This window comes from Carex rostrata, chromosome 10 (assembly GCF_964058835.1).
Source record: "Carex rostrata chromosome 10, lpCarRost1.2, whole genome shotgun sequence".
Taxonomy (NCBI): Eukaryota; Viridiplantae; Streptophyta; class Magnoliopsida; order Poales; family Cyperaceae; genus Carex; species Carex rostrata.
The window spans coordinates 6,687,514-6,759,602 of NC_135927.1; the positions used below are offsets into that span (position 1 = coordinate 6,687,514).

The following is a 72,089-nucleotide window of genomic DNA, read 5'->3' on the forward strand; positions in this document are numbered from 1 at the left end:
TATTTCTAAGCTCTATTGTCTCGCACATAAGCCGGACTGAGAGAAGACTGACATTTATTTTTAAGTTTGTTTCAAACTTTTTTTTCTTGTTTTTCTGTTAAGCATGTGACTTACCGCATATCGACCAAAAGTTGATTTAAAAATGTGGGTATTTTGAATGTGCAGATGTTGGCTGATTGTAAAGCTGCCATCTCTGACAATTGCCGGTTAGTCAACTTGCTTATTTTGAAAAAAAAATGATTTGTTCTATAGTTGCCTGGCGTAGGTTTTGTAATGGTAAGACAATTGTTGCTAAGGGCCCCGGTCAAGGCCGTATGTACGGATAGCATAAAGGATCTCGCTCACTGGCAGGCGGCATGAACAGTATCTCAAAGTGCACATAGAAAATATATTAATAAAATCAATTCAAAAAATTTTTTTTCACAAGTTCTACAAAGAACTTTATTATTAATCTTTTTTTCTTATTTTTCACTCAATAACATATGAAAAAAACTCGAATAAGAAAAAAAGGAATATCGAAAATTCGTGTGGCTGAAGCTGAAGCAGCTACTTTCGAAGTAACAGAAAGAAAAGCAACGACTGGAGTAGGAGAGTTAGAGTCGAAAAGAGGATTCCTCACTTCTTTCTCTCATTCAAAACCGTGCATGAGACTTTCATCTCGCACGGCTCCTAAGTGTGAACGTACTAGCAGGTCAAAGGGACGACAACCATACAACACATTAGAAGAGAGGCACTTAAAAACTGGTACAGCAGAAACAATCTGAACCTAATCAGAGAAGGTGAGCTAAAATTACTGCTGTGAAAAATTAAACTTGTGTTAAAATTTAGGATTTAAGTAGCTGATATTTTGTGTAGTTTGGTGGCAGGGGGCGATTTGGGGGAAGAATGTTAATTAATTTGTATATCTAACTTGTTGTAAATATAAAATTAATTAGTTCATATTACACTTTTGAATTATGTGTTATTTAATTTATAAAATTTTGTTTTTTTTATGGCATATAAATGTTTTTTTCGGCTAGCAAATTTAGGGACTAGCCCAATATAAATAGATTTCCAAAAAATTAAAAATGATTACTACCGCCGGTTTTGGAAGAAAAAACTGGTGGCACAACACTAAATTATTTAATTAAAAAAGTGTCATTAGCATCGGTTTTTTAAAATAGCAGGTGTTAAAAAATAGTTTTAACACTTCTTAATTAAAATTGGTGTTAAAACTATTTATAACAACGGTTTTTTATTATATAACTGGTGTTAATAATATTTTTAACACCGGTTTTTAACCGGTTGTAAAAAAATTATATTTCCAGCAACCTTCTCATTAGCAGCGGAACATGAACAGGTGATAAATGTCAATTTTAACAGCCGGTAAATGTGATTTCTGTAGTAGTATTTCCAAATAAACTGATGACTCATAACTGTCGACGTATGTTTTACTGATATATTTTGTGTTTTAATTGATAAAAGATAGAGAAATGTTCTGGTACTCCAAGCCATTGTACCCCATCCAATTCCTCAACCAGTTCAACTGATATATTTCTAATTTTGAAAAGTAGTTCAACCGATAAATTTTCAATTTTATCTGGTTTGCCTTTCAATTTGATTGAAACTCAATCATACCGACCGAGAGCTTCCCCCAAGTAGTTGAACATAAAAAAAACCTTCTAATATTGTCTAACTTTCATTTCCAGCACTAATATCCAAACATTTAAAGCTATGTTTATAACATTTTAAAATGTTACTCACAAACATATAAACCTCTGTCAGAAAGTATTTTTAGATAGTTTTAATCTCAACTACTTTTGTCTTCAAGCTAAAAAAAGAAAGATTTTTTCACCCACTTTTTTTTTATTTTTTGTCTGATCATTATAATTTATTTTCCCGATGATCCATGATGAATTTTTCGAATCTAAAAATACGAACGTTTTTTATTCGATTTTATATTTCAAATAAGATCCATGAAGAAATATTTTTGAGTAATTTTAAAATCATTTGTTTTTTCTAAAGTAAAACACATGAGCACTTTAAATTTTCAAGTTATCAAATCTCAGTCTACAACCATTCAAATTTTCAAGGGTTTGTACATGAGGTTTATATGCTTTATACATGAGTTTTGTAAATGCAGTGCTATTATTGAGGTTTATATGCTTTGAAGTGTTATTGTTGAGGTTTACATTTTTTGTACTTGAGGTTTATATATTTTATTCTAAAGATTTAAAATGTTATTAATGTAGTCTATATGCTTGTACATGAGGTTTATATGCTTGTAAACAGAGGTTTAAATTATTTTGAAGCAAAAACAAAAAAAAATGAAAGCCACAGAGATTTAAAGTGGTAAAAAAAAATTACGACACAAAAATATAACTCGAAAGTTATTCTTCATGGATCTCATTTGAAAGAGAAAATCGGGTAAAAAATGTTTATATTTTTAGATTTGCAAAATTTATCACGGATCGTCGAGAAAATGGATGAGAATGATCAGAGAAAAAATAAAAAAAAATGTGGGTGAAATGAATCTTTTCGTTTTTGGATTGAAAACAAAAATAGTTAGGAGTTAAAACTATACAGCTTTATAATTTTAATGCTTGCACATAGAGGTTTAAATGCTTGCGAGTAGCGTTGTAAAATGTTATAAACAGAGCTTTAAATGTTTGAATATTAGCGCTGAAAATTGAAGTTAGATAACATTTGAAGTTTTTTCTATTGAACTACTTGAGGGACACGTTCGAGAATTTTGTTTGTGGTACAATTATCAGGCTCCTAAGAGATAATACTGCACATTTATCTGACTTCATATTTAGTCTTCCTATGGTACTTTTTTGTTATATTTTGTTCTGATGTTCTCCACCATAATAGTTATTAATTAATTAATTATTTATATCAGAAATTAAATAAATAATTTGATAAAATGATAAAATATATAGTGAAAATACAGAACAAATAAATTATCTTCAAGTTATTCCTATTGACCTTATTATTAAGTTGACAAAATGAAAAATCATCGGCCATCCGTTTCCAATTTGCTTAAGAGTCAAGTACCACATGGGGTGGTAATCGGAGAATTCCTATTTGAAAGCATCATGCATGACATATATACGGAGATATTATTGTTATTTATTATTAAATAGGGGCATTTATGGAATTAACAAGTCAATGATTATTGTCATTGAGTTTGTGGAAGGATTTAAATTATACAAATTAATGAGCAGCTGGCATACAGTGCTCTTGCAATGTGAATTAATTACAAGAAATGATAATGAACCATGAGATTTGCCATTGAGTTGAATAATTAATTAAATACAACTGAGCAGTTGGCAGTGCGCCATGAAAGTGTCCTAATTAATGGTGAGTTTTGGGGTAGAACCTTTATTATACATCAAGCTCACTTTGAACATAAATTCTGTAAGTTCCAAAAAAATAAAATTATAACACAGAATTTGAAGTAATATATGATAAAATGGTCGATGGCCTCGAACTCACTATTCCAAAAAGAAGAACTATTTTTTGAATTGTTGATAATTTGACAAATGATTATCTAATATTATAGATAGATGTGTCTCAATTGTTTAGAACACGTCGTACATTAAATTTGTGCCTATTTGAAGACATTTTGTCTCCCATAAAACAATTATTTTTTTACTATTTATTAAGCCACTTTGAAAATTACTGATCCAATGGTTGCTTAACAAAAAACAAAATAGTAAAATCAGAAACCATCATTGGATCAACGATTTTCAAAGTGGCTTAATAAATAGTTAAAAAATTCAGAAAAATATAAAATTCGGCCTCCAAGCACATTTTAATATAGAGATAAATTTGAATGGTTTAGATCGACGTTTTGAACTTTGAAAATTGAAAAACGACTTTGTTGCATGAGACCTAAAAAAAATCGATTTGATATTGGCCAACATATGTATATATATATATATATATATATATATATATAGATAGGGCACGGCTAAATTGCTGCCGGCAGCATTTCAGCGGAGGTGCTGCCAGGGCAATATTGTAATTTCTGATATCCAAACAACAAATCCAAACCGTTAGATGTTTAATCTATATTATAATCTACTTGGAGACCAAATTTTACATTTTTTGGAATTTCTTTACTATTTATTAAGCTGGTTTGAAAACCGCTGATTTGAATGCTGTAGAAATTTACTGAAATCAGCGGTTTTCAAACCAGCTTAATAAATAGTAAAAAATTCCAAAAAATGTAAAATTTGGTCTCCAAGTAGATTATAATATAGATTAAACATCTAACGGTTTGGATTTGTTGTTTGGACATCAGAAATTACAATATTGCCCTGGCAGCACCTCCGCTGAAATGCTGCCGGCAGCAATTTAGCCATGCCCTATATATATATATATATAGTAGAACTAGGATGTTCTTAAGCTCACCAAAGTGTTTGGTGAGCGTAACTCCAAAATCCATCAAATCTGTTTCAAATGACGAATCCGAACTGTTAGAACTTGCCTACCTTACGAGTGATGCGTCTACATGTGAAAATTTTAAACATTAGAATTAATTTAGTATAAAGTCAATCAGTCAAAATTAGAAGGTTAATAATTAAATTAATTTTAGTGCATTTATTTTTTGAACGTTTTTTGACTGCTTGATTTTATATTAAATTAATTCGAATGTTAAAAATTTTCACATGTAGACGCATCACTCGTAAGGTAGGCGGATTTGAATGGTTTGAATTCGTTATTTGAATCCAATTTGATGAGTTTTGGAGTTAAGCTCACCAAACACTTTGGTGAGCTTAAGAACACCTAGTTCTACTCTCTCTCTCTATATATATATATATATATGAACTTGTGATATGAATATTCTTATTTCAATATAATCGGAAGTTGAATAATTATGCAAATCTATATCTGTATCGGATTTTGCAATTTCGTATCTGCTAATTAAAGCTGTTACTTAGAAATTTCGTATCTAGCTTCTTGCCAAATTTCGGAAAACGTGATGACAAGGGCAGTTAAGAAAAGTATGGAGGAAGGTTCTACCATTCCTGACTCGTTGGAACTACACATCATATGTGACGTACTTCCTTATCAACATTGAAGCTTATATTGTCAAGTAGAATAGTCTTGCTTCATTTCCATATACATTATCATCCCTATATTAAGGCCACAACTGTCCCACATATTTTTCATCCCTTCAAATTGTACCATTATCTCTACCGTAAGCCTAAAGAGAGGTAAGGAGTGTAGATAGATGGATCCTTCAGCAGGGGAGGGTTTATCTAGAATAGGCAGCTTGGGTCAAACCGGCTCAATATGGCGACAAACTGGGGACGTATTCTCGAGGTCATCAAGGGAGGAGGATGACGAAGAGGCTCTACGTTGGGCTGCACTAGAGAAACTTCCAACATACAACCGTGTCAAGCGTGGGATATTGACATCAGCCTCCGGGAAGATCAATGAGGTCGATGTGGAGAACCTCGGAGTTCATGATAAGAAGGCGCTGCTCGACCGCCTCCTCAGGGTTGCTGAGGAGAGCAATGAAAGCTTTTTGATCAAGTTCAAGGAGCGTTGTAATCGGTACGTCGTCTATTAGTATCTTGAAAAAAATGATCATATTGAAATAAGCTTAATAACGTTAAACTCACTAAAATCGTTTATAAAATAGAGTAGAACTAGGGTGTTCTTAAGTTCACCAAGTTTCTTGATGAACTCAAGTCTAAAACCCATCAAAATCGGTTTCAAATAACGAATCAGAATCATTGAAACCCGCATAACTTACGAGTGATGTGTCTACATATGAAAATTAAAAAAAATGAATTAATTTAGTATAAAGTCAAGCAGTCAAAATAAGTTCAAAAAATGAATGCATAAAAATTAATTTATTAATCTTCTAATTTTGACCGCTTGACTTTATACTAAATTAATTTGAATGTTTAAAATTTTCAAATGTAGACGCATCACTCGTAAGGTAGGAGGGTTTCAACGGTTCGGATTCATCATGTGAAAATGATTTGATGGGTTTTAGACTTGAGTACACCAAGGAATTTGGTCAACTTAAGAACACCCTAGTTCTACTCTATAAAATACGTTTAAACTAAAATATATATCATGTTGATTTTAAATAACAAGTTTAAATCATTTATTTTAATTTGTGTGATTTCGTTTCATATATGATCAAAATGGTGAATAGATTTATTATTTGGGCTCAATTTTCCAATAAATTTCTTCTGAAATGTCCGAAAGCAACATATTAATTAAGAATTTCCACTTTGATAAAAAATCAATAGAATCTACGGATGTAATTTAAGCTCGAGAAAGAGACATGTACCTTAACCAACTGTAGAAAGAGACATATTCCCACTTTGATGTGTCTTTTGTTGAATGCATGTGCACAAATATCATGAACTTATTTGAACGCATTAATTCTAAACGTCAATACAAAACACGAGTTGTAAATTCTTTTGGTGGACATTTAATATTTGACATTTTCTTATTTAATTTTTATTAATATTTTTATTTAATTTTTATTAATATTTTTATTTAATTTTTATTAATATTTTTATTTAATTTTTATTAATATTTTTATTTAATTTTTATTAATATTTTTATTAATATTTTTATTTAATTTTTATTAATATTTTTATTTAATTTTTATTAATATTTTTATCTTTTTGAGTTATTGGGTGTCAAGCTAGTTTGTCACATAAAAAAAAGACTTAAAATATAAAGGGATGTACTTTTCAATTGGATCATGATAATTGTCCCCGCACCTCTACTCTTCATTTATCCCCGTACTTAACTTCTATAACTGTCTTGAGGATCATAAAAATTTCAGCACTGATTTTTTTTCTAAAATATTAATATCCATGCACATAAATATTTATACCTAAGAACGAAAATATTTATACCTATAAAGTGAATAATTTTTACATAAATAATAATCTCTCCAACCAAATCTCAAATTATATGGGAAGACGATACACGTTTTTAGAGGTGATTTTTTTTTCATCCAATCTCGTCCATATTTTTGATGATCTATGAGAAATTTTACAAATCTAAAACCACGAATATTTTCTACGTAATTTTTTCTTTCAAATGAGATCCAGGATGACATATTTTCGGGTTCGTCGTCATATAAGTATTTATACATCATCGTGTAAGTATTTAAACCTATACTTCAAAGTGTTTTTTACATATGACACTGACTGACATATGAATATATTAATACCAAGTATTATAAGTATTTATACATATACACTAGAGTATTTATACATATACACTAGAGTATTTATACATATACACTAGAGTATTTATACCTATGTAAAAAATACTTGAATAATCACCTCGTATACGTTTATCATGAAAAAAAAAATTTGTATGGATAAAAAATTAGTGGGGATCATAGTACAACCTCTAATTTTAGAAGTGAACCCTCTAATTTTAGAAATGTTTAAATAATTAGTGAAAATCATAGTACAACCTTTAAATAATTATCACTTTTTTTTCATTTAACGTGGACCCTCTAATTTTAGAAGTGTTTAAATACTTAGTGGGGACTATAAAACAACATTTCTAAATTGTAGCTGTGGGGATAGAGAGGAAATAGGAGTGTGGGGATGAATATAATTATTCAAAATAATTTTATATGAATAGTTTGCTATTGTTGTTTAATTAGACCTCGTTGTAACAACAATATTCTGCTAGTAAAACTATATATTATGCTCACAACAGTCTGTAGAGAAACTGAAAAGCTATGTAATTAGAAGATTCTACAAAATTACTGAATTAATAGTGTCTACTGAATCTGTGTGGTCACAACTAATTAACAGTACTATAGACATCATCATGTTCCAAAGTTTGATTTTTCAATGTCGAGCTAGCTCCTTTTCCGATTGTTGATTTTTCAATAATCAACCTTTGAATGGAAATTTCGTTGAGAAAATTTATTTTAAGAGAAATTTCGTTCCAGAGGTTGCTTTCTATAAAGCAAGCTACTTTCCCAAATGTTGATTTTTCAATAGTCAACCTTTGAAATTTGCAAAATTTCGTTGAGAAACATAATATATTTTATGATAAATTATTTTTTCATGTTCCAAATTAAGCTTGCTGTCAATGTTGCAAACTACTTTTCCAAATGTTGATTTTTAGATATTCAACTGTGAAATTTGCAAATTTCGTTTAGAAGCACATACAATTTATTTTAAGAGAAAATATTGTTACATTAAATGTTATGTATCCCTTATCTGCATTTGAATCTATAATACTTAATATGTACATCATTCATATATATAACGAGCATTTGAAATAAAATATTTGTTATTTTGCCGATCAAGTAAGATTAGAACTTTCAGAATTTTATTTTGAATAATGAAAAATTTAAACTTTTTTCACATAAAAAAAAAAAATATATATATATATATATAGAAAGAGAGAGAGAGAGATGGGCTACGGTGAGTTGCGAAGTAAAACACGTTTCTACTTCACGTCGTATTTTTATTTTGAAAGTCCAAACGACCGATCCGAATCGTTAGATATTTAATCCATATTGAAATGTGCTTGGAGACCAAATTTTACATTTTTTGGAGTTTTTTTACTATTTATTAAGCATTTTTTAAAATTGCTGTTTTGATGTGAACAGTAAAAAACAGTAAAAAATTTTGGACCATCAGATCAACGACTTTCAAAATTGCTTAATAAATAGTAAAAAAATTCCAAAAAATGTAAAATTTGGTCTCCAAGCACATTTCAATATGGAGAACAAGATGAACAGTTTGGATCGATGTTTTGAACTTTAAATCGCAAAATATGAGCGTGAAGTAAAATAGTCGCTTTACTTCGCAACTCATCGTAGCCCATCTCTCTCTCTCTCTCTCTCTCTCTCTCTCTATATATATATATATATATATAGAGTAAGGCTAGGGTGCTATGGGTTGCATAGAGGGCTACGGTGCTACGGCTCAATATTCGAGTTTTCAAAATCCTAACGGTCGATCCGAACCGTTCATCTTGTTCTCCATATTAATATGTGTTTGGAGACCAAATTTTACATTTTTTGAAATTTTTTTACTACTTTTTAGATAGGTAGAAAATCACTTGATCTAAAAAATTCTCCACCATTCAAATATTTGATTTTCTAACTATCTAAAAAAATAGTAAACAATTTTCAAAAAATGTAAAATTTGGTCTCCAAACACATATTAATATGGAGAACAAGATGAACTGTTCGGATCGACCGTTAAAATTTTGAAAACTCGAATATTGAGCCGTAGCACCGTAGCCCTCTATGCAACCCATAGCACCCTAGCCTTACTCTATATATATATATACTTTTCTTATCCAAAGAGGTTCATTTTCTTATTCCCTGATCAACAAAAATATTATATAATAAACTATAAATATTATCTTATAAAATATCGTCTATCATTATCAACATTAATTGCAAAAAAGTCATGTGACTAAAGTTGACTAAAAGTTCACTTCAAATAGCTTGCGTAGACCAAGAAATGTCTCATATATTAATTGCATTATATATGATAATTCTAATTAATATGTGGAACTAGATAGCTTATGACAGTATGGAATCCTGTTTTAATATTAATTACTAATAATTTTTTTTTAGTATCTTTTCAGAAACCTTATTAAGTTTAAATATTTTATCTGAAAATTTCATAAAAACCAATATGATTTAATATAGATATTTGTGAAAGTATATTGGAATTAGAAAAAAAAGTTGCTTATACAGATTGTCGATAAATTTACAATAACTATGAAATGTTTGGTTTTCACTACAGAGACAAACATCAAATTTAAATTGAACCAATATTTATTTCTAAGTTTATCTTTGACTATGACCAGATGTTTTTTTCCTTGAAATTTTTTAGTCTTAATTATAAACCCTTATTAATTACTTACATGTGCATCTTTCACCAAACTTGAGGTTTGCATTGTTGTTGCTATCCCTGATAGTATTCTCTCTAAGACTTTTCCTCCTTTCCAAGTCTTTTTGGGCCTTAAAAAAATGGATTTGTTTGTTTATGGTTCGACTTTTCCTCCTTTCCAAGTCTTTTTGGGCCTTAGAAAAATGGATTTGTATGTTTATGGTTCCAACGAACCGCAGGAGAATTTAATTTATGCAGTACTAGAAAAAAAATTGTGATTATATAAAATATAATAATAATATTTTTTTTTGAAAAATAAAAAATAATGTCAAACTTTGAAAATATTTAGGGGTATTGAGATTGAACATGTATTTAAAATTTAAACCTAAAAAACTAAGAAGCTTTGGATGCCAACGTTATGGTAATTAAGAAGAAGAATTATTTTGATAATTCTTTATTTTAATTTAACAAATTTTAAAAATATTAAAAAATAAAGCTTAAATAAAAAATGCCACATAATTTAGACATGATTCATATTAATTAGTTACAAATATTGTATATAAAATATGATGAGATTTATGCATGTTTCACTGTATATCAAGGGACTGGATATTTTAACGTCCAAAATTAGTGATCTTTTATTTATCATCAAATATTATTGTTTGACTATCTATTATGTCCAATAATATATGTATTTAGGCTACCAATTTTTATGTCCAATAATATCGTATTGAACTGCTGCAAATTTCAAGTCATTTATTGAACATGAAACTTGTATCAAATTCATCACTTTTCATGTGTACAATGAGTATAATTTGTATCAAATTAACTTATTAACAATAGATCCCCAAATATTACATAGTCAAGTCATATTGGACCGAAAACATTTATTCCCTACTTACAACTTCAGTTATTGAAGAGCTATATATCATAATATGCCTGACTTATAAATGCCTTTTTTACAATGAAAACATACGAGAGAGGAAACGAATAGCAGCCACATAACATTCCAATAAAAACAAATAATTAAAAATCAGCTAATAATAAAATAAATAACAATAGAAAATTTTAATTAAAAAAATAATAATATTTGGTACTTAATGTTGTTTTTGTTTAATTTTAACAGAGTGGGGATTGAGCTTCCAACAATAGAAGTGAGATATAAGAACCTGAGCATAGATGCAGAGACTCATGTGGGAAACAGAGGGTTGCCAACTCTCCTCAATGCCACCATGAACATAATTGAGGTTCTCCAAAGAACTCCAATCATGTTACAAGAAATCTCATATTTTAAATTATATGTTTAAATAATGATTTATCTGACTCATTTCTGAAATTTCATTTGTTTAGTCCATGGCAAATTCACTCCACATTCTACCTAGCAGGAAAAGAAAGATGTCAATCTTGCATGATGTTGATGGTATCATTAAACCTCGCAGGTAATTATTTTTTGTTATATAAGATACTTTTCAGAAACATTCTATAGATAGATCTGTTTTTGTATGTACTTGATTTCTTGACAATTTTTTTGCATGCACTTGTTACCGGAAACTTTCAACCATGCACCTAGTTCACTAGTAACTATTACCTATAAGACAGGATTTAATGTCAATGATCATTGATGTTCATCAGTGTCAACCTTTTATTTATGTTTAAATTAACAATTTGAATTATTTGATAATGGATCCAAATCAGGAATTGTTTCAACAAGATGATAAAATAAAATAAAAATCCATGAATTCCTTACCTTCAGTAATTTTTTTTCAATTAAAATAATTACAACAATTGTGTACAGGATGACCTTGCTCTTGGGTCCCCCTGGATCTGGCAAGACCACCTTACTGTTAGCCTTGGCCGGGAAGTTGGGCTCAGATCTCAAGGTGGGGCATCTTAACTGATTCCTTGCAAATTTACCAAATTCATTTCAATCAGGATAACTTAACACAGAATTCGGAAAAACGAATGCAGGTTTCAGGAGAAGTGACATATAATGGGCATGAAATGAGCGAGTTTGTACCAGAGAGATCTGCTGCTTATATCAGCCAACATGATCAGCACATAGGAGAGTTGACTGTCAGAGAAACACTTGCATTTTCTGCTAGGTGCCAAGGAGTCGGTTCCAGATACGGTATAATTCTCTCTCTCTCTCTCTCTCTGCCTTCTTCTTTTTTTTTTCTTTCTTCTTAGGTACAATATATGTTACAAACACATGTTTATACTTGATCAGTAAGCGCCTAGTATTAAATTAGATTTATCCCTACTAGAATATTCCCTGGAGAAAAAGGCAGATAAAGGTTGTATGGTAGAATAGTTGTTCAATAATTATAAGTGGGTGAAGCGGGGCAGTAGCACAGTTCAAGCCCCATTCACGACTTTGCAGCTTCTGCAAAGTTGTCAAAACAGAATTTATTATAATTGGGTACTTGATCCAACTAAAGGCCCAGAAAATAAAACTTAAGTATTTACTGTGGTATGCACCAAAATCAAATTGGTCAATTCGTGTTTAACAATTATTCAATGCAATTTCAGATATGCTAACGGAGTTGTTGAGAAGGGAGAAAGCAGCAAACATCAAACCTGACCCTGACATTGATTTACTCATGAAGGTTGAATTCAGTTCCAGAAGCAGAACCAATAAATTGTCTTATATAAAATGTTCATTTATGCTACTCAATTTGACAAACAGATAATGTAATTGCATTTTGTAACTACCTATTTCCATTATTTACCAGGCATCTGCAATGGGAGGCCGAGAAGCCACTGTAGTTACTGATTACATAATCAAGGTACTTCATTTTGAATAGGAATTTTTTTTTATTAATCAATAGTAATATATGATAGGACTGCAGGTTTTTCTATTTTGTATTTTTCTTATTTATATATTATGCAGATATTGGGATTGGACATATGTGCAGATATCATGGTAGGAAATGACATGATTAGAGGTATCTCTGGTGGCCAGAGGAAGCGTGTCACAACAGGTAAAATTTCCACATGAATAATTGTGTACATCTCGTATATATCTGAAATCAATATCATTTCCTGACATGGCAAATACCAGTACACAAATCATTTTCTGTAGGTCAGATGCTAGTATGTTATAAAAAAGCTCTATTCATTTATGCAATGTTGTGTGTATTTGTATATATACATATCAAGTCTTTACAATTTACTGTGATACTAATTATAGGAATATAACACTATTTTTTTGTATAGGTGAAATGCTAGTGGGTCCTGCAAATGCTTTATTTATGGATGAGATATCGACTGGTCTCGACAGCTCGACAACATTTCAAATAGTAAATTCCATCAGACAGTCAATCCACATCCTGCAAGGAACTGCTGTCATCTCACTACTCCAGCCGGCACCAGAGACATACGAATTATTTGATGACGTAATCCTTATCTCTGATGGTCAGGTTGTTTACCATGGTCCCCGTGACAATGTCCTTGAGTTTTTTGAGTCCGTTGGTTTCAAATGCCCTGAGAGAAAGGGAGTTGCTGACTTCTTGCAAGAGGTATGTAGCTTAAGTAATCACTACATGCAACAGTTGGGTGCAATACCAACATTTTTCATCAAAACTGATATTCATATTATTAAGTCAATACTACATGCAACAAAATTAGGTAACATCAAGGAATGACCAACAACAATATTGGGTGTCGAGTGATAAGCCGTATAGATATGTCCCTGTGAATAAGTTTGCGGAGGCTTTCAAGTCTTTCCATGTTGGTCAGGCCATGAGGAATGAGCTAGCAGTCCCTTTTGACAGGAGGAAGAGCCACCCTGCAGCTCTGACGACATCGAAATATGGTGCCAGCACAAAGGAGCTATTGAAGGCTCAGATTGATAGGGAAATTTTGCTGATAAAAAGGAACTCCTTTGTCTACATCTATCTGATTTTTCAAGTAAGTCATATTAAAATTCACAAAAAGATGCTGCAATTTAGGCAAGAAATTGATCCATAAACAAATTGTAATCATGATTATTAAATTATTGTTTGCTAGATTTGTTCATTTATTTATTTATTTATTTATTTTTCAGTTGACAATAATAGCATTCGCTACAATGACGGTGTTCTTGCGCACCAGGATGCACCGAGATGTCTCAACAGATGGAAACAAATTCTTTAGTGCACTTTTCTTTGGAGCACTGATGATCATGTTCAATGGGTTTTCTGAGATGGCAATGACAATCGCAAAGCTGCCGGTTTTTTTTAAGCAACGTGACCTCCTCTTCTTCCCTGCATGGACTTACACCATACCAGGATGGATTGTCAAGATCCCCATTGCGTTTCTTGAAGTGTTCGTTTGGGTTTTTATGACATACTATGTCATAGGGTTTGATCCAAATGTTGGAAGGTAATAAAACCTCCTTTGCCGCATACATTTTGTTGCAGTTTTGCACTTGTATATTTGACGGTGGACATAATTGTTGTGGGCTATATAATTCAACCTTGATTACTATATACAATATAATAGAAAAAAAAATTGTGTTTGCTGAAATACCTCTCCTCTTTATGTACTTCAATACTAGGCTGAAATTCTCATAGTTTTCCTCTCTATAATTTTGGTGAAACAGTAGCCATCTATTCTATGTAACTTCAGTTTGAAGTGTGTATATATATATATAACTAGCTATTTAACTTTAATCTTGCTTTCCAATTTGTAGGCTTTTTAAGCAGTACCTTATTCTTATTCTGACCACTCAAATGTCTGGTGCTCTTTTCCGATTCATGGGTGGTTTAGCAAGAGACCAGGTCGTTGCAAACACATTTGGATTCTTTTCCTTGTTAATTGTGGTGGTTTTGGGTGGATTTCTTCTTACAAGAGGTACATATACACTTATTTTTGTATTGTTTTTTCTTCACTGGCAGTGTATGTGTTTGCAAATAACTTCCTTTTACTTTTGTTTCACAGAGAGCATCAAGAAATGGTGGATATGGGGCTACTGGATCTCTCCATTGATGTATGTGCAAAATGCTATATCAGTAAACGAGTTTATGGGACACAGTTGGGACAAGGTAAGGACATCACAGCTATTGGTTTTAAGTGAAGGGGTATATATTTTAGGTTCAATGTCTGCTGAAATGGTAGAAGTACATTGATGTGTGCCACGTGCCCAAAACCCAAAGGCAAGGCAAAGCAGTCTATCACCAAAAAAATAATAATGAAAAAATAATGAGAAGAAGAACAAGGAACATATATGCAGCTATGCAATTTGCATAATGCAAACTTCAACTAACACTTGATCATACCATTCTGAAATTATCAATTGTAACTATGATCAAAGTGCATAATTATGATCCCCTTGAACTCATTATCCTTTATGCAATTAGTCTGATGGTTTCTTCCCTAACACGTGTACATCCAAATCAGAACTGACAAAGAAGAAAATATAAAGAAAAAACAGAGCTAACATATAGACCCTTGATTTTTCCAGATAGTTAATGGAGAAAGAATTGGGACAACATTTTTGAACAGCCGTGGAATATTTGCTGAATCCAGATGGTACTGGATAGGATGTGGTGCCTTGATTGGGTTCATCGTTCTCTTCAATTTTCTCTATACTCTTGTTGCCACCTTCCTCGAACGTGCGTATTTTTTCCCAGAGTTGCTTTTTTTATTAATTTTTTAAACATTATACAAAATTATAAGTAGTATCAAGAAATTTTGACCCGCATTGTAGAGAACTCATTATTGAGATATTATTTTGCCAGAACATAGATTTATTTTACTAGTTGGGTCTTTTTTTACAAAAACATTAAAAAAGAAACTCAAATGATTTATAGCTGGCTTTTGGCCTACAGCTGCAAAAGAGGAAAAATGGAATTTTAGCGGATAGTATTAAATTCCTTAGTTTTGTAACAAATGTTAACCATGAATTTCTTAATTAAATGCAGCATTTGGCAAAGATCAGCCTTCTGTATCTGAAGAGATGCTAAAAAAAAAGCATGAAAATCTAACTGGTGAGATTCTAGAAGGATCATCTAGAGGAAAGAGATCGTCTTCTCTGCATCGCAGTTCCCGACATGGCAGTTCATCAATAAGAAACAATAGCACTTCAGCAAAATCTGCACGTGAGATCATTGGATCAGATAAGAAAGGCATGGTCCTTCCATTTACGCCACTCTCCCTCACTTTTGATGAAGTCAAGTACTCGGTCGACATGCCACAGGTGTGTGTGTGAACAGGCACAAGTGTCTTGCCTGTAGTACTATACTGAATTTGAACACTGAAAGCACACCTCTTGAATCCTTCTTAAAAAATATAATCCACATGCAAAAATACATTTACTAATGCTTGAAAGTAGGTCCTGTCAAAGGATAATATAAAAGATTTATCCTCTTTCATGTTTCCTTCATTATTTAAATTCCTTGCATTCAGGTGTCAGTTGTGGTCACTTGTATTTGTTTGATTTTAGTCTTTGACATTGTAAATTTCACAATAAAATATAGGAAATGAAAGCACAAGGCATGGATCAAGACCGATTGGTCCTCCTGAAGAATGTAAGCGGGTCCTTCAGACCAGGAGTCCTGACAGCACTGATGGGTGTCAGTGGAGCTGGAAAAACAACACTTATGGATGTGTTGGCTGGGAGGAAGACAGGAGGATACATCGAAGGGTCTATCACCGTATCAGGCTATCCAAAGAAACAAGAGACTTTTGCCCGCATTTCAGGGTATTGCGAGCAGTTTGATATTCACTCCCCTCAAGTGACTGTCTATGAATCTCTTGTGTTCTCAGCATGGCTTCGGCTATCTCTTGACGTTGATGCTGAGACAAGAAAGGTATATAACTATCGATACCCGATTACCAATTAATATATTTATTGTTGAATTTTAGACAATAAAATGCCTATGTTGGCATTTGTTGAAACTACATCCAAAATATCATCACGAGTGAAGATAAAAAGTAAAGTTAATTAAAAGCCGCAATCTTCCTGATCTGTGTTAGAAAAATGAGGAAAAATATCAAACTTTGAGAAGAAATATTAGGGTGCTTCAGTAAATAGAAAGAAACATTTGCAATTGGAAAATTTTTTTTTTTCTGTTTCTCTCAATTATTTAACTTTGTGCTCATACAGATGTTTGTTGAAGAAGTGATGGAGCTTGTGGAGCTCCAACCATTGAGAGATTCAATTGTGGGGCTCCCTGGTCTGAACGGTTTGTCAACTGAACAAAGGAAGAGGTTAACAATTGCAGTCGAGCTTGTTGCGAATCCATCTATCATTTTCATGGACGAGCCGACTTCTGGACTAGACGCTCGTGCTGCGGCCATTGTTATGAGAACAGTTAGGAATACTGTGAACACTGGCAGGACTGTTGTTTGCACCATTCACCAACCTAGCATCGACATCTTTGAAGCTTTTGATGAGGTATAACATCATCTTTTGTTAGAACTACAGTGTTTGCAATTATTGTTGTTTTATTAACATGACACTAACTTATTTAAGATCAATTACAGCTTTTCCTATTGAAAAGGGGAGGGGAAGAGATCTATGTAGGTTCACTGGGGCGTAATTCTTCAGAACTAATTGAATACTTTGAGGTAATAACAAATCTGAAACCCAAAGTTCCTCCTTAATTGAACACGGTTTATGTAAATCCGATCTTACCTATGTTTGCATTCTATTTGATAAGGCGGTTCCGGGGGCACCAAAGATCAAAGATGGCTATAATCCCGCGACATGGATGTTGGAGGTGACTTCAGGGGCACAAGAGGAGGCTCTTGGAGTTGACTTCACTGAATTATACAAGAACTCAGAATTACACAAGTGATCATTTATTCTCTCATAATACAATCCCCTTTTATTTCCTTTATTTTATACTAAATTGTGGCTTAGGTTAAAGCTTTTGAATATTATTAACATTTACAAATATAAAACTGGAGTATTTTATATTCTAATACAAAATTTTATTTCAGGAGAAACAAGGCTTTGATCAGGGATCTTAGTGTCCCACCACCTGGATCAAGTGACGTATACTTCCCAACTCAGTACTCGCAACCTTTCTTCACACAATGCATGGCTTGTTTGTGGAAGCAACACTTGTCATACTGGAGAAATCCTTCTTACACTGCAGTTCGCTTTTTCTTCACTCTCGTTGTCTCTCTTTTGTTGGGTTCCATGTTCTGGCAGCTCGGCAGTAAATTGTACTTGAACTATTTCATTTTTTATGAGTTCATATGTTTGTCCTTGAAATAATAGATACAGAAGAAAAAAATAAACATTAATTTTGTTCTTCATGATGGCATTTAACCCAGTGGCAAAAGAAACAAAAGAGAAATTGATACCACAACCGTTGCCAATTTTATTGGTTTCTATAAACGGCCTTAATTATGTGCACTGGTGCTGCGATAGTTGCATGCCGAACTTACTTCATTTTCTCTCTTATAACAGGAAAACACAAACAGATCTACTAAACTCCCTGGGTTCAATGTATATGGCTACTTTGATGATTGGATTTACAAATGCATCAACGGTCATGCCGGTAGTGTCAATCGAGCGAACTGTCTTTTACAGAGAAAGAGCTGCTGGGATGTACTCTGCTTTACCATATGCATTTGGACAGGTACAGCCCGGTAACTTTATAGAACAAGTATTGATTATACTTGGAAAAAGAAAATTTAAGCTACAGATGAACATGACTATTTCAATTATTTTCTTGTAGGCCATTATTGAAGTACCTTATATTCTCGTTCAAGCTCTGACATACAGTTTGATTGTGTATGCCATGATCGGCTTTGACTGGACAGTTGCCAAGTTCTTCTGGTACCTGTACTTCAGCTATTTTACACTACTTTACTTCACCTTTTATGGCATGATGTGTGTTGGCTTCACCCCAAATTATAACGTGGCGACCATCATCTCAGCAGCATTTTTTGGCTTATGGAATCTCTTCTCTGGCTTTATAATCACTAAATCGGTATGTGAACTCTAAATTGTCTTTGTCGTGTTTATTTCAATCACCATATAATGTAATACTTATTTATTATTATTTTTATTTATTTGTGCAACTTAATCTTAATTAGTATGTAGTAAACCTAAATTTATACTAATTTCAAGTTAACTAAATCTAATTAAACACAATGAAATGAATTCAATCGGATCTTTCCTGAACTAGGTGAAAAAATTCTATATTTATTCCGTACCTGGCCCCTTAAATGATCGGTTAGGTCGGGATGGGTGGACATTGACGTCGACCCTTGATCTGAGCAATACTATAGAGAAAATATCTGTTTTCTTTTGAATAAATAGAGAAGCTCCCCAGTGCCAACTCATTGTTTATGCCAGTATAAGCTTCATAATTTGTCTCATAGCTTGTCAAGTACAATAAGTAATCAATTACACCCACTCTCTCTCAATTTTCTTTTTTGCTATTTCTGAAATAATGGTTCCTAAAATGGTAGAACATACAGAAATTTTATTTGGACACAATTTATTTTGCTATCATTATTATTAATTTGGTTGTTGTTTGGCCAATAAGATGACAATATAATCGTATTGTTTTCAGCAAATACCGGGATGGTGGATATGGTACTACTGGATATCTCCCATGGCATGGACCTTATATGGATTGGTAGTGTCGCAGTATGGAGACATCACTGAACAGATGGATGACGGTACTCAACAACTTGTGAAGGATTATGTGGAATCATACTTCGGATTCAAGCATGACTTCCTGCCGGTTGTTGCTGTCGTCATATTGGGATTTGTCGTGCTCTTTTCTTTTCTCTTTGGTTTCTCCATCCTGAAATTCAACTTCCAAAAGAGATAAATTAAACAGTTGTATGATTCAGTGAATGAAGAAGTGGCCAGGATTGTTAGGGTTTGAATGGAAGAGAGGAGAGTTTTTGGGGAAGATATTTTTTTTCTAGATGTACTAATCATTTATTTGTTGAGATACTTATAGCAGTAATCAGTGTATTTAATTATATATTGTTTATGTAATTACAATAAAAATATTTTGGAGTGTTTTGAATATGCAAGGTTGAAATAATATTTAAATATCTATATATTGTTACTCAATTATTTCCCAACCTTTCTTTGCTGATTTTTTTAATTAATAACTTAAGAGTATATTTATTTTGATTCATAATAAAGATTAATAACAGATTATGCGTGCTTTAACAAGAAATAATGGTCTGATTATAAAATAATTATCTGAATTCCATTTTCCAGTCCACCAATCGTTTCCTCATCAACCTTCCTCCAATGATGTACGACTCACTTCACTTTGGAGATTAATCGGGGAATCCAGCCTGGGGGACTAATAATTTCTCAAATATATTCACTAAATTTCTCAAAAATATGATAGTTGCGACTTGCGCGAAATATAATTTGTTTATGCTGTAGAACCAACAATTTCTCAAACTCATCCAAAGTTTGTTATAAATTACTAATTCGGTATCATAATCTTTTATTATCCTTAAATGCAATATTTTTTTAATTGTAATTTAACATTTGAAAAAATGAAATCAATCTATTGATTTTTTTTTTCTTTTTATGTGGTAATATTCACATAAAATTTTATAAATTCTACAGTTTATATGCAATGCACTTACTATAACTTCCCTGCCTCTGAGCTCATCATTTTGTGCCACTGCAACTAATACTTTCTTGCACTTGTACACGGAATCGGTGTAGGTCCAATGCCCATCGGACCTATTTTGGTTCCGATGGGTAGATCTACCGTACAATTTGATCAAGCTCTGATTAAAGGATCATACAAATTTACAGATATTTTAAAACGAATTTGATTTATTTCGACTAGTAAACCCGTTAACCATTACAAATCTGAATCGCCGCCTCTCTCTCTCGCTCTTTCCCAACTCCTACACGGCATTGCCTCCATCGGTTCTCTCCCTCTTTCTCACACCGCTTCGACCTAGTTAGGTTCTTCATGAGTGACTGACAGTGTGAGAGCTTCAAGATGAGGTGGCAGCGGCGGTGGAGCATGTGATTCAGGCTGCTAGTTCTGTCTCGCGCACCGTGCGACTCAGTCCGAGAGATGATAGTTCATCTTACTTTTGTGATTAATATTTGATTAAAGTAATTTTATTTCGGTTAGATAGATTTAGATGATCTGCATACCTTTGTTGATTTTCTAGTTTCTACTTCATAATCGTAATATTAATTAAACATCTTATGTTGTTGGTTAAGAGCTTTTGTTATTGATGCGCGCTCATATTCAATAAAATTGTTAACCAATGTGATAATAAATTGTCAAGCCTTGAAAAAATCTTCTATGACAGAATATTTCATCTTTTATTTCTTACAGGAAATGTTAGTTGAGGTCGTGTGCATCATCCAAAATACCGACTTGGAGCTTTTAGTGTTTTTCCCTGGCTCATGGAGAAAAGGTTTTATTTTGATCTCTCAACATGGATTAGACTAATTATTCATTTTTTGTGTTTTGTTTGCTTTTTCTTGTGGTTATTTGAATTTTGGGATTTAAACGATAACTAATTTGATCAATAGGTAGCAGTTCGGCATTTCGCACTTTAAATTTCTCTCTTTGTGTGGCTGATTATGTTAGATCTTAATCCAACGTTGAGCATATATGTGATATAATTATGAATTATTTACTGTCATATATGATTGTCAAAATTAAAGTGATATAATAGGGAATTAAGATATTAGACAATCTATGTATTCATGTGGTTCATAAATGTGTAAAACAATTTAGACAAAGATCAAATCATTGATGGACTGATTCTGAAATTTGCAATTAAGAAAATTGTCATTTTGACCCTGAGTGCAGACGCACTCAGTACTTAGCCAAATTTTGAGAACTTCAGACAACACAAGAAAAATGTCCGAGCGTAATGCGGATGCATTGGAACCCTAGTGCGGACGCACTCGGTACTTAGGTGATTTTCTGAAGTTCAATGCCTAGTGCGAACGCCCTAGACACCAGTGCGGATGCACTCAGGACTTAGACGATTTGGTGAAAGTTCAATGCAGAAATGCAGAAAAGTCTGAGCATAATGCAGATGCACTCAGGACTTAGGCAAAATTCATGGGTAAAAGAAAAGTAGTTATTTGGATACATCTCGACCCAGTGCAGACGCACCGAGTCCAGTGCAGCCCAGTGCACAAGATAACTAACTGATCTTAGAATTATGAAAGAAGTTATTCTTAGACAGAATTTTGAGAGCCTTCTCCCTTCTTCCACCATCAAAGAATTGAGAGGAGAAATTCATTAGAACTTTGGAAATGATTTCTCAAGGACGATCTTGTTGCTTTGGAAGACCTAATCTAAGATTCAACCAAAAAGACGTGAGGCAAATCTTGGCATCAAGAGTCTTGTCTCGCGCTCACGGAGACAGTTGTTGCTCCACCATTGGCTTTGATATTCTATGGCAAACGACATGGAATCAGGTATTGTATTCCACACTAAAGATTATGTTTTGAGTCTCTTTGGCATAGGACGGTCTTAGGTTAAGGTGAAAATTGTTTCTTCTTTCCCGAGGTGTAAGTGTTTGACTCCGAAATGAGAGGTAATTGTTTGATCTCTAAATAAGGCGTTATTGTTTGGCCTTTATGATTCCCAACAGATTAATTATTTTTTCGTGAGAAGTGACTGTAAGGATTAACAATATATATGTAAAGTTTTTGTAAACGTACAATTTTGTGAAACATTAATGTTAATTTAATTACAATGTTTAATTTAGTATGCAGGAAACAGATTAGGATATGCAACCCAATTTCTTAATGCAAACTAGTTCAGGGCAATTCAGTGAATGTTTCGACAATTCAGCAGATGAAGGCTCAGAACCAGAAGAATACAATTATTTTTCTTTCCTTTCATTTTTCTTTTGAATATAACTTGATAGCGTATAAAATTATGATGATTATCTTTTTTAGACCCTTATATTGCACCTTCTGTTGCATTCTAATGTTAACTTGTCTATGACAGGTTGAGGCACCTATGGATCCTACAAACGAGCTGGCTCGGTTGACATGTGAGAGGAAATATGATGAGGCATTCAACGCGGCGCTCCAATTGACTGACATCTCTATTGTTTCTTGGTTATGCTCCCAGGTATAAACATTATAAACAAAAAGGAGAATCTTAATCAATTAATGATATACTCATATAGCTACCATGTCTAATGTTGGAGCCCTTGACATTTATGCCTCCCTATTATATAGATGTAAATTTCTTTAAGTTCATTAATTGCTATTATTAGGTTGTTTTGGTAAATCCCTTTATGCCTCCTTGCTTGTATTTGTGTTGTGCTGATTTCGTATATGGGCTGAGCCATATGGCTATTTTGCTTGTAAATTAATTGTCAAATCGAACCTTTGAACTTCTTGATTTTCTGATTTGTGGTGAATCAGTTGTATTGTTGTGTTTGTGCGAGAACCTCGACTGTTTGAGTGTTTGGATTGTGCGAGAACCATAGTCACATTTAATTTTCCTTTTGACTGTCTGAGAGTGTGCATATGGTACCAGCAAAGGTACCATAACATATCTTTTTGTCATATTATTGCATTTGGAATGCCATATGATCTTAATATGACTCACCTCTTGTGTTTGTTGCTTTTTCTTTGTTTCTTGGATTATGTGGTCTTTAGTCGATAATTGGTCCTATAGAGGCTTGACCGTGATTTATAATTGTTCCAAGGACTATTATGCCAAGAGAGGTGACTTATCTTCTTCCAAATTAACTTTTTAGAAATTTCATTAGCTTTTCCCTTTTATAATATCATTAATTGATCCTTCTGGAAAGTTACTATTGTGCTTAAAAAAAATACAATTATTATTACCTCCTTTTTGTAAATATTCAATTTTCTTTGTGCGCTCCATGTCCTTTTCTTTTGTTTGTTTGTCTTCTTGGTCAATTAAAAATTACAAGACTATAAGATGAAAACAAACTCAGATTTTCTTTTCTGGAACTAGCATAGGAAGGGGACAAATAATTAGTGTTGAAAACCAATAAACTTAGAAAGGGATCTAATTTTATATGAAAAAGGTTTCTATTTTACCTACTACGTGGTACACAGTGACGTAAAAGAAGGTCAACATGTTGAGATATCTTGTAATAACTTATATTAAGTTACTGTTAATTTTTCATGCAAATAAACAAGGATATCTTGTCCCATTCCAAAATTTATGAAACTTTACCGGCACATAGAATACCATGTCCTGAAAATTTTCATATAAAGAACATAAATTTGGTTTAGTAAAACTCTTGGAATGAATTTCTAAAGTTGGCTACAATCCCTTCTTGACCTCCTGTGACAGATCAGCCAGTGCAGGCTGATCAAAAGTCCAAATGCAAAATCCACTTATACAGTTAGATAGAGGACAGAAAAACAAGTGTTTTAGAGCCAAAGTTTTCTCCATTTGGATTTTTATGCTATTTTGAAAGTTAGACTTTTCAAAAATATAAAAACAGCATATTATACAACATATATGATTTGAATTTCTCCCTATAGGTTTATCGTTTGAAGCTGAAATTTCTCGCAATAAGTCTTCCCCGCTTGGTACCTTTTATTAATTAGTGTTACTATCATTTGCATTTGTTAGATTCATAGTTGATCATCATGCTCGGAAAGAACTCACTAAAATCTATGTTTCACTACAAATATAAGAAACATCTTTAGAAAATAAGTAAATTTGTAACTAATGGAGTTTAACTTTGTAGAAAAATATCAATGTGTGTGTATATATGTGATGGCTTTTTATTTATGTTATATGATATCATGTTGTATGTCAATATTGAATTGTTGTATGATATTTGATATTAAATTCGAATCGAGCTATTATGTATGTTATGATTATTTGATATTATATTTGAATCGAGCTATTATTTGATATTATTGTTTGATCGATGTGAATGTTTGGTACGTGTGGTATTATTAAATGATGCAAATTTAAATAATAAAAATTATTCCAAAAATCTGACAGAAGGGTATCAGTGACCGGAAATTTTGGTCTCTGATAAATAGAGTATCAACGACCGTTTTTTTTATCGCAGATACTCTTTCATGACGTAAGCAAAAAACAACAACAACCAAAAAAATTTGATCGCAAATAAATTATCAGCAACCGGATTACATCATTCAGCGACCGGTGACGTCATCAGAAGAGCATCAGCGACCAGAGTATCAGCGATCGGTTTTCTGGTCGCTGATAGTGTAATCTGCTGTAGTGACTATGCACAATGGTACCAATACCCCTTAGTCAAGAGGTATTGCTAGCACTTCTCCAGTAGCTAGCCTGCGACATAGCCAATGTTACTGCACGAAAGGTCACATATGGATGACAGATGTGGCAGTCATGGTCAATCTATGTCACCCGACAATAGCAGTGCATGTGAGACCAATGATTGTTCAATTCTTGTGGGCTTCCAATGATTGTTCAATTTCTATGCTTTGGTTTTTGTCGAAACTTCCTTAAAAAAATCATGTCTCTAGAGGCCAGCAATTGTATTATCTATGAATGTTGTAACATTACTGAGATTGCTTTCTTTTAAATTTATAAGTCAATGTTATCACTGTTTTTACTAATATATCTATTATATTCCGAAATTTTAAAACACGATTAATTGCTAAACTGATCTTTACACCAAACAAAAATTTCTAATTAAATTAATGATCGCTCCGATTAATCTGATTTATTTAAAACGAATCTAAAATTTCGAATTATAAACAAAATATAATATTATGTATAGTAAAAACATTATTATTACAGACCTAAAATAATTTTTATAACTATCCGCGGAAATTCGTCACCAGTCATAAGAGTTCGAAAAGACAAATAAAACAAAATAAAATAATAAGAATCGTATAAATAAATACAATATAGAAATTGAATAGATAAATATTTATATAGAAAACATACATGATTTAATATCAAATTATTTGAGATTATAGTTGAGATTAAACACGTGAAATATTTAAGAACATAATATTATAAAATTTATAAATCACGAAATATTATGAATTCTAGAAGTATGACTAAATAAATATTTAATTATATACGTATATATGTTCTAATCGATGTCGAATTATTTGGGTTTCTAAAATTAGAAATAAATATTCGCATTATTCGCAATAATTAATCATAAAAATTATAAACTTTGATTCGAATTTATAAAAGAAACTTGATATTTAAAGGAGACTTAAATTAATAAACAAATTTTATTTTTATGCTATTTCCTTTTGCTTCCCGTCGGGATAAATTCACACCATATACAACCATCTATGGATATTTGTTTCTTTTGGAAAATCACAACCGTTCATTCTTCATCTAGCACAAATCTCAAGGATTGTTTCACATTAAAGAATTGGAATTAATCAAATCTAATTTTTAGTTCGGGTCCACGCAAATGTCTTAACCCGATCAATTGTTTTAACCATTGGATCTTTAAGCTTGCACGAATCTTGAAGCAACATCATGCCTTGACCCTTGAAATCATTTGATAAAACCATCGGGCCTCCCCATCTCTCCGTTTCTTCTTTCTCCCTCTCGCTGACTTCGCGTCCCTCAACAGAGGGGTTTTTGCTCTTCTTTTTACTTCGACGAGAAGCCATGTCCCGCCCCTCTCTCTTCCTTGAATTCGATTTTCGCCGCTGTCACTTCTGTGTCAGTATTTCGGCACCATGGACGACTTTGTCGACCCCTGTCAAACACCTCCTCGGTGACCCGTTACTGTCCCGTCAGACCCGTCTGATTTCGCCTATTAGAGGGCTGTGCCCTCATTATATATCATACCCCGATAGGTGTACCAGAGAACCATATGACAACTGTTCTTGCCTTCAAGAGTACATATCATGTTTCACGTGGGAGCGTCCAGTAAATCCAAAGCGTTAATATGAAATTTTAGAGTACTTGAGAGATGTGATATTTATCTATTAAATTTGGGAGATGAGCAACAGCAAACACTACTATGATCGATAGGTACAATTAATCAATTGAATTGGAGAATTCATAGCATCATGACATTGTAAACCAATTATTATATATATAAAGAATTGCATACATCTTGTTATAAATATTATTATGAAATGAATGTTAACTTAATATATATATATATTCGACTTTGATCTGGACATTCATTTCATAATAATATTTATAACAAGATGTATGCAATTATTTATATATATATAACAAGATGTATGGAGAACAAGATGAACGGTTCAGATGTATGGAGAACAAGATGAACGGTTCGGATCGACGGTTCGGATCGACCGTTAGGAAATGAATGTAAACCAATTATTATTATTAACATTCATTTTGAAAAGTCGAATATTGATCTGGAAGCATATTTTATTGTGGAGATCATGTTGAACGGTTTGGATCGACAATTTGGACTTTAAAAATGTAGAAAATAGTTGTGGTAACTTGTTGTAACTCAAAAATTGTAGTAACTTGATCCCTCTTCTCTCTCTCTCTCGATATATATATATATATATATAAAGAGAGAGAGAGAGAGAGGAGGGATCCAATTACACTTTTTTTTGTGACACTGAATTACACTCTATATTTTCAAAGTCCAAACAGTCGATCCAAACCATTCAACATGATGGATATGTTTAAATGTGTTTAATGTATCCATTAAGACGGGTACAAAACATTTTTTTGAAGTTTTTTACTATTTATTAAGACGGGTACGAAAATTTAATAGTCGAAATATACCGATATTGAGCCGTTAGGATTTTGAAAAGTCAAATATTGAGCCATATTACGAGCCAAATCGTAATATGCATAGTATCATAGACTCACTCATATATAAATATATGAGGAGGAATCAAGTTACTACAACTATTTTCTACATTTTCAAAGTCCAAATTGTCAATCTAAACTGTTAGATGTGATCTCTATAATAAAATGTGCTTGGAGACCAAATTTTACATTTTTTAGAATTTTTTTACTATTTATTAAGATGAGTACTAAAACTAGTCAAATTCAGACCATTGAATTTTGTACCCATCTTAATAAATAGTAAAAAAATGTAAAAAAATGTAAAAATTGATCTGGAAGCATATTTTATTGTGGAGATCATGTTGAACGGTTTGGATCGACAATTTGGACTTTAAAAATATAGAAAATAGTTGTGGTAGCTTGTTGTAACTCAAAAATTGTAGTAACTTGATCCCTCCTCGCTCTCTCTCTCGATATATATATATATATATATAGAGAGAGAGAGAGAGAGAGATGGAGAGAGAGAGAGAAGGGATCCAATTACACTTTTTTTGGTGACACTGAATTACACTCTATATTTTCAATGTCCAAACAGTCGATCCAAACCATTCAACATGATGGATATGTTAAAATGTGTTTAATGTATCCATTAAGACGGGTACAAAACATTTTTTTGAAGTTTTTTACTATTTATTAAGACGGGTATGAAAATTTAATAGTCGAAATATACCGATATTGAGCCGTTAGGATTTTGAAAAGTCGAATATTGAGCCGTATTACGAGCCAAATCGTAATATGCATAGTATCATAGACTCACTCATATATAAATATATGAGGAGGAATCAAGTTACTACAACTATTTTCTACATTTTCAAAGTCCAAATTGTCAATCTAAACTGTTAGATGTGATCTCTATAATAAAATGTGCTTGGAGACCAAATTTTACATTTTTTAGAATTTTTTTACTATTTATTAAGATGAGTACTAAAACTAGTCAAATTCAGACCATTGAATTTTGTACCCATCTTAATAAATAGTAAGAAAATGTAAAAAAATGTAAAAATTGATCTGGAAGCATATTTTATTGTGGAGATCATGTTGAACGGTTTGGATCGACAATTTGGACTTTAAAAATGTAGAAAATAGTTGTGGTAACTTTTTGTAACTCAAAAATTGTAGTAACTTGATCCCTCCCCTCTCTCTCTTTAAATACTTGATAAATAATAAAAAAAATTCCAAAAAATATATAATTTGATCTCCAAGCACATCACAAATTGTCTGGTAGACTACAAAAATTGTCTGGGAGACTACAAAAACTCTAGCACTGATTTTTTCTAAAATATTAATACCTATGTACAAAAGTATTTACACCTATGAACCAAAGTATTTATACCTATAAGGTAAACAACTTTATATAAATAATTGTCCCTCCAACTATATGGGGGGGCCACTCAATCTACATAGGATGATCATACACATTTTCAGAGGTGAATTTGTTTTTCTTTGTTCAATCTTGTCCACATTTCTGACGATCTATGAGAAATTTTGTGAATTTAAAACCACGAATGTCTTCTACGTAATTTTATCTTTCAAATGAGATCCATGATAATGTACTTTTTGGCTCATCGTCACACAAGTATTTATATCTCATCGAGCAAGTATTTATACCTATACTTGCAAGTACTTTTTACATATAATTGATAGAGTTAGTGTCCTAGAGCAAATGGTTTTGACTCTATGGTTTGAGTTCATATGATGGCTGAAGCAATTCAGCTTGTTCCTAGAGTGTGATACCATTTAGTTTACCAGATGGGACTAAAGTGGTATCCTCTGAATATCCCTAATCCAAGCAATTAGCAGGGGACACTAGTTGCACAAGATTAGCATGGGAATTAACAGAGTGGACGATTTTTCGCTATAATGTCCTGTTAATGCATAAAAGAGTTTATATGGCATCAGATGTGACCATATGCAAACATCAGATGGATTATGTGTTTCGTGTCATTAATTGTTTGCATGGTGTCGGATCTTAAGCCTGAGATATCAAGTGACTTCATACTCGAGAAACACAGGCTCGTGGTTGGAACGCTCTCTGTAAAAAGGGACCATAACAGTGTCTTCTTGGCAGGTATAGACTCGTGGAATGAAGCACGTGAAAATCAAGAAGGAAATGTCCCTCATTCACATCAGGTAGAATGTGTATGAGTGATGATATCTATTGGGCCCCTTGATAAAATCATATTATACAGCATGCATTATGATACTGACTAATTACAAGTATAAAATGATTCACATATCAAGAAACAAAATAGATGAGTATGCAGGAATGACACAATCCTATCCTGAACTTATCTAAAGATTTCATGTGATATTGGATACGACACAGGCAGTGTTATGCACTGTCTATATTGGATCAATGATACTGTTTGGTTACATATCGTCTGTACATTTGGGTAGTCAAGGTGTGTTGCTAGACGCTAACCTTGATCAATGAGACCAGAAGCTCATTGCCAACATGATACAGATTCAAGTGGGTCACACCTCCAAGCGCTCTAGTAGTTTCATCATACGAGTTTATGATGCCGTTGATGCACAACTACTTGTTGCATATCATATCACAAGAATACTTTTCATACTGTCTGATGAATAAGAATTCAATACCATTACACACATTAAGAAGTAATGAGAGGCTTGATTAAATCTAACTGTACAAGTGTTTGTGCACTAGATGATTTAATCTGATGAGGAAATAGTTGAATCATGCTTGTACACCTGCTGGTACAAAGGACTGATTCGACTAAATGAGAATATATGTTTAATTGGAGTAAACATATAATGGGGATTGCCAATTCTACTATTTAGTGTAATTAAGTTGTGCTATGAGATAGAGAATTGAGAGACGAGCGGGTGGATATATGGTATGCGCAGTTTGGACTTACGGTTCAGAAGTTATGATCATTTAAGTGAAGAGGTAAGAAAGTTGACCAAAGTCAAAGACGGATCAAACCTTGGTCAAACATGTTTTTGACAAGAGATGAGGTGTCATGTGTTTGACCAGTTAAACACATAAGAAGGATGAAGTTGCTTGAAAATGAAGCAATGGATGGATATATTCTTAAATAGACCAATGGTCCAATGGACTATTAATTATGGAAATTACCAAATAAACCTTTATGTCTCAAGATGAGATGAGATATTTTGAACGACATTTGAGTAATTGTTAAACTCTATTTAAGAAGAGGTATCCCTCCATTCTAAACTAACTCGATTCATTTATCAAGATCAATCTAGAAACTTCTCCCTTCTTATATTCCTCTTCCATTGATCAAATCGAGCTAAGAAGAGAGCAAGGTTGCGATCCAAGCCGATCTGCCACCTCTGCTCTCTCCCTAGCCAAACCCGCAACCAGCCGAGCCTCCTCCATCACTGCCGGTCCACCATTCGAGCCCCTCGGGTTCTATGCCTCCACCTAGCCGAGCTCAACTCGGCTTGATTCTACCACCACTCGCGACTTCCTTTGGCCGATCGACTTGAGGCCGATCCAAGGCTATGCGGCCTAGAGCCGCCCCTCCTCTCCTCCGTCGATCCACCTTGAGTTGGATTCGAGCCGCCGCCTCCTCTTGCCGTGTTCCACCTAGGGCCAGCCATCACCTCTTGATCTCGATTGGTTTGTGATCTGATTGATGTGCCTGATCTTGATCTAGATCTCTTGATTAGATCTAGATCGATCCGTCGAGGTTTGTACTTCTTCTTGATTCGATTTGTCAATCTTGATTTGGATTTTGATCTCTCCTCTTTTTCCCTCTCTTTCTTGCTTGATTGATTGAGTTGCAAGATCCATTGGTTGATGTTGTATGGGGATTGAGTATCAAATCCATAGGGTGTGTTTGATTGGGGAATCGGTGTTGTTGATCTATCCAAACCTGTTGTTGGATATTGATCACAACCGTGCGTGATATTGATTGGGGCTAGCACGCTGTTCTAGCAATCAAATGAGCTGGTTATTCGACTAACCCCTGGTGTACACCCACTCGGCTTCCCTACTTTGGGAAGATGAGAAGGAGCGAGCAGATTGCGAAGATGCAGCTTGTGGCACCCAAGCCCATCACCTCGCAAGAGGACAAGGTATGATCTATTAAACTTTGCTAGATCATGTGTGTGACATGATCCATAAACTACGTATGAATGATTGCATGTTATGGTAAGATCGTATATAGTGCTCAAAAAAAATTTGAATTGTACCTTATACCATGCACTATACCGTAACAATAACACTGGCTAAAATATGAAAGTATTGATATTAAGTATTATAAGTATTTATACCTATGCACTGAAGTATTTATACCTATATGGTCAACTATTTTTGTTAAATAAATATTGACGCAGGACGATTGAGGAAGGTCGGTGCATGGATGCAGGGACCATTAAATGACTGGAAAGGGGGTGGTCATATCTAGTTACACATTCAAGTATTAATATGTTAGTTTGCAAGTATAATTTATTATTTTTCAAGTATTTATACCTATGAAGGTTGACGTAGGATGAGTGTGGGAACTAAAAAATAGGGGACCATATAATTAGAGAGGATCATAGACCATAGTACAATTTTTCTCTAATTTTGTTGCAGGGACAAAGAAGGACAGGATTGTGGATATGAATATGATTATTCATATTATTTTTCACCAGTGGTAATGTTAGAACTATTTTTTCACACAATAAAAAGCTTCAATGATCAAAATAATATTTTTGAAATTTTAAAGACAATAAAAGCAAATAAAAGAAAAAATAATATTGAAAGAACGTGAGCCTGAAAAATTTAATCGATCGTAACATTTCACAAACTCATCAAGTTAACATGTCACTATACTTTAAAGTCACTAACTTTAAAAAAAACATGCCACTATTACATTGGCCATATTTTAGTAGCACAGTCAATGGGCCAAAAGCGGTGTTGTCGTTAAATCGAGTGCTATATATTTCCTCTAAACTTTTTGTAATGTAATAAAAAGCGTCTAATTGTCCACAGTTTGTTGTCCACAATTTGTCCATAGAAAAACTGATATTTGACTTGCATGAATACGATAAAACTATTTTTACATGCTGTACATTTATCCAATATATCACATAAAATATGTCAGTTAATCAAAAAACATCGAGCTAGTATTCCAAGTGGTTCCATGATAGTTAAAAACAGATTGCAAGTTGCACAACAAGACAAAAAAAATATACTTTCAAAGGGACCACTTGCTGTACTTTTGGAAATTGTAGTTATAGAAAGTTATTGACAGTTAGTGCTAGTTATTAGCAGTTATTTTGATAAAAAAAACGTGCTAAAAAGGCCAAATTAAATTTTCTGAATAATTTTTTTTATTTTTTCTTTATTTAATGAACACACAAATAAATTATCAAAATAATGAATACTGTAAAATTGTCCACTTAAACTATAAAAATAAAATGTACAAACTATAAAATTGCAGTCATACAAAATTCACCGATGAAAACGATAAAATATAATGTTCAAAATATCAATTTTCAATAATGTAAAAATATCAAGTTAAACTATAAAAACAAAACGTAAAAACTATAAATTTTCAACAATGTAAAATAAGCAGATGAAAACGATAAAACAAAATATAAAATACAAAATTTCAATACTATAAAAGCAGATCAAAACGATAAAACAAAATGTAAAATACAAAATTTTAATATTATAAAATTGTCAACTTAAACTACAAAAACAAAACGTGCAACCTACAAAAAACCAATACTATAAAATTGCTATATCCAAACTATAAATCAATTGCATGTATTCAACATCCAGAACATTCAGAATAAAAAGACAAAAAAATAAGAACAACAATAGCTCAATACTGTAAAATGATGCATATATCATGAACTATATCCGGTAAAATATTCTACATTACCTTTAAAGTTAACTAACTACAGAAATCTAGAATCAATACTGTAAAATAATGTATAGAACCTATAAACTGATTACATGCATCCTAAAAATTTAAATCCATAAAAAACTCTCTTAATTAAAATTCCGCCACTTCTCTTCAATTCAAATCGCAAATGATGAAGATCAGAGATGATCCGTCGTATTCTTCTTTCGAAAGTGAAATCAAATATTGTAAAATAAAATATCGAATCATGTAAGTTTTTAAATCAGAAAATTCAAATTGACGACATTACGGAAACAATCTATATAATTTTGAATTCAAATCAAACATTAAGATAATGCGAGATCCGTTATTGAACAATAAATCAATAACAAGATCTCGACAAAAACCGGGGCAGAATTTGGTATAAATAAGATAGACCGGGTCTATCACAAACTAGAGGGTCAAAGGGAGAAATAGATGTGACCAATCTATACGTATGCAATTTTTCCCGATCATTAAATTGCGAAGATTTGGCGAACTCGAATTTAATTGCACGAACTCAATGATACTTGGCTTCTGATGGGTATCATTTTCTCTCTAAGTAACTCTTTAGCCTAATCTAACAATGAGGATTACTAGCTATAATTCTAGACATGACACAATTGAACACACACTAAATCATATTACAAAATAAGTATTTATAGCCTTCCTATACATTAGTGGAGATCATGGGACACATGGAATCCACCCATTATTTATCAGGAATTGTCTAAAAATAGTGTGACCTATTGAAAAAACAGATCTTTTAGAAGGCCCGCATGTTAACTGTGTGCCTCTAGGCTATGCCGCATACAACATGGAGTGATGTCTCACGATATTCATGAGGATCTTTTAGAAGATTTTTCTGGAATTTTGTTATTTCGCATGTTGTACAATTCGTGAGAGGTATTGCATGCTTCATGTGATGTCCAATTTCGACGGTTATTTGATAAAGATGAGGGTTCCAATGTATCATTCCTTTCATACCTCATATTTTATATCTTCGTTTTCAAAGGCTAAATTGTCGATCTGAAATGTTCAACATGATATCCATGTCTAAAATATGGTTGGGGATGAAATTTTTAACTATTTTTTAATATGGGTAGAAAATCACTGTTTTTTTTTACATTTCAAGAACAATGATTTTGTACTTATCTTAAAAATAGTAAAACAAATTCAAAAATTATAAAATTTCATCCCGAGTCATATTTTAGTATAAATATCATGTTCAACGTTCGGATCAACAATTTGAACTTTAAAAACAAAGATATAAAATATGAGATATGCCGAGATATTAAAAGTATGAGGTATTGGAACACTCAAAATACGATATTTTTGCTATGTTAATTTAGATGATAATTAATTTACCTTTTCAAGTACACTATGCCTTAAGTAAAATACTTCATGTGCGATATTTTATATTTTTATGTCTGAGAATTTTCAAGAAAGTAAAATACAACGACATTACACGACTATTAAATCTTACATCATACCTAAGTACCTAGGCAGAATAAGACCACACAACAACGACAGCAGCATGCAGCCAGCAGGAACACAATAAACAAACACATAAAACAAACATAAGCAAAGACCAAGGACACTACTAAAACACGGCAGCACATTCCGCTGTGGACAGTTTCGCACCGCAACATCTCAATACACAGTCAAACATAAACCAAAATTAATATTGACGATAAAGATTTCGGCATCGATCTTCAATTTATATCTGGTGGAAAAATCCATTCGTCCATACAACTTTGTTGTCAAAAATCTGAGCAATATACATAGCTTGTGTATGAGGCTCGGAGCACTTCGCGGCCTTCAACTCTAGATACCAAACATACTCCATATTTGTCACCTTAACGAGTGAACCGCCCGCAACTTCTATGAAGTACAGGTCCGGTTCGCCCTTCTTATTGTGCTCAGCAATAGCAAACCTGAAATTGGTTATCTCGTGTAAGCTTATATTATGTACAATATACAACAATGAAGAGGGAACGTGAAAGAGAGATAAATATATATGCTTACTTTCCAAGATTTTCAAGTGTTTGGTTGTCGAAGTATTTTATAGGATAAACTTCATAAGCGGTCAAGGTAGAAGCACCAACAAATACAAGAAACAACACAAGGACGAGAGAACTTTGTGAGGCCATGGCGTAGTGAATTTCTTTGCTTTTTCTGATCTTGTATGATTTTAGAGGATGGTATAGTTTGTTTATAAAGGCGAAATTATTGTTGACTAATATCTTGGGAATTACGTCCTCAATTAAGAAAGATTCCGCTAATTAATTAGTGTCAGGATCTATCCAGTTTGTTTATATGTAGACTAGCATTTTGGATCTTTGACCAAGATGTTGAGAACAACTTACATCAATTTAAATTTGGATATTTTACTAATTAAAACCTCATTAATTACCTTCTGATACTTATCTTCCCATGAATTGTTTCGGTTAATTAGACCAATATACTTATTTTTCCATATATGTATGTATATATATATATATATATATATATATATATATATATATATATATATATATATATCAAAACTCTTTTAAAGGTCAGGTTTAATGTTTTTTATTTATTATTTTTCATTTTTTTTTTTAAAAGTGAGTATAACTTTATTTCTTACAAGATTTTGATTTTCTAGATCAAAATTAATGACATCAACTCTTTGGTGTTAAAAAAGTGTAATTTGGAGTAGCTGCCCTCCCCTAAATTTTGAGTTTAGTGGTGATCTATGGGTTCCGAACGACTTTGCCCCTCTCCCTGAAATTTTTTTTGCCCCCGTCTAGATGTTTAATTTGTAATTCGGGTTAAATTTAGGGTTAAAATCACAATAAATTTATTAGATTATGATTGGTAACTACAAATATATACAAGTCAGTATATTGAAAATTATGTTGCACGGTTATAAGTTCATATATATATCAAATTCGGTATGACATATACACGTTCTATGTAATTTTATTCATTTTTTCTATTTTTTGTTAATAAAAATATTTTTATTTTAGCTTATTGTACAAAGCATGTTTTCACAAGAACCCAATTAATCAATATAAGATCCAATAACGCCTTTTTTTAATTAAAAAAAAGGTTATCACTCTTTCAGAAATTTAACAAAAAAAAAAAAAAAACTTCAACGAAGAAATAAACATTGAATTAATTTATCATTACGAAGAATGTGTATTTGATTTGCTTCCCAATAGGTGTATCAGAGAACCATATGACAACTGTTCTTGCCTTCAAGAGTACATTCACGTGGGAGCGTCCAGTAAATCCAAAGCGTTAATTTGATATTTTAGAGTGTACTTGCGGCTGCTTTAGTACAAATGTTAAAGTGAACAGATGGTTTATTATTAAGTTGTACAGATCAGGAATAATAAGACCAATTTCAGAAATGTGATATTTATATATAAATTTTGGGAGATGAGCTACAACAAACACTTCTATTATAGGTACAATTTATCAATTGAATTGGAGATTTCATAGCATCATGACATTGTAAATTAATTATTATATATATATTAATGTTTTCACACATCTTATTATTCATATTATTATGAAATAAATGTTAACTTAAATCTGCATATATTATTTTTCACCGGTGATAATGTTAGAACTACTTTTTCACACAATAAAAATCTTCAATGATTAAAATAATATTTTTCAAACTTCAAAGACAAAAAAGAAAATAAAAGATAAAATTTGGTATTGAAAGAACCTGAGCCTGGCAAAAATTAATCGATGGTAACATTTCACAAACTCATCAAGTTATCATGTCACTATACATTGTTGGCCATATTTTAGTTAAGCCTATATGCTTATTTCATGTACAATATATATATATATATATATATATATATATATAGAGAGAGAGAGAGAGAGAGAGAGATAGGCTAATGTGCTTCCATAAGCACTTGGCCCGAAGTGCTGCCATCCCATTTTCGATTTTTCAAAATCCAAACAGTCGATCAGAACCGTTTATCTTGTTCTCCATATTAATATCTGCTTGGAGACCCAATTTTACATTTTTTGGAATTTTTTTGCTATTTATTAAGCCACTTTGAAAATCGCTGATCCAACGGTGAACCCCTGATTTTACTGTTTGGCAAGCCACCGTTGGATCAGCGATTTTCAAAGTGGCTTAATAAATAGCAAAAAAATTCCAAAATATGTAAAATTTGGTCTCCAAGCAGATATTAATATGGAGAACAAGATGAACGGTTCGGATCGACTGTTTGGATTTTGAAAAATCGAAAATGGGGTGGCAGCACTTCGGGCCAAGTGCTTATGGAAGCACATTAGCCTATCTATATATATATATATATATAGTTATGAAAGGGGAAAGTGAAAGAGATAAATATGTATATTTTTACCGAAATAATTTATAAGAAAATTGTTTGGTGAGCAAAGACAATAAACAGCACAACGAAAACACTATGTGAGGCCATGGTGTATTGAATTTCTTTACTTTTCTTGTATTGCACGGTTTTGGTGGACATGTAAACGTATACGGGCAATGTATCAAATTAATATAGTTTGCTTCTAAAGGCAGCAAAAGTGAGATTTGACTAAGAACTAATTGGGATTTGCGTCTTCTATTAAGAAATATTAAGCTAATTAATTGATGCCATGTGCTATCTAGCTATAATGTTTTATCATAACACAATTTGGATCGAAACAAGAGATCTAATGGGAGATTCTTCATTCTGAATACATGGCAGATTTACAGGGATATAATGGGAGCTAATTGACCATCATATTTCTCGAAGTTTGATAATTTCTATTTATTTTTTATTGATATAAATAAGAAATTAAGAATATAATGTTCAATGTATAAATATTTTCCCCTAATTAACTAAAATAATTTCTGCATTCGACCCCGTAGACCAACATGAGAAAGGTCATTCATATTTTACGCATTTTAAAATGTCTTTCCACTAGACATATATATATAGGCTGTGGCTAATTTGCTGCCGGCAGCATTTCTGCCGGCGGTGCTGCCAGCCTTTTTTTATTTTGTGATGTCCAAATAATAAATCCAAACTGTTAGATTTTAAATCTATAATATAATCTACTTGGAGACCAAATTTTACATTTTTTGGAATTTTTTTACTATTTATTAAGCTGGTTTGAAAACCGCTGATTTCAATGCTGTAGAAATTTATTGAAATCAGCGATTTTCAAACCAGCTTAATAAATAGTAAAAAAATTCCAAAAAATATAAAATTTGGTCTCCAAGTAGATTATAATATAGATTAAATATCTAACAGTTTGGATTTGTTGTTTGAACATCATAAAAATAAAAAAAGGGCGGCAGCACCTCCGGCTAAAATGCTGTCGACAGCAAATTAGCTGGACCCTATATATATATATATATATAGAGAGAGAGAGAGAGAGAGAGAGAGAGATGGGCTATGGTGCATTGCAATGCATGGAGGGGTTTGTGCATTGGACCATAAATCTAAAATCCAAATGACCGATCCAAACCGTTCATCTTGTTCTCCATATTAATATGTACTTGGAGACCAAATTTTACATTTTTCTGAATTTTTTTACTATTTATTAAGTATTTTACAAAATTGTTGATCCAACGGTGGCTTAACAAAACAGTAAAATCAGCAGCCACCGTTGGATCAACAATTTTGTAAAATACTTAATAAATAGTAAAAAAAATTCAGAAAAATGTAAAATTTGGTCTCCAAGCACATATTAATATGGAGAACAAGATAAATGGATTGGATTGGCCATTTGGATTTTGAATTTTAGATTTATGGTCCAATGCACAAACCCCTCCATCCATTGCAATGCACCATAGCCCATCTCTCTCTATATATATAATGCCTTCATTTTTTTTGTACCTCCACCATATCTCTATTTTTTTAAAATTAATAACTCAAAATTTAAAACATAAAAGTCAAAATAAAACTGTTAGATGTGATCTATATTATTTTCTCTATGTGCTCATAAAAAATTATGACATTTTAATTTTGTTTTTATGTGGATTAATAAGTTGAAAAATCAATGTCGGTAAATTATCCACATTAGTACGTTTTTTACAAGCTCTTCATGACAATTTAAACAAAATTGAAATGCCATAATTTTTTACACGTTTATAGATAAAATGATATATATCATATCTAACAGTTTTATTTTAAATTCTACGTTTTAAATTTTGAGTTATTAAAGTTTTTAAAAATAGAGGCATGATGGAGACACAACAAATGGAGGCATTTGAACCCTCCTCACACACACACACACACACATATATACATACATATATATGTGTATATACACATATATACATACATATATATGTATAGGTACACATATAACATATATATATATACATATAACATCTCCATTCCATTATTATGCACGTAGGGTGTCCGATCCGCCAATGGCTGCGATTGAAAGATAAAATTTAAAATTTAATTTCAGCCCTCTAATTATATAATTTGTCTTCTTTTGATTAAATGCATCTGAATAATGTGTAGAAGTCTAAATTCAACTAAAAACATACTCACCACACATACTGCCACACAATGCATTACAACTAAAATTAAATAAATTCTGAAATTGAGCTATATAATCTGTTTCCTTATTTCTCCCTCTCCAATTTAGTGTTATAATAATGTTTCCTTATTTCTTTCATTCATTATTTCTCTTCTATGTTGAAGAATTCTAGAAATATTATCAATTTTGTTTTTATACAGATCTACACATATCACAATGAAAATCAATTGAAAATTTTAGAAGCACAAATCAGCGGAACAGGAAGAAGGGAAAGAAAACAAAATTGGAAAAGTCGCCAAAAATATGAAATCATTGGTACTTAAAATTAGAGGTGCTACTTTTACTCGATTACTCGAATCCGATCAGGAACTGACCCGGATCCGACCCAGAACCGACCTGATACCCGATTAATTTGGATAGGATATGGTTTAAAAAAATATAACCGGTTAAATTATGGATACGTTTACAAAATTAATAATTTAATATCCGATCTGAATCCGAACCGGAACCGATATTGTAATGGATAGGATGTGAATTTGATTTAGTTATCCGACCCATAACCTAATCCGACCCGATACTCGTATAAATACCCAGTAAAACATATATTAATAACTATGAAAATACAATTTTGTATATAACCAAATCAACAAATGTCACGTTAATAATCATATTTTGCATATTAATTTTTTGAATAAAATTTATTGCTCTGACTATGTTATTCAATATTTTCCTTGTATATCATATGCATAATCATAAAAATTTATTGCTCTCATTGATATATCATTTGCAATAAATCTCATTGAAATCAAATATATGTCATATATCCTTCTTTGATCTCTTTTTCTATCAATATTTTACTTTCTAAAAATATAAGTCATCTTCAATATTTTACTTTCTAAAAATATAAGTCATCTTCAATATTTTACTTTCTAAAAATTATATACATTCTTTAATATTTTGATTTTCAAAAGTTATCTCTCTCTGGCCTCTTGAATTCAAAAGCTATTAACAAAAAACTAAAAACTTTCCAATATTTTTCGTTACACCATAAGTACTCTAGACAATCGATAATCACATTCTGAAAATATTACCCAATAATCTAAGAAATTATTATTATATTTAAATGTAAATGATTTCTCAAATGCTTGCTAGTTGTGACATATACCCGCTCCAGATTCAGAACCGCCCCGTATCCGGACCAGATCCGATAATCCATAAACAAGTTATGGATATCTATCTACCCCTAACCGAAAAATTGGACTCGAAATATCTACAGATAGATAAGTATCTGGATCCGGACCCAACCCGATTTGTAACAAATAAGTATACGGATTAAAATTAGGACCCGAACACTTTTAGGATACAGGTCCAAATATAATAGTATCCGGACCCGACCTGACCCGATAACACCTCTACTTAAAAATACCAATGTATTTTTAATTTCAGGTTTTTTCGTTCAGTTTGCTTATGGCATGAGTATTATATCTAATCAGCTATATCAGCTTATTAGGTATTTTATTTTGTACAAATTAATTTAAAATTGAAAAACTATTATTTCAAATCATTGATACTTAAAATACAGAATCATCACATCATCAAATTATTATAAAAGATCACAAAACATACAAAATCATATAATTCTATTCAGAGATCATATCCCTCAATTTTTGAATAATTATTAATTTTATTGAATGATTTTTTTCAAAATAAAATTTATCTTATAGTGTATCCCGTTGCAATGCACGGGGATGATACTAGTATATATATGTGTGTGTGTGCGCGCGCGCGAGTGCCACTATACGCGAGAGTGAGAAGTTTAACTATAGCCAAGGGTACACTAATAGAAATTGTCATTTCCGAGCGTATTGTTATTACCAATAGGAGTATCTGCGACAATACTGATAGTAAAAGACACTTTTATCCTTGCGGATAGTGACAAATTTTGTAGTATTGGATTGGATGGAATATGAGCTGAAATTATGTTTTTATCTCTAGATTGGCACATTTGAATATTTAGTTTGATTGTTGTAATAGAAAGAAATAATTAAGGTTTATTGATTAACGTTCACAAGAATTGTTTTTTATTGAAGGGTTACAATACCCAGCATCTTTTGAATATTATTCTCGAGAATTGAACATGGTTCTCTCGAGAAAGAGAGACAAGGTCTAGGTCACTGCACCAAGTCCACGGTTCTTACTTTTTGAAAAAATTATATAGCCCATTTTCGCTAAGATAAATTATTTTCTCTAACTGATATATCCTGGCAAAAATTAATCTATTGTAACAGTTTCACAAACTCCACAAGCCTATCATGTCACTAAATATATTACAATCTTTTAGCAGCACAATCTGTGCCAGAGCAGGTCCAGCTGGTTAAATCAATTACTATCTCGGAACATTTTATAAACCAAATCACAAGCTGTAAAATCTTATAATTAATAGTCGTAATCTTTTCACCTCGATACAAGAAAGACGATAGAAAAAAAACAACAATAACACTTGAACTAAAAACAGATAAAGCTAAAAAATTGGCACACCACTATGCCTTGTGGATGTTATAATAGGTGAAATTTGAACCATAGGCTTGAATCTGTCCCCCATCTGCTGGGTTCTCAGCCACTCTAGCAACATACAAGGCAGTGGGAGTACCGGGCTCACTGCACTTTTTGGCATTCAGCTGAAGAACCCATACAGGATGTCTCCAAGATTCGTATATATATTGGGATATAAACTCGTGTACCGTTCACATACTCTATGAAGATCAGGTGCGATTCGCCCTTCTTGTTGTTTTGGTCTACAGCAAACCTGAAATTCAGTATGTTTTTTTCATTTAAGCTAGAGAGAGAGAGAGAGAGAGAGAAATGATTTCTTACCTACTTAGAAATTGAGCTTCATCGTAATAAGAAGAAGAATTGATCGGAACATAGATTGGAGAACTGATGGTAACACGAAAGAGAGTGCAAGAAACAAGAGAAAGAAGGCAGCCTGTTGTACGGAAGCCATTGGCGTAGTGAAATCCTTTGCTCTTCTGGAGAACCAGTGTACTTGCTTTATTTACACGCAAATTCATATTTGACTATATATAGGCCAAATTTATTATCGGGCACACTCTTCTGTAAAGAGAGATTCGGCTAATCAAGTAATAGCATGCATGTGCGATCTAGCTAATCAATTAATGGCATGCATGTGTTATCTAGTTTGTTGTTATCCATTAACATTTTGGATCTCGTCAATATTTTGGGAACTACACCATGAAGTAATGGAATTTGACCTATGAATTATTAATTGCCATTTGAAAACCTTGCTTGTTTTTATTGGTTAACATTTTGGATCTCAACTACACCTTAATATCAGAAAGATTTTACTAATTATTAATATTAGGTTAGTCTTTTGTTTAACTAACAGTACATTTAATTGCAGACATGCTAGATTGACTAATGTTTGACATTTCCGTGGGCCCATGTTCGATAAGAAAGAAAAATCCGCTTCCATCCCCGTCATTTAGCAATAGTGAACACAAACAGGGGAGAGGTTGAATTGATCCATTTATTTGGAGGTATTGAAAAAATCGTGATTTGTGTAGGAATCTGATTCATGTAATAGGTAATGTACACTAAATTATATATTTTGGTTCGGGTAATAGCTAATGTTTTGCTAATGTTTTATATATATATATATGTGAGGAGAGTTCCAATACCTCATCATACCTCATATTGTATATTATCATTTTCAAAGTCCAAACTGTCGATCCAAACCGTTCAACCTGATTTTCATACTAAAATATGTATCGTGATGAAATTTTATAATTTTTGGAAATTTTTTACTATTTTTTAAGATATGTACAAAATCACTGTATTTGGACTGTTTAAAAACAATGATTTTCTGCCTATCTAAAAAAACAGTAAAAAATTTCCAAAAATTATAAAATTTTATCACTAAGCATAGTTTAGTATGGAAATCATGTTAAACGGTTTGGATCGACAGTTTGGACTTTGAAAACGGAGAAATACAATATGAGGTATGATGAGGTATGAAAGATATGAGGTATTGGAACCCTCCTCACCTCCTCATATATATATATAGAGTAAGGCTTGGGTGCTATGGATAGCATAGAGGTCTCTATGCTACGGCTCAATATTCGAGTTTTCAAAATCCAAACGGTCGATCCGAACCGTTCATCTTATTCTCCATATTAATATCTGCTTGGAGACCAAATTTTACATTTTTCTGAATTTTTTTACTATTTATTAAGTATTTTACAAAATTGTTGATCCAACGGTGGCTGCACAAAACAGTAAAACCGTTGGATTAGCGATTTTCAAAGTGGCTTAATAAATAGTAAAAAAATTCAGAAAATTATAAAATTTGGTCTCCAAGCAGATATTAATATGGAGAATAAGATGAACGGTTCGGATCGACCGTTTGGATTTTGAAAACTCGAATATTGAGCCGTAGCATAGAGGCCTCTATGCTATCCATAGCACCCAAGCCTTACTCTATATATATATATATATATATATATAGAGTACGGCTAACGCGCTTCCTCTAGCATATGGGCCGAAATGCTTCCGGTGGAAAGTTGAAATTTCAAAATCCAAAAAGTCGATCTGAACCGTTCATCTTCTTCTCCATATTAATATCTGCTTGGAGACCAAATTTTACATTTTTCTGAATTTTTTTACTATTTATTAAGCAATTTTGAAAATCGCTGATCCAACGGTAGTTTCTGATTTTTACTGTTTGGTAAGCCACCGTTGGATCAGCAATTTTCAAAGTGGCTTAATAAATAGTAAAAAATTTCAGAAAAATGTAAAATTTGGTCTCCAAGCAGATATTAATATGGAGAAGAAGATGAACGGTTCAGATCGACTTTTTGGATTTTGAAATTTCAACTTTCCACCGGAAGCATTTCGGCCCATATGCTAGAGGAAGCGCGTTAGCCGTACTCTATATATATATATATATATATAGAGAGAGAGAGAGAGAGAGAGATGGGCTATGGTGAGCCATGGAGTAAACTGAGTTGGTGCTCCATGGCACTATATTTTTATTTTGAAAATCCAAATAACTGATCCGAACGCTCAACACGATCTCCATATTGAAATGTGCTTGGAGACCAAATTTTATATTTTTTTGAATTTTTTTACTATTTATATATTAAGCAATTTTGAAAATCGATGGTCCAGAAATTTTTACAATTTTTTTACTGTTCACAGCAAAATAGCAATTTTCAAAATTGCTTAATAAATAATAAATAAATTCCAAAAAATATAAAATTTGGTCTCCAAGCACATTTCAATATGGAGATCACATCTAACGGTTCGGATCGGTCGTTTGGACTTTCAAAATGAAAATACGGCGTGGAGTACAAACGCATTTTACTTCATGGCTCACCATAGCTCATCTCTCTCTCTCTCTCTCTCTCTATATATATATATATATATATATATGGGTTCGGATAATTTGCTGTCGACAGCATTTTAGCCGAAGGTGCTGCCACCATATTTTTTATTTTGTGATGTCCAAACAACAAATCCAAACCGTTAGATGTTTAATCTATATTATAATCTACTTGGAGACAAAATTTTACATTTTTTGGAATTTTTTTACTATTTATTAAGCTGGTTTGAAAACCGCTGATTTCAGTAAATTTCTGCAGCATTGAAATCAGCGGTTTTCAAACCAGCTTAATAAATAGTAAAAAAATTCCAAAAAATGTAAAATTTGGTCTCCAAGTAGATTATAATATAGATTAAACATCTAACGGTTTGGATTTATTGTTTGGACATCACAAAATAAAAAAAGCCCCGGCAGCACCTCCGGCTGAAATGCTGCCAGCAGCAATTTAGCCACAGCCTATATATATATATGAGTTTGACTTGGGTGACCTCCGGCTGAAACGCGTTTGTACTCCACGCTATATTTCCATTTTGAAAATCCAAACAACCGATTCGAACCTTCCAACATGTTCTCCATTTTGAAAATCCAAACAACCGATTGGAAACTAAATTTTACATTTTTTGAAATTTTTTTACTATTTATTAAGCAATTTTGAAAATTGTTGTTTTGCTATGAACAATAAAAAAAACAGTAAAATTTTCTAGACCATCGGATAAGCGATTTTCAAAGTGTCTTCATAAATAGTAAAATAATTCCAAAAACTGTAAAATTTGGTCTCCAAGCACATTAAAATATGAAGATCATGTTGAACGGTTCGGATCGGTCGTTTGGATTTTCAAAATAAAAATATAGTGCCATGGAGCACAAACTCATTTTACTCCATGGCTCATTTTAGCCGAACTATATATATATATAGAGAGAGAGAGAGACAGACAGAGAGAGAGAGAGATGGGCTATGGTGCATTGCAATACATAGGCACCCTTGTGCATTGGACCATAAATCACTGATTCAAAGTCCAAATGACCAATCCAAAGCATTCATCTTGTTCTCCATATTAATATGTACATGAAGACCAAATTTTACATTTTTTGAAATTTTTTTTACTATTTATTAAGCCACTTTGAAAATTGTCGATCCGGTGGTCCAGAAATTTTTACTATTTCTTACTGTTCACCCAGATTTTCAGATTTTCAATAAATCTAAAAAAATAGTAAAAAAATTTCAAAAAATGTAAAATTTGGTCTCCAAGCACATATTAATATGGAGAACAAGATGAACGGTTTGGATCGGTCATTTGGACTTTGAATCGATGATTTATGGTCCAATGCACAAGGATGCCTATGCATTCCCTATTATCTTGCTATATAGAAAAACTACCATAGTGTCCCAAACACCATCAATTTGAGTGTTGTATTAGGATTGTAAATGCCCTATTATCTTGCCATATATAGACACTACTAGAGTGCTCCAGACACCTTAATTTAAAGTGTTGTATTAGGATTGCAAAAGGCAATATTATCTTGCCATATAGAGACACTACTAGAGTTCCCTAAACTTCTTCAATTGGAGTGTTGTATTAGGGTTTTAAATGCCCTATTATCTTGCTATATGGAGGCACTACTAGAGTGCTCCAAATACCTTCAACTGGAGTGTTGTATTAAAGTAGTAAATACCCCATTATCTTGCCATATAGAGACATTACTAGAGTGCTCTAAACGCCTCCAATTGGAATATTGTATTAGAGTTATAAATGCCCAATTATCTTGCCATATAGAAACATTACTAGAGTGCTCCAAATAGCTTCAATTTGAATGTTGTATTAGGGTTGTAAATGCCATATTATCTTGCCATCTGGAGACACTACTAGACTGCCCCAAATACCTTCAATTGGATTGTTGTATTTGGGTTGTAAATGCCCCATTAACTTGCCATCTAGAAACAATACTAGAATGCTCCAAACACCGTCAATTAGAGTGTTGTTTTAGGGTTATAATTGACGTATTATATTGTTATCTGGAGACAATACTAGAGTGTTGTATTAGGGTAGTAAATGCCATATTATCTTGCCATCACGAGACACTACTGGGGTGCTCCAAACACCTTCTATTGAATTGTTGTATTAGGATTCTAAATGTCATATTATCTTGCCATCTGGAAGCACTATTAGAGTGGTCCAAACACTTTAAATTGAAGTGTTGTATTAGGGTTGTAAATGCCCTATTTTCTTGCCATCTAGAGGCACTACTATAGTGCTCCAAACATCCTTCAATTCGAGCGTTTTATTAGGGTTGTAAATGGCATATTATTTTGCCATATAGACACACTACTAGAGTGCTCCAAACACCTTCAATTGGAGTATTGTTTTAGCATTGTAAATGCACTATTATCTTGCCATCTAGAGACACTACTAGAGTGCTTCAAACACCTTTAATTGGAATGTTGTATTAGGGGAGTAAATGCCATGTTCTCTTGTCATATAGAGACACTACAATAGTGCTCCAAAGACCTTCAATTGGAGGGTTGTATTACGGTTGTAAATGTCATATTATCATGCCATCATGAGACACTACTATAGTGCTGTAAACACCTTGAATTGAATAATTGTATTACGGTTGTAAATTCCCCATTATCTTGCCATCTGGAGGCACTACTGGAGTGGTCCACACAACTTCAATTGGAGTGTTGTATTATAGTTGTAAATGTCCTATTATTTTTCCATATAGACACACTACTAGAGTGGTCCAAATATTTTCAATTGGAGTATTGTTTTGGGATTGTAAATGCATTATTATCTTGCCATCTGGAGACACTACTAGACTGCTTCAAACACCTTTAATTGGAATGTTGTATTAGGGGAGTAAATGCTCTATTCTCTTGCCATATGACACTACTACAGTACTCCAAACTCCAATTGGAGTGTTGTATTAGGTTTGTAAATTCCCCATTATCTTGCCATATAGAGACACTCCTAGAGTGCTCCAAACACCATCAATTAGAGTGTTGTATTAGGGTTGAAAATATCCTATTATATTGCCATCTGGAGACACTAATAAAGTGAATGTTTTATTAGGATTGTAAATACCCAATTATCTTGTCATCTAGAGGCACTACTAGAGTGTTCCAAACACCATAAATTGGAGTGTTGTATTAGGGTTGTAAATGCCCTATTATCTAGCAATCTGGAGACACTTCTAGAGTGGTCCAAACACCTTCAATTGGAGAATTGTATTAGGGTTGTAATTACCCTATTATCTTGCCATATTAAGACAGTCCTAGAGAGCTCTAAACACCTTCAATTAGAATGATGTATTAGGGTTGTAAATGCCATATTATCTTGTCATATAGAGACACTCCTAGAGTGCTCGAAACACCTTCAATTGGAGAGTTGTATTTGAATTTTAAATGCCCAATTATCTTGCCATCTGGAGACAATACTAGAGTGCACTAAACACCTTCAATTTGAGTGTTGTACTAGGATTGTAAATGCCCTATTATCTTGCCATCTGGAGACACCACTAGAGTGCTCGAAATACCTTTAATTGGAGTGTTATACTTGGGTTGTAAATGCCTTATTATCTTGCCATATGAAGACACTACTAGAGTGTTCCGAACACCATTAATAGGAGTGTTTTCCTAGGGTTGTAAACGCCCTATTATCTTACCATCTGGAGGTACTACTACAGTGCTACAAACACCTTCAATTAGAGTGTTGTATTGGGGTGTGTAAATGCCCTATTATCTTGTCATCTGCAGGCACTACTATAGTTCTCCAAATACATTCAATTGGAGTGTTTTACTAAGGTTGTAAATACCCCATTATCTTGTCATCCGGAGGCACTACTAGAGTAGTCCAAACACCTTCAGTTGGAGTTTTTTATTAGGGTTGTAAGTGTCGTATTATCTTGCATATATACTCACGACTAGAGTGTTTCAAACACCTTCAATTGGAGTGTTGTATTAGGGTTGTAAATGCCTTATTATCTTGCCATTTGGAGACACTACTATAGTGCACCAAACATTTTCAATTGAATTGTTATATTAGGGTTGTAAATGCCTATTAGCTTGGCATCCTGAGGCACTACTAGTGTTGTCCAAACACCATCAATTGGAGTGTTGTATGTGGGTAGTAAATGCCCTATTATCTTGTCATATAAAGATACAACTAGAGTGATCCAAACACCTTCAATTGGAGTGTTGTATTTGGGTATTAAATGCCCTATTATCTTGCCATATTATGACACTCTTAGAGTTCTCCAAACACCTTCAATTAGAGTGTTATATTAGGGTCGTAAATGCCCTATTATCTTTTCATCTGGAGACACTACAAGAGTGCTCGAAACACCTTCAATTGGAGTGTTGTATTTCGATTATCAATACCCTATTATTTTGCTATATGATCACACTACTAGAGTGCTGCTCCAAGCACCTTCAACTGGAGTGTTATATTAGGGTCGTAAAAGGCTTATTATCTTTCCATCTCGAGACACTAGTAGAGTTCTTCAAACACCATCAATTGGAGTGTTGTATGTGGTTAGTAAATGCCCTATTCTCTTGTCATATAAAGATACTACTAGAGTGTTCCAAACACCATCAATTGGAGTGTTGTTTTAGGGTTGTAAATGTCCTATTATCTGGTAATCTGGAGACACTTCTAGAGTGGTCCAAACACCTTCAATTGGAGAGTTATATTATGGTTGTACTTGCCCTATTATCTTGCCATATTAAGACACTCCTATAGTGCTCTAAACCCCTTCAATTAGAATGATGTATTAGGGTTGTAAATGCCCTATTATCTTGCCATCTGGAGACACCACTAGAGTGCTCGAAATACCTTTAATTGGAGTGTTATACTTGGGTTGTGAATGCCCTATTATCTTGCCATATGAAGACACTACTAGAGTGTTCCAAACACCATCAATAGGAGTGTTGTATTAGGGTTGTAAATGCCCTATTATCTTGTCATCTGGAGGCACTCTTGGAGTGCTCCAAGTACCTTCAATTACAGTGTTATATTAGGGTTGTAAATGCCCTATTATCATGCCATCTAGAGGCTCTACTATAGTGCTCCAAGCACCTTCAATTGGAGTGTTGTACTTGGGTCATAAATGTCCTATTTTCTTGCAATATAGAGACACTATTAGAGTGCTCCAAACACCATCAAATAAAGGGTTGTATTAGGGTTGTAGATGCCCTATTATCTTGCCATCTGGAGACACTACTAGAGTGCTCCAAACACCTTCAATTGAATTGTTGTATTAGGGTTATAAGTGCCCCATTATCTTGCCATCTGGAGGCAGTACTGGAGTGTTCCAAACACCATCAATAGGAGTGTTGTATTAGGGTTGTAAATGCCCTATTATCTTGTCATCTGGAGGCACTCTTGGAGTGCTCCAAGTACCTTCAATTACAGTGTTATATTAGGGTTGTAAATGCCCTATTATCATGCCATCTAGAGGCTCTACTATAGTGCTCCAAGCACCTTCAATTGGAGTGTTGTACTTGGGTCATAAATGCCCTATTTTCTTGCAATATAGAGACACTATTAGAGTGCTCCAAACACCATCAAATAAAGGGTTGTAGATGCCCTATTATCTTGCCATCTGGAGACACTACTAGAGTGCTCCAAACACCTTCAATTGAATTGTTGTATTAGGGTTATAAGTGCCCCATTATCTTGCCATTTGGAGGCAGTACTGGAGTGGTCCAAACACTTTCAATTGGAGTGTTATATTAGGGTTGTAAATGCCCTATTATCTTGCCACGTAAACGCACTACTATAGTGCTCCAAACACATTCAATTGGAGTGTTTTATTAGGGTTGTAAATGCCTTATTATCTTGCAATCTGGAGACACTACGAGAGTGCTTCAAACACCTTCAATTGTTGTATTTGGGTTGTAAATGCCCAATTATCTTTACCATATAAAGATACTACTAGAGTGTTCCAAACACCATCAATAGGAGTGTTGTATTACGGTTGTAAATGTCCTATTATCTTGTCAACTGGAGGCACTACTAGAGTGGTCCAAACACCTTCAATTGAAGTATTTTATTAGGGTTGTAAGTGACGTATTATCTTGCATATATACACATGACTAGAGTGCTCGAAACACCTTCAATTGGAGTGTTGTATTAGGTTGTAAATGCAATATGATCTTGCCATATGGAGACACTACTAGAGTGCTCCTAAAACCTTCAAATGGAGTGTTGTATTAGGGTTGTAAATGCCCTATTATCTTGCCATATAGAGACACCACTTGATTGCTCCAAACACCTTTAATTAGAGTGTTGTATTAACGTGGTAAATGCCCTATTATCTTGCCATCTAGAGGCACTACTAGAGTTCTCCAAGCACCTTCAACTGGAGTGTTATATTAGGGTCGTAAAAGCCTTATTATCTTTCCATCTGGAGACAGTAGTAGAGTTCTCCAAACACCATCAATTGGAGTGTTGTATTAGGGTTGTAAATGCCCTTTTATCTTTCCATATAGACACACTCCTATAGTGATCAACACACCTTCAATTCGAATGCTGTATTAGGGTTGTAAATGCCCTATTATCTTTCCATCTGAATGCAATACTAGAGTGCACCAAGCACCTTTAATTGGAGTGTTATGTTAGGGTCGAAAATGCCCCATTATCTTTCCATCTGGAGACACTACTAGAGTGCTCGAAAAACCTTCAATTGGAGTGTTGTTTTTGGGTTGTAAACGCCCTATAATCTAGCCATATAAAGACACTACTAGAGTGCTTGAAACACCTTCAATTGGAGTGCTGTATTTAGGTTGTAAATGCCCTATTACCTTGCCATCTTGAGACAATACTATAGTGCTCGAAACACCTTCAATTGGAGAGTTGTATTTGAATTGTAAATGCCCTATTATCTTGCCATCTGGAGACTGTACTAGATTGCTCGAAACACCTTCAAATTGAGTGTTGTAGTAGGGTTGTGAATGCCCTATTATCTTGTCATCTGTAGACACTACTAGAGGGCTCCAAGCACCTTCAATTGCAGTGTTGTATTAGGGTTGTAAAAGCCCTATTATCTTGCCATATGAAGACACTACTCGAATGTACCAAACACCATCAATAGGAGTGTTTTATTAGGGTTGTAAACGACCTATTATCTTGCCATCTTGAGGCACTAATACAGTGCTCCACCTTCAATTAGATTGTTGTATTAGGGTGGTAAATGTCCTATTATCTTGCCATCTAGAGGCACTACTAGAGTTCTCGAAGCACCTTCAACTGGAGTGTTATATTAGGGTCGTAAAAGCCTTATTATCTTTCCATCTGGAGACACTAGTAGAGTTCTCCAAACACCATCAATTGGATGTTGTATTAGAGTTGTAAATGTCTTTTTATCTTTCCATATAGACACACTCCTAGAGTGCTCAACACACCTTCAATTCGAATGCTGTATTAGGGTTGTAAATGCCCTATTATGTTTCCATCTGTATGCAATACTAGAGGGCACCAAGCAACTTCAATTGGAGTGTTTTCTTAGGGTCGAAAATTGCCCATTATCTTTCCATTTGGAGACACTACTAGAGTGCTCGAAAAACCTTCAATTGGAATGTTGTTTTTGGGTTGTAAACGCCCTATAATCTAGCCATATAAAGACACTACTAGAGTGCTTGAAACACCTTCAATTGGAGTGTTGTATTTAGGTTGTAAATGCCCTATTACCTTGCCATCTGGAGACAATACTATAGTGCTCGAAACACCTTCAATTGGAGAGTTGTATTTGAATTGTAAATGCCCTATTATCTTGCCATCTGGAAACTGTACTATATTGCTCGAAACACCTTCAAATTGAGTGTTGTAGTAGGGTTGTGAATGCCCTATTATCTTGTCATCTGTAGACACTACTCGAGTTCTCGAAACACCGTTAATTGAAGTATGGTACTTGGGTTGTAAAAGCCCTATTATCTTGCCATATGAAGACACTACTCGAATGTTCCAAACATCATCAATAGGAGTGTTTTATTAGGGTTGTAAACGACCTATTATCTTGCCATCTCGAGGCACTAATACAGTGCTCCAAACACCTTCAATTAGAGTGTTGTATTGGGGTTGTCAATGCCATATTATCGTGTCATCTGCAGGCACAACTACAGTTCTCCAAACACATTCAATTGGAGCGTTTTACTTGGGTTGTAAATACCCTATTTCCTTGCCAACGGGAGACACTACTAGGGTGCTCCAAGCACCTTCAATTGGAGTGTTGTATTAGGGTTGTAAATGCCCTTATCTTGCCATAAAGAAACACCACTAGATTGCTACAAACCCCTTCAATTAGATTGTTGTATTAGGGTGGTAAATGCCCTATTTGCCATCTAGAGGCACTACTAGAGTGCTCCAAGCACCTTCAATTGGAGTGTTATATTAGGGTCGTAAATGCTCTTTTATCTTTCCATCTGGAGACACAAGTAGTGTGCTCCAAACACCATCAATTGGAGTGTTGTATTACGGTTGTAAATGCCATTTTATCTTGCCATATAGAGACATTCCTAGTGTGCTCAACACACCTTCAATTCGAATGCTGTATTACGGTTGTAAATGCCCTATTATTTTTCCATCTGGATGCAATACTAGAGTGCACCAAGCATTTTCAATTGGAGTGTTATCTTAGGGTCGTAAATGCCCCATTATCTTTCCATCTGGAGACACTACTAGAGTGCTCGAGAAACCTTCAACTGGAGTGTTGTTTTTGGGTTGTAAACGCCCTATAATCTAGCCATATAAAGACACTACTAGAGTGCTCGAAACACCTTCAATTTGAGTGTTGTATTTGAATTGTACATGCCCTATTATCTTGCCATCTGGAGACTGTACTAGATTGCTCGAAACACCTTCAAATTGAGTGTTGTACTAGGGTTGTGAATGACCTATTATCATGTCATCTGTAGACACTACTCGAGTTCTCGAAACACCTTCCAATTGAAGTATGGTACTTGGGTTGTAAATGCCCTATTATCTTGCCATATGAAGACACTACTCGAATGTTCCAAACACCATCAATAGGATTGTTTTATTAGGGTTGTAAACGACCTATTATCTTGCCATCTCAAGGCACTAATACAGTGCTCCAAACACCTTCAATTAGAGTGTTGTATTGGGGTTGTCAATGCCATATTATCTTGTCATTTGCAGGCACAACTACAGTTCTCCAAACACATTCAATTGGAGTGTTTTACTTGGGTTGTAAATACCCTATTTCCTTGCCAACGGGAGACACTACTAGGGTCCTCCAAGCACCTTCAATTGGAGTGTTGTATTAGGGTTTTCAATGCCCTATTATCTTGCCATAAAGAAACACCATCAATAGGAGTCTTTCATTAGGGTTGTAAACGCCCTATTATCTTGCCATCTCAAGGCACTAATACAGTGCTCCAAACACCTTCAATTAGAGTGTTGTATTGGGGTTGTAAATGCCATATTATCCTGTTATCTGCAGGCACTACAACAGTTCTCCAAATACATTCAATTGGAGTGTTTTACTTGGTTTGTAAATACCCTCTTATCTTGCCAACGGGAGACACTACTAGAGTGCTCCAAGCACCTTCAATTGCAGTGTTGTATTAGGGTTGTAAATGCCCTATTATCTTGCCATATGAAGACACTACTCGAATGTTCCAAACACCATCAATAGGAGTGTTTTATTAGGGTTGTAAACGACCTATTATCTTGCCATCTCGAGGCACTAATACAGTGCTCCAAACACCTTCAATTAGAGTGTTGTATTGGGGTTGTCAATGCCATATTATCGTGTCATCTGCAGGCACAACTACAGTTCTCCAAACACATTCAATTGGAGTGTTTTACTTGGGTTGTAAATACCCTATTTCCTTGCCAATAGGAGACACTACTAGGGTGCTCCAAGCACCTTCAATTGGAGTGTTGTATTAGGGTTGTAAATGCCCTATTATCTTGCCATAAAGAAACACCACTAGATTGCTACAAACACATTCAATTAGATTGTTGTATTAGGGTGGAAATGCCCTATTTGCCATCTAGAGGCACTACTAGAGTGCTCCAAGCACCTTCAATTGGAGTGTTATATTAGGGTCGTAAATGCCCTTTTATCTTTCCATCTAGAGACACAAGTAGTGTGCTCCAAACACCATCAATTGGAGTGTTGTATTACGGTCGTAAATGCCCTTTTATCTTGCCATATAGAGACATTCCTAGTGTGCTCAACACACCTTCAATTCGAATGCTGTATTAGGGTTGTAAATGCCTTATTATTTTTCCATCTGGATGCAATACTAGAGTGCAACAAGCATCTTTAATTAGAGTGTTATCTTAGGGTCGTAAATGCCCCATTATCTTTCCATCTGGAAACACTACTAGAGTGCTCGAGAAACCTTCATCTGGAGTGTTGTTTTTGGGTTGTAAACGCCCTATAATCAAGCCATATAAAGACACTCCTAGAGTGCTCGAAACACCTTCAATTGGAGTGTTGTATTTGAATTGTACATGCCCTATTATCTTGCCATCTCGAGACTGTACTAGATTGCTCGAAACACCTTCAAATTGAGTGTTGTACTAGGGTTGTGAATGCCCTACTATCATGCAATCTGTAGACACTACTCGAGTTCTCGAAACACCTTCAAATTGAGTGTTGTACTAGGGTTGTGAATGCCCTACTATCATGCAATCTGTAGCCACTACTCGAGTTCTCGAAACACCTTCCAATTGAAGTATGGTACTTGGGTTGTAAATGCCCTATTATCTTGCCATATGAAGACACTACTCGAATGTTCCAAACACCATCAATAGGATTGTTTTATTAGGGTTGTAAACGACCTATTATCTTGACATCTCAAGGCACTAATACAGTGCTCCAAACACCTTCAATTAGAGTGTTGTATTGGGGTTGTCAATGCCATATTATCTTGTCATCTGCAGGCACAACTACAGTTCTCCAAACACATTCAATTGGAGTGTTTTACTTGGGTTGTAAATACCCTATTTCCTTGCCAACGGGAGACACTACTAGGGTCCTCCAAGCACCTTCAATTGGAGTGTTGTATTAGGGTTTTAAATGCCCTATTATCTTGCCATAAAGAAACACCACTAGATTGCTATAAACACCTTCAATTAGATTGTTGTATTAGGGTGGTAAATGCCCTATTTGCCATCTAGAGGCACTACTAGAGTGCTCCAAGCACCTTCAATTGGAGTGTTATATTAGGGTCGTAAATGCCCTTTTATCTTTCCATCTAGAGACACAAGTAGTGTGCTCCAAACACCATCAATTGGAGTGTTGTATTACGGTTGTAAATGCCCTTTTATCTGGCCATATAGAGACATTCCTAGTGTGCTCAACACACCTTCAATTCGAATGCTGTATTAGGGTTGTAAATGCCCTATTATTTTTCCATCTGGATGCAATACTAGAGTGCACCAAGCATCTTCAATCGGAGTGTTATCTTAGGGTCGTAAATGCCCCATTATCTTTCCATCTGGAGACACTACTAGAGTGCTCGAGAAACCTTCAACTGGAGTGTTCTTTTTGGGTTGTAAACGCCCTATAATCTAGCCATATAAAGACACTGCTAGAGTGCTCGACACACCTTCAATTGGAGTGTTGTAATTAAGTTGTAAATGCCCTATTACTTTGCCATCTCGAGACAATCCTATAGTGCTCGAAACACCTTCAATTGGAGAGTTGTATTTGAATTGTACATGCCCTATTATCTTGCCATCTGGAGACTGTACTAGATTGATCGAAACACCTTCAAATTGAGTGTTGTACTAGGGTTGTAAATGCCCTATTATCTTGCCATATGAAGACACTACTCGAATGTTCCGAACACCATCAATAGGAGTCTTTCATTAGGGTTGTATACGCCCTATTATCTTGCCATCTCGAGGCACTAATACAGTGCTCCAAACACCTTCAATTAGAGTGTTGTATTGGGGTTGTAAATGCCCTATTATCTTGCCATCTAGAGGCACTACTAGAGTGCTCCAAGCACCTTCAATAGGAGTGTTATATTTGGGTCGTAAATGCCCTATTATCTTTCCTTCTGGAGACACTACTAGATTGCTCGAAAAACCATCAATTGGAGTCTTGTTTTTGGGTTGTAAACGCCGTATAATCTAGGCATATAAAGACACTACTATAGTGCTCCAAACACCTACAATTGAAGTGTTGTATTAGGGTTCAAAATGCCCTACAACCTTGCCATCTGGAACTACTAAACTGCTCCAAACACCTTCAATTGGGGTGTTGCATTAGGCTTGTAAAAGCATTATTATCGTGCCATATGGAGACACTACTAGAGTGCTCCAAACACCATCAATTGGTGTGTTGTACTAGGGTTGTAAATGTCATTTTATCTTGCCATATAGAGACACTCCTAGAGTGCTCCAAACACCTTCAATTCGAATGCTGTATTAGGGTTGTAAATGCCCTATTATCTTGCCATGTGGATGCAATAGTAGAGTGCTCCAAGCACCTTCAATTGGAGTGTAATATTAGGGTCTTAAGTGCCCTATTATCTTTCCATCTGGAGGCACTACTAGAGTGCTCGAAAAACATTCAATTGGAGTGTTGCATTAGGGTTGTAAAAGCCTTATTATCCTGCCATCTGGAGACACTACTAGAGTGCTCCAAACACGATCAATTGGAGTGTTTTATTAGGGTTGTAAATGTCCTTTTATCTTGCCTTATAGAGACACTCCTAGAATGCTCAAAACACCTTCAATTCGAATGCTGTATTAGGGTTGTTATGCTCAAAACACTCCTGCCATCTGGATGCAAAACTAGAGTGCACCAAGCACCTTTAACTGGAGTGTTATGTTAGGGTCGTAAATGCCCCATTTTCTTTCCATCTGGAGACACTACTAGAGTGCTCGAAAAACCTTCAATTGGAGTGTTGTTTTTGGGTTGTAAACGCCCTATAATCTAGTCATATAAAGACACTACTAGAGTGCTCGAAACACCTTCTATTGGAATGTTGTATTTAGGTTGTAAATGCCCTAATACCTTGCCATCTCGAGACAATACTATAGTGCTCGAAACATCTTCAATTGGAGAGTTGTATTTGAATTGTACATGCCCTATTATCTTGCCATCTGGAGACTGTACTATATTGCTCGAAACACCTTCAAATTGAGTGTTGTACTAGGGTTGTGAATTATTATCTTGCCATAGGAAGACACTACTCGAATGTTCCAAACACCATCAATAGGAGTCTTTCATTAGGGTTGTCAACGCCCTATTATCTTGCCATCTCGAGGCACTAATACAGTGCTCCAAACACCTTCAATTACAGTGTTGTATTGGGGTTGTAAATGCCATATTATCCTGTCATCTGCAGGCACTACTACAGTTCTCCAAATACATTCAATTGGAGTGTTTTACTTGGGTTGTAAATACCCTCTTATCTTGCCAACGGGAGACACTACTGGAATGTTCCAAACACCATCAATAGGAGTGTTTTATTAGGGTTGTAAACGACCTATTATCTTGCCATCTCGAGGCACAAATACAGTGCTCCAAACACCTTCAATTAGATTGTTGTATTGGGGTTGTCAATGCCATATTATCTTGTCATCTGCAGGCACTACTACAGTTCTCCAAACACATTCAATTGGAGTCTTTTACTTGGGTAGTAAATACCCTATTATCTTGCCAACGGGAGACACTACTAGAGTGCTCCAAGCACCTTCAATTGGAGTGTTGTATTAGGGTTGTAAATGGCCTATTATCTTGCCATATAGAGACACTCCTAGAATGCTCGAAACTCCTTCAATTCGAGTGCTGTATTAGGGTTGTAAATGCCTATTATCTTGCCATCTGGATGCAATACTAGAGTGCTCCAAGCACCTTCAATTGGAGTGTAATATTAGGGTCGTAAGTGCCCTATTATCTTTCCATCTGGATAAACTAAAAGAGTGCTCGAAAAAGAGTTAGGCTAATATGACACTTGTGTTATATCAAACTAAATAACACCACATCTTAAACCCTTAGATCTGCTTTAAGATTCGTACTATCTGCTTTTACTGTTCAAGCACTTCATTTTGTACGAATCTTAAAGCAGATCTAAGGGTTTAAGATGTGGTGTTATTTAGTTTGATATAACACTAGTGTCATATTAGCCTAACTCCTCGAAAAACATTCAATTGGAGGGTTGCATTAGGGTTGTAAAAGCCTTATTATTATCAGGTCATCTGGAGACACTACTAGAGTACTCCACACACCATCAAATAGAGTGTCGTATTAGGGTTGTAAATGCTTATCTTGCCATATAGAGGCACTCCTAGAGTGCTCGAAACACCTTCAATTCGAATGCTGTATTTGGGTTGTAAATGCCTTATTGTCTTTCCATCTGGATGGAATACTAGAGTGCTCCAAGCACCTTCAATTGGAGTGTTATGTTAGGGTCGAAGATGCCCTATTATCTTTCCATCTGTAGACACTACTAGAGTGCTCGAAAAATATTTAATTGGAGCGTTGTTTTTGGGTTGTAAATGCCCTATAATCTGGCCATAAGAAGGCACTACTAGAGTGCTCGAAACACCTTCAATTGGAGTGTTGCATTTAGGTTGTAAATGCCCTATTATCTTGCCATCTAGAGACAATATACTATAGTGCTCGAAACACCTTCAATTGGAGAGTTGTATTTGAATTGTAAATGCCCAATTATCTTGCCATCTGGAGACAATACTAGAGTGCTCTAAACACCTTCAATTTGAGTGTTGTACTAGGGTTGTAAGTGCCCTATTATCTTGTTATCTGGAGACACTACTAGAGTGCTCAAAATACCTTTAATTGGTGTCTTGTACTTGGGTTGTAAATGCCCTATTATCTAGCCATAAGAAGACACTACTAGAGTGCTCGAAACACCTTCAATTGGAGTGTTGTATTGGGGTTGTAAACGCCCTATCATGTTACCATCTGGAGGCACTACTATAGTGCTCCAAACACCTTCAATTAGAGTGTTGTATTGCGGATGTAAATGCCCTATTATCTTGCCATCTGGATGCAATACTAGAGTGCTCCAAGCACCTTTAATTAGAGTGTAATATTAGGGTCGTAAATGCCCTATTATCTATCCATCTGGAGACACTACTAGAGTGCTCGAAAAACATTCAATTGGAGTGTTGCATTAGGCTTGTAAAAGCCTTATTATCGTGCCATCTGGAGACACTACTAGAGTGCTCCAAACACCATTAATTAGAGTGTAATATTAGGGTCGTAAATGCCCTATTATCTTTCCATCTGGAGACACTACTATATTGCTTGAAAAATCATCCATTGGAGTCTTGTTTTTGGGTTGTAAACGCCCTATAATTTAGCCATATAAAGACACTACTATAGTGCTCCAAACACCTTCAATTGAAGTGTTATATTAGGGTTCTAAATTCCCAACAATCTTGCTATCTGGACACACTACTAAACTGCTCGAAACACCTTCAATTCTAGTGTTGCATTAGGGTTGTAAAAGCCTTATTATCTTGCCATCTGGTGACACTACTAGAGTGCTCCAAATATCATCGATTGGAGTGTTGTATTAGGGTTATAAATGCCCTATTATCTTGCCATATAGAGACACTCCTAGAATGCTCGAAACTCCTTCAATTCGAGTGTTGTATTAGGGTTGTAAATGCTCCAAGCGCAATTGGAGTGTAATATTAGGGTCGTAAATGCCCTATTACCATGCCATCTCGAGACACTACTAGAGTGCTCGAAAAACATTCAATTGGAGTGTTGCATTAGGCTTGTAAAAGCCTTATTATCGTGCCATCTGGAGACACTACTAGAGTGCTCCAAACACCATCAATTGGAGTGTTGTATTAGGGTTGTAAATACCATATTAGCTTGCCATATAGAGACACTCCTAGACTGCTCGAAACACCTTCAATTCGAATGTTGTATTAGGGTTGTAAATGCCCTATTATCTTTCCGTTTGGATGCAATACTAGAGTGCTCAAAGGAACTTCAATTGGAGTGTAATGTTAGGGTCGAAAAATCTTTCCATCTGGAGACACTACTAGAGTGCTCGAAAAAACTTTCATTGGAGGGTTTTTTTTGGGTTGTAGACGCCTTATAATCTAGCCATAGGAAGACACTACTAGAGTGCTCGAAACACCTTCATTTGGAGTGTTGTATTAGGGTTGTAAATGCCCTATTATCTTGCCATATAGAAACACCACTACAGTGCTCCAAGCACCTTCAATTGGAGTGTTATATTAGGGTCGTAAATGCCCTATTATCTTTCCATCTGGAGACACTACTAGAGTGCTCCAAATACCATTAATTGGAGTGTTGTATTAGGGTTGTAAATGCCTATTATCTTGCCATCTGGATGCAATACTAGAGTGCTCCAAGCACCTTCAATTGGAGTGTAATATTAGGGTCGTAAATGCCCTATTACCTTTCCAACTGGAGACACTACTAGAGTGCTCGAAAAACATTCAATTGGAGTGTTGCATTAGGGTTGTAAAAGCCTTATTATTACCAAGCTATCTGGAGACACTACTAGAGTGCTCCAAACACCATCAAATAGAGTGTCGTATTAGGGTTGTAAATGCCCTATTATCTTGCCATATAGAGGCACTCCTAGAGTGCTCGAAATACCTTCAATTCGAATGTTGTATTAGGGTTGTAAATGACTTATTGTCTTTCCATCTGGATGGAATACTAGAGTGCTCCAACCACCTTCAATTGGAGTGTTATGTTAGGGTCAAAGATGCCCTATTATATTTCCATCTGAAGACACTACTAGAGTGCTCGAAAAACATTTAATTGGACCGTTGTTTTTGGGTTGTAAATGCCTTATAATCTGGCCATAAGAAGACACTACTAGAGTGCTCGAAACACCTTCAATTGGAGTGTTGCATTTAGGTTGTAAATGCCCTATTATCTTGCCATCTAGAGACAATATACTATAGTGCTCGAAACACCTTCAATTGGAGAGTTGTATTTGAATTGTAAATGCCCAATTATCTTGTCATCTGGAGACAATACTAGAGTGCTCTAAACACCTTCAATTTGAGTGTTGTACTAGGGTTGTAAATACCCTATTATCTTGTTATCTGGAGACACTACTAGAGTGCTCGAAATACCTTTAATTGGAGCGTTGTACTTGGGATGTAAATGCCCTATTATCTAGCCATAAGAAGACACTTCTAGATTGCTCAAAACACCTTCGATTGGAGTGTTGTATTGGGGTAGTAAACGCCCTATCATCTTACCATCTGGAGGCATTACTATAGTGCCCCAAACACCTTCAATTAGATTGTTGTATTACGGTTGTAAATGCCCTACTGCCATCTGGATGCAATACTAGAGTGCTCCAAGCACCTTCAAATAGAGTGTCGTATTAGGGTTGTAAATGCCCTATTATCTTGCCATATAGAGGCAGTCCTAGAGTGCTCGAAATACCTTCAATTCGAATGCTGTATTAGGGTTGTAAATGCCTTATTGTCTTTCCATCTGGATGGAATACTAGAGTGCTCCAACCACCTTCAATTGGAGTGTTATGTTAGGGTCGAAGATGCCCTATTATCTTTCCATCTGAAGACACTACTAGAGTGCTCGAAAAACATTTAATTGGACCGTTGTTTTTGGGTTGTAAATGCCTTATAATCTGGCCATAAGAAGACACTACTAGAGTGCTCGAAACACCTTCAATTGGAGTGTTGCATTTAGGTTGTAAATGCCCTATTATCTTGCCATCTAGAGACAATATACTATAGTGCTCGAAACACCTTCAGTTGGAGAGTTGTATTTGAATTGTAAATGCCCAATTATCTTGTCATCTGGAGACAATACTAGAGTGCTCTAAACACCTTCAATTTGAGTGTTGTACTAGGGTTGTAAATACCCTATTATCTTGTTATCTGGAGACACTACTAGAGTGCTCGAAATACCTTTAATTGGAGCGTTGTACTTGGGTTGTAAATGCCCTATTATCTAGCCATAAGAAGACACTTCTAGATTGCTCAAAACACCTTCGATTGGAGTGTTGTATTGGGGTAGTAAACGCCCTATCATCTTACCATCTGGAGGCATTACTATAGTGCTCCAAACACCTTCAATTAGAGTGTTGTATTACGGTTGTAAATGCCCTACTGCCATTTGGATGCAATACTAGAGTGCTCCAAGCACCTTCAATTAGAGTGTAATATTAGGGTCGTAAATGCCCTATTATCTTTCCATCTGGAGACACTACTAGAGTGCTCGAAAAACATTCAATTGGAGTGTTGCATTAGGCTTGTAAAAGCCTTATTATCGTGCCATCTGGAGACACTACTAGAGTGCTTCAAACACCATCAATTGGAGTGTTGTATTAGGGTTGTAAATACTTAGCTTGCCATATAGAGACACTCCTAGAGTGCTCAAAACACCTTCAATTCAAATGTTGTATTAGGGTTGTAAATGCCCTATTATCTTTCCATCTGGATGCAATACTAGAGTGCTCCAAGCACCTTCAATTGGAGTGTAATGTTAGGGTCGAAAATGCCCTATTATCTTTTCATCTGGAGACACTACTGGAGTGCTCGAAAAAACTTTCATTGGAGTGTTGTTTTTGGGTTGTAAACGCCCTATAATCTAGCCATATAAAGACACTACTAGAGTGCTCGAAACACCTTCAATTGAACTGTTGCATTTAGGTTGTAAATGCCCTTTTATCTTGCCATCGAGAGACAATACTATGGTGCTCGAAACACCTTCAATTGGAGAGTTGTATTTGAATTGTAAATGCCCAATTATCTTGCCATCTGGAGACAATACTAGAGTGAAACACCTTCAATTTGAGTGTTGTACTAGGGTTTTAGATGCCCTATTATCAAGTCATCTGGAGACACTACTAGAGTGCTCGAAATACCTTTAATCGGAGTGTTGTACTTGGGTTGTAAATGCCCTATTATCTTGCCATATGAAGACACTCCTAGAGTGTTCCAAACACCATCAATAAGAGTGTTTTATTGGGGTTGTAAACGCCCTATTATCTTACCATCTGCAGGCACTACTACAGTTCTCCAAACACATTCAATTGGAGTGTTTTCCTAGTGTAAATACCCTATTATCTTGCCAACATGAGACACTGCTAGAGTGCTCCAAGCACCTTTAATTGGAGTGTTGTATTTGGGTTGGAAATACCATATTATCTTGTCATCTAGAGGCACTACTAGGGTGTTCAAAACACCATCAATAGAAGTGTTGTATTAGGGTCGTAAATGCAATTGGAGTGTTGTATCAAATTCCTAAATGTCCAACTATCTTGCCATCTGGAGACACTACTAGACTGCTCCAAGAACCTGCAATTGGAGTCTGATAATAGGATTGTAAATTCTCCATTATCCTGTCATCTGGAGAAACTACTAAAGTGCACCAAACACCTGCAATTGGACTGTTGTATTAGGGTTCTAAATGATGTATTATCTTTTCATATAGAGACACTACTAGAGTGCTCCAAACACCATCAATAGGAGTGTTGTATTAGGGTTGTAAATGTCCTATTATCATGCCATCTGAAGGCACTCCTAGAGTGCTCCAAGCACCTTATATTAGATTGTTGTATTAGGGTTGTAAATGCCCTATTATCTTTCCATCTGGAGAGATACTAGAATGCTCCAAACACCTTCAATTGGAGGGTTGTATTTGGGTTGTAAATGCCCTATTACCTTGCTATCTGGAGATAGGACTAGAGTGCTCCAAACACCTTCAATTGAAGTGTTGTATTAGGGTTGTAAATGTCATAATATGTTGCCATCAGTAGACACTACTAGAGTGCTTCTAAAACCTTCAATTGGAGTGTTGTATTAGGGGTGTAAATGCCCAATTATCTAGACATATAGAGACACTCGTAGAGTGTTCCAAACACCTTCAATTAGAGTGTTGTATTAGGGTCGTAAATGCCTTATTATCTTGCCATCTAGAGGCACTTCAACAGTGCTTCAAGCACTTTCAATTGGAGTGTTGTATTAGGATTGTAAATGCTCTATTATCTTTCCATCTGGACACACTACCAGAGTGCTCCAAACTCCTCCAATTGGAGTGTTGTATTTGGGTAGTAAATGCCCTATTATCATGCCATATAGAGACACTCTGAGAGTGCTCCAAACAACTTCAATTAGAGTGTTGTATTAGGGTTGTAAATGCCCAATTACCATGCCATCTACAGGCACTACTAGGGTGCTCCAAACACATTAAATTGGAGTGTTGTATTAGGGTTGTAAATGCCCAATTACCATGCCATCTACAGGCACTACTAGGGTGCTCCAAACACATTAAATTGGAGTGTTGTATTAGGGTTGTAAATGCCCAATTACCTTGCCATCTGCAGGCACTACTAGGGTGCTCCAAACACATTAAATTGGAGTGTTGTCTTAGGGTTGAAAATGCCCTATTATCTTGCCATCTAGAGGCACTACTACGGTGATCAAAACACCTTCATTTGGAGTGTTTTATTAGGGTTGTAAATGCCCATTTATCTTGCCATCTGGATACACTATTAGAGTGCTCCAAACACTTTCAATTGAATTGTTGTATTAGGGTTGTAAATGCCCTATTATCTTGCCATATAGAGACACTCCTAGACTGCTCCAAAAACATTCAATAGGAGTGTTTTATTAGGTTTGTAAATGTACTATTATCTTGCCATTTGAAAACACTACTAGAGTGCTCCAAACACCTTTAATTGAATTCTTGTAGGGTTGTAAATGCCCTATTATCTTGCTCTGAGGAGGCACTACTAGAGTGCTCCGAACACCTTCAATTGGAGTGTTGTGTTACGGTTGTAAATGCCATATTATCTTGCCATCTGGAGACACTACTAGATTGCTCCAAACACCTTCAATTGGAGTGTTGTATTAGGGTTGTAAATGCACTATGATCTTGCCATCTTGAGACACAACTAGAGTGCTCCTAAAACCTTTAATTGGAGTGTTGTATTAGGGGTGCAAATGCCCTATTATCTTGTCGTATAAAGACACTACTAGAGTGCTCCAAACGCCTTCAATTAGAGTGTTGTATTGGGGTGGCAAATGCCCTATTATATTGCTATCTGGAGGCACTACTAGAGTGCTCCAAGCACCTTCGATTGGAGTGTTATATTAGGGTTGTAAATGCCCCATTATCTTTCCATCTGGAGACACTACTAGAGTACTGGAAACACCTTCAATTGGAGTATTTTATTTGGGTTGTAAATGCCCTATAATCTAGCCATATAAAGACACTACTCGAGTGCTCGAAACACCTTCAATTGGAGTGTTGTATTTGGGTTGTAAATGCCCTATTATCTTGCCATATAGAAACACCACTAAAGTGCTCCAAGCACCTTCAATTGGAGTGTTATATTAGGGTCGTAAATGCCCTATTATCTTTCCATCTAGAGACACTACTAGATTGCTCGAAACACCTTTAATTGGAGTATTTTATTAGGGTTGTAAATGCCCTTTTATGTTGCCATATAAAGATACTACTATAGTGTTCCAAACACCATCAATATGAGTGTTTTATTAGGGTTGTAAACGGCCTATTATCTTGCCATCTGGAGGCATTACTACAGTGCTCCAAACACCTTCAATTAGAGTGTTGTATTAGGGTTGTAAATGCCCTATTATCTTGTCATCTACAGGCACTACTACAGTTCTCCAAACACATTCAATTGGAGTGTTTTACTTGGGTTGTAAATACCCTATTATCTTGCCAAAATGAGACACTACTAGAGTGCTCCGTGTACCTTCAATTGGAGTGTTGTATTTGGGTTGTAAATGTCATATTATCTTGCCATCTGGAGGCACTACTAGAATGTTTGAAACACCATCAATATGAGTGTTGTATTAGGGTTGTAAATGTCTTATTGTCTTGCTATCTGGAACGACTACTATAGTGCTCCAAACACCTTCAATTGGAGTGTTGTATTAGGGTGCTAAATGCCCTACAATCTTGCCATCTGGAGACACTACTAAAGTGGTCTAAACACCTTCAATTCTAGTGTTGCATTAGGGTTGTAAAGGCCTTATTATCTTGTCATCTTGAGACACTACTAGAGTGCTCCAAACACCTGAGAAACCAACAATCAAACAACCGAACACAACCAACCAACCTAAAAGAACCGATAACCTAGACCTTAGTTTACATCTTAGATCTCTTAATACACCATCCCTGCGGATCGACACTCCAATCTATACTACATGGTAGATTCATACGCTTGTGAATCGACAGTAAGTAGAAATTAGGGTTATAATATTAGCATTGATTTCCACCCTATCAAATACTACAAAGAACTTCAATTGGAGTATTGTTTTAGGGTTCCGACCAACCTCTTCTCTTAGCATCTGGAGACACAACTAGTGTGCTGCACAGACCTTCAATTGGATTATCATATTAGGGTTGAAATCACCTCTTCTCTAGCCATCTAGAGACACTACTAGTGTGTTGTAAAGACTATCAATTTGAGTGTTGTACTAGGGTTGCAACTACCCTCTTCTCTTGCCATGTGGAGACACTACTCGAGTGCTGCAAACACCTTCAATTGGAGTGTTGTATTAGGGTGGCAATTACCTTCTTCTCTTGTCATACACTACTAGAGTGATGCAAAGACCTTCAATTAGAGTGTTGTATAAGGATTGCAATCACCCTCTTATCTTGCCATTTGGAGACATTACTAGAGTACTGCAAAGATCTTAAATAGGAGTTATGTGTTAGGGTTACAACTATCATCTTCTCTTATCATCTGGAGACACTAGTAGTGTGCTGTAAAGGCCTTCAATTGGAGTGTTGTATTATGGTCTCAACTATCATTTTCCCTTGTCATTTTGAGATACTACTAGAGTGCCGCAAAGACATTCAATAAGAGTATTGTATTAGGATTATAAGCACCCTCCTTTGTAGCCATCTGGAGACATTACTAAAGCGCTACAAAGCACTTCAATTGGAGTGTTGTTTTAGGAATCTGACCAACCTCTTCTTTTGCCATCTGAAGACACTACTAGTGTGCTGCACAGTCCTTCAATTAGAGTGTTGTATTAGGTTTGCAACGACCCTCTTCTCTTGCCATTTGGGAACACTACTACTATGGTGCAAAGACATTCAATTGGAGTATTGTATTAGGGTCACAAGTACCCCTCTTCTATTACCATCTGGAGACACTAATAGCGTGCTGCAAAGATCTTCCATTAAAGTGTTGTATTAGGATTGTAACTACCCTCTTCTCTTGTTATATGGAAACACTACTAGAGTGCTGCAAACACCTTCAACTGGAGTGTTGTAATAGGGTTGCAATTACCCTCTTTTATTGCAATATGGAGACACTACTAGTGTACTGCAAAGACCTTCAATTGGAGTGTTGTATTAGGGTTGCCACTACCATCTTTTCTTGTCATATGGAGACACTACTCGAGTGCTGCAAATACTTTCGATTAGAGTATTGTATTAGAGTTGCAACTACCATCTTTTATTGCCATATGAAAACACTACTAGAGTGCTGAAAAGACCTTAAATTAATAGTGTTGTAATTGATTTACAACTAGAATGCTGCAGAGGTGCTAGCTTGATAGACTTCTCCCTTTTGATTTTAGTGGCCTTATGTTGTATGGATATAGGCATAGGTACTATATCTAGGAGCATACATATACAACGATCCCGGTAAATTTGAAAATCTATGGTAAATTTTTATGCACAAAATGTTGATATATTACAATTTTTTTTTTTTGGAAAAACCAATTGTCACAAGAACCCAATAAATCAATAGGACTGAGGGATGAAAAGAATAATATGATAGTTGAGGTCTAACATCAAATTCATAAAGAACTGAGGGATGAAAAGGTAAAAGAACAAAAAAAAAAAGTAAGAATGCAGATTATTTTATTTGTCTTTTAATTGCCGATATTGGCCAACAATAAAATAACAATACATTTATATCTAGTTGTGTAGACATTTTTCTATTTAAGAATCAAATATTTATAATACGAGTAGAACTAGGGTGTTCTTAAGTTCATCAAATCTCTTGGTGAACTCAAGTCTAAAATCCATCAAATCGGTTTTAATGACGAATTCAAACCATTGAAACATGTTCACCTTACGAGTGATGCGTCTACATATGAAAATTTTAAACATTCGAATTAATTTAGTATAAAGTCAAGCAGTCAAAAAATATTCAAAAAATGAATGCATTAAAATTAATTTATTAATATTCTAATTTTGACCGACTGGCTTTATACTAAATTATTTCGAATGTTTAAAATTTTCACATGTAGATGCATCACCCGTAAGATGGACAGGTTTTAATGGTTCGGATTCATCATTTGAAGCTATTTTGATGAGTTTTAAATTTGAGTTCACCAAGGAACTTGATAAACTTAAGAAAACCCTAGTTCTACTGATACCCATAATTTTTTTTTTTTTTTGTGTTTTAAAATTTGAAGAATTAAGATTATAAATTGTTGTCTTTTTTGAGATAAGAGTAGACACATTAGACTGCATCACACCATTCTACTTAATCTGGGCACACATGTTGTCCCACTTAAAACATGATGATACGCTGTATTTTCCAATAAACAGTATTCGTACACACCATTGCTGTAGACGAGCCGAGTTGAGCTAGACGAAGTTCAAAGTTGGCTCAAGACTATAGCGACCCAAGCTGAGCTGAATCAGATTTTGTTTCTGAGCTGAAAATATTTGCTTGTGGGCCTTGTGGTCCTACGAGCCTAATCGAGATGGCTCTATAATAGCCATTTTCACAACTTCAACCGGACCAATTAATTAATGTCACATATATTGTACCTGAGTTGAGGTGGAGTAGTCTCTAGCTTTTATATATCAATGGTTTAGATTAAATCAAAATATAGTTAATAATCCAGAACTGTTCGTTAACAAAGAGAGCTGAAATAAGCAAAACAGAGCGAAGTGAAACTCATCACATGAGGTACCAAGACAGAACAAGCCAGCTCGTTTTCAGCTTGGACCTGGATTGAACTAGCTACTTATGAGCTTTTTCAGAGCTGATCTCGAGCAAGCCACAAGTTATGAGATTTTGTTAGCCCTATTTTCAAGGTTTTATACTGGTCTGTGAAGTATGATCAAATGATAATTATTTAAATTACACGCTGTTGAGTCACAATAATAATTGTAAAGTGATCCGTCCACTTGATCAAACGCTGGTCCAAGATTCAAAACGTTTCAAAATTTTGTGCAAAACCTCTCATGTTTCAATTAGTCTTAGAAGCAATTATATAGCCATTTTTAACTACAGATCTAGGAATTATTTTTTAGAACTGTTCTTTGCAAAAACTAATCCATCGTACCACTTTGACAAACACAACAACTAACAAGTCAATCATGTCATCAAATATTAGCCAGATTTTAACAGCACAATAACATTTAACAAAGCAAAGCACAATGAAAATTGTGAAAAAAATGTGTCAAATCTTATTATTGTCAATCTTAGCACCAGGATAAAAATAAAAAAAAATAAAAAAACACCTGAAATGAAATCAGATAAAGCTATAACCTAGGAACATAACTAATTAATATGCCTTGCTGAGGACATTAAAGATGAAATATGTACCATAGGCTTGAATCTGGCCCCCATTTGGGTTGTCAGACAGTGCAGCGAGATACAAGACTGTGAAAGTACCAGGCTTGTTTACATATCTCCAATATTTGTAGGATGATAGTTCATAAACTAACATACTGTTCACAAATGCTTCAAAGATCAGGTCTGATTCACTGTTCAGTATGTCTCTCATGTAATTAATCTAAAAAACTCATGTCTTCTATGAAGAGTGAGAGAGCGAGAGATATATGATTTCCTATCTGCTAAGAAATGAGCTTTTTCGTTATCTGAAGATCTGATCTTGCCTGGCAGGTGCACCTATGGTGACACAAAAGATTACAAGAAACAACAAAAGAAACACCTAGGGCGTAGTGTTTTCCTTTGCTTTTCTGATCATGTATTCTTTCTTTTAAGGAGAATATATATCCAGTATACTTGTTTTATATAGGCGAAATTCAGATTTGACTATCATTGATAATGTCATGTGTGATCTAGAATTGTACACATTAACATTTTGATTCTTATCAAGATGTTGGGCACTACGACTTCAATTAGACAAATTTGACTAGTGAATTATTTAATGCCATGTGCTACCTCGTTTGTTTATATAGGTTAACATTTTGGATCAGAACTAGATCTTGAATTCGAAAAAAATGACTAATTAATATTAGATTCGTGTTTCCTTCAACTAAAAGTACGTACAATACAGTTGTAGAGATGCTAGATTAACTAATGGTTCACATATACACAGGCCCACATGCAATAGAAAGGAAAATCCGCATCCGATAAGAAAGCTGTAGTTAATTTGGTCAATTAATTTGGATATATTAATTAGAGAATCATTAATTGTTTAGGAATTTGATTCTTGTAATAGGTAATGTAGACTTCATTATTTTCTTTCATGTAATATGTAATGTAAACTTAATTATTTCGGTTAATGTAGTTGTTAATGTAATGGTTAATGTAGGCGGAAAGTCTTGACTATGATTTTCTACATAAGTTGGGTAGAAAAGCTCCATACATAGAAAGTGCTATAAGAGTGATGAATGTCATTTAGTGAGTATAGGTATTTAGAACTGATTGTGGCAAAAATTAATCAATGGTAACATTTTCACAAACTCCACAAGTCAATGATCTCACAAATATTAGCTAGCTAGTCATTAGATGCACAGTCACAAATGGCAAAGCAAAGCACAACGGCATTGTGAA

At 34.4% G+C, this 72,089-nt stretch overlaps 1 protein-coding gene across 2 annotated transcripts; it reads left to right on the top strand.

Moving 5' to 3' along the window:
* Positions 1–5,152: 5,152 nt before the first annotated feature.
* On the top strand, positions 5,153–19,865 carry LOC144560411 (ABC transporter G family member 36-like). Of its 2 annotated transcripts, XM_078309605.1 has the most exons (23): positions 5,154–5,547; positions 10,975–11,095; positions 11,199–11,287; positions 11,644–11,728; positions 11,817–11,976; positions 12,378–12,454; positions 12,581–12,634; positions 12,739–12,829; positions 13,065–13,366; positions 13,476–13,757; positions 13,894–14,210; positions 14,521–14,681; positions 14,769–14,872; positions 15,292–15,442; positions 15,752–16,026; positions 16,307–16,639; positions 16,936–17,226; positions 17,316–17,399; positions 17,492–17,625; positions 17,775–18,002; positions 18,250–18,421; positions 18,521–18,775; positions 19,364–19,865. In XM_078309605.1, the coding sequence occupies exons 1-23, from the start codon at positions 5,222–5,224 to the stop codon at positions 19,625–19,627; spliced, it is 4,356 nt and encodes a 1,451-aa protein (XP_078165731.1). In that variant the 5' UTR covers positions 5,154–5,221; the 3' UTR covers positions 19,628–19,865. The 2 variants fall into 2 exon arrangements, with proteins under 2 accessions (XP_078165730.1, XP_078165731.1); XM_078309604.1 differs by having other exon boundaries at positions 5,153–5,547; positions 14,521–14,872.
* The last annotated feature ends 52,224 nt before the right edge of the window (positions 19,866–72,089 follow it).

Excerpts from the sequence above, each read along its gene's own strand:
- LOC144560411 (XM_078309604.1), top strand. The coding sequence starts at position 5,222 with ATGGATCCTTCAGCAGGGGAGGGTTTATCTAGAATAGGCAGCTTGGGT. Across the intron at positions 12,635-12,738 it reads TTACTGATTACATAATCAAG|ATATTGGGATTGGACATATG; the intron begins GTACTTCATTTT and ends TATATTATGCAG. Across the intron at positions 13,758-13,893 it reads ACATCTATCTGATTTTTCAA|TTGACAATAATAGCATTCGC; the intron begins GTAAGTCATATT and ends TTTATTTTTCAG.